The sequence below is a fragment of the Heteronotia binoei genome, chromosome 2 (genome assembly GCF_032191835.1).
Source record: "Heteronotia binoei isolate CCM8104 ecotype False Entrance Well chromosome 2, APGP_CSIRO_Hbin_v1, whole genome shotgun sequence".
In the NCBI taxonomy this organism is placed as follows: Eukaryota; Metazoa; Chordata; class Lepidosauria; order Squamata; family Gekkonidae; genus Heteronotia; species Heteronotia binoei.
The window spans coordinates 12,244,823-12,316,179 of NC_083224.1; the positions used below are offsets into that span (position 1 = coordinate 12,244,823).

General features: G+C 49.9%; 1 protein-coding gene across 1 annotated transcript; it reads left to right on the forward strand.

The window, feature by feature from the left end:
• Positions 1–5,214: 5,214 nt before the first annotated feature.
• Positions 5,215–31,993, forward strand: STK35 (serine/threonine kinase 35; the record flags this gene model as incomplete). The annotated part of the gene is made up of 2 exons (XM_060230580.1): positions 5,215–5,968; positions 31,794–31,993. A coding segment is annotated over one exon (717 nt), but the record flags the coding sequence as incomplete, so codon positions are not given.
• Between the last annotated feature and the right edge of the window lie 39,364 nt (positions 31,994–71,357).

Here is a 71,357-nt window from a genome sequence, read left to right on the forward strand (position 1 = left end):
TCTCTCTCGCAGCATGAGAACGCGTGGACATTCAAAGAAATTGCTGAGCAGTTGGGTTAGAACGGATAAAAGGAAGTCCTTCTTCACCCAAAGGGTGATTAACATGTGGAATTCACTGCCGCAGGAGGTGGTGGCGGCTACAAGCATAGGCAGCTTCAAGAGGGGATTGGATTAACATATGGAGCAGAGGTCCATCAGTGGCTATTAGTCACAGGGAATAGATGGAACTCTCTGTCTGGGGCAAGTGATGCTCTGTATTCTCGGTGCTTGGAGGGGTGGCAACAGTGGGAAGGCTTCTAGTGTCCTGGCCCCACTGATGGGCCTCTTGATGGCACCTAGGTTTTTTGGTCACTATGCGACACAGAGTGTTGGACTGAATGGGCCATTGGCCTAATCCAACAGGGCTTCTCTTATGTTCTTATATCTGGGGCAGTGATGTTCTGTATTCTTAGTGCTTTTTTTGGGGGGGGGGGCGCAACAGTGGGAGGGCTTCTAGTGTCCTGGCCCCACTGGTGGACCTCCTGATGGCACCTGAGTTTTTTGACCACTGTGTGACACAGAGTGTTGGGCTGGATGGGCCATTGGCCTGATCCAACAGGGCTTCTCTTATCGTCTTTACGTTCTTTTAGCAAACTATGCTTGTGTGCCGCAGATGTTTGTTTTCATATTCGTGATGTTTACCGAATAGTACCAAGTGCCTACAACCGTTCTTCCCTTTTGCATTAAACGTTCTCTTCTTCAGTGCCTGCCAGAGCATTCTGTCCTCTGTTTTTGTTTTTTCCTGTCCGACTTTCTGTGTGACCAAACTCCTTTTGGGCTTATACAGCTGGTGAACGGCCCATCTTCTCTGGCGTGCGTGTCCCCTGGGTTTATTAAACGCTTACCCACAGAGTCCTGCTGATAAGTCCATACTGCAGACGAGAAGCACACAATTCAGAATCGCGAGCTGCCAATTTAGTAGCGCCTCCGCTGTCATCCTAATAGCTCCCAGCGAGCGCATTGCATTGAAAAATAACACTGCATCTCTCCCCCCCCCCCCACGTCCACTCCCACCCCCAGCCAGCTATTTGGACGACTCTTCTCTTACTGAGAGTGGCCCCGTGGCGCAGAGTGGTAAAGCAGCAGTACTGTGATCTGAACTCTCTGCTCACGACCTGAGTTCTATCCCAGCAAAAGCTGGTTCAGGTAGCCGGCCCAAGGTTGACTCAGCCTTCCATCCTTCCAAGATAGGTCAAATGAGGCCCCAGCTTGCTGGGGGGAAAGCGTAGATGACTGGGGAAGGCAAGGGCAAACCACCCTGTAAAAAGTCTGCCGTGAAAACGTTGTGAAAGCAACGTCACCCCAGAGTCGGAAATGATTGGTGCTTGCACAGGGGACCTTTCCTTTTTCTCTTACTGAGACCACTGTCGGTGTATGCCACAGAATCTCCGAATGCGAGTGGAGTATACGTTTCCAGTGAAAGATGCCGTTTCGTGGCTTTGAAATCTTGCGCAAGACTCGTGTGCGAACTTGAGAGCCCGGCTGGCTCAGACCAGTGACCCATCTAGTCCAGCGCAATGTTCCCTCTAAGCTGCAGTGCCTTGTGAGCAAAAATTCTACTCTGTGAGCTACTGTTATTAAAATTGTGAGATTACTGACACTAGAGGTGTGAGCTCCTGCATCGATGAGTGTGCTCCGGGGTCATCCTTCCTGAGGGAAGACAAAAATATGTGAGCTGAAGGCTAAAAAATCTGTGAGCTAGCTCACAGTAACTCAGCTTAGAGGGAACACTGGTCCAGGGGTGGCCGGATGGTGGCTCAGGAGTCACGTGTGGCTTTCGCACGTACTGTGTGGCTCTCAAAGTCCCCACCGCCCTATCAGCCAGCTTGGAGAAGGCGTTTCTCTCTTTAAATTACTTCTCCAAGCCAGCTGGTGGCTTGGAGAATGCATTCAAAGTTAAAGTTGCTTTCTTTTCACCTCTCCCTCCCCCCCCCATCTGTTTTCCTTCCTTCCCCCCATTTCCTCTTCGCTCCCACAAACATCCGATGTTCATGTCTCGCAGCTCTCAAGCATCTGATGTTTATTCTATGTTGCTCTTACGTTTAGCAAATTTGGCCACCCCTGATCTAACGCCTTGTCTTGCGCAGTGGCCAACCAGTTCCTCAGGATGCTGGATCAGACCAGTGGTCCATCTAGTCCAGCATCCTGCCTCACACAGTGGCCAACCAGTTCTTCTGTAGGGCCAACAACAGGGCATAGAGGCCGAGGCCTTCATAAGAACATCAGAAGAGCCCTGCTGGATCAGACCAGTGGTCCATCTAGTCCAGCATCCTGCCTCACACAGTGGCCAACCAGTTCTTCTGGAGGGCCAACAACAGGGCATAGAGGCCGAGGCCTTCATAAGAACATCAGAAGAGCCCTGCTGGATCAGACCAGTGGTCCATCTAGTCCAGCATCCTGCCTCACACAGTGGCCAACCAGTTCTTCTGGAGGGCCAACAACAGGGCATAGAGGCCGAGGCCTTCATAAGAACATCAGAAGAGCCCTGCTGGATCAGACCAGTGGTCCATCTAGTCCAGCATCCTGTCTCACACAGTGGCCAACCAGTTCTTCTGGAGGGCCAACAACAGGGCATAGAGGCCGAGGCCTTCATAAGAACATCAGAAGAGCCCTGCTGGATCAGACCAGTGGTCCATCTAGTCCAGCATCCTGTCTCACACAGTGGCCAACCAGTTCTTCTGGAGGGCCAACAACAGGGCATAGAGGCCAAGGCCTTCATAAGAACATCAGAAGAGCCCTGCTGGATCAGACCAGTGGTCCATCTGGTCCAGCATCCTGTCTCACACAGTGGCCAACCAGTTCCTCTGGAGGTCCAGCAACAGGGCAGAGAGGCTGAGGCCTTCTTGGAGTTCTGTGTCTTCATCTAGTTTCTGATCTTTGCCGCGGCAGCGGTTTCTGAAATCAGTTTCCACGGCTTTCAGAGCATCCTGACCCACTCTTGTTTGTTTATCTCTATTACTTTTGATTTCTACCCCCGCCCAGGGCAGCTGGCTGTCAGTTCAGATATATAGTCACAATTTAAAACCAATGGAATGCAATGACGTTGAAAACCTTTTATGGCGCTGTACAACTGCGATATAGCTAGGCGGGATCTGTCATTTCAGATAGTGATCCTACGATGATCATAAGTTCTCATAGGCGCAGGGTGGCAGGCCTCTCCCGGTTAGATGTTGAAGGGCCTGGCGGAAGAATTCCGTTTTGCAGGCCCTGCGGGAATGGAGAGAGATCCCGCAAGGCCCTTGTGGCCTCCGGGAGGGCATTCCACATTTCTGGTGCTGCCACCGAGAAGGCCCTAGCCCGTGTAGAACACAGCCTGGCCTCCTTTGGTCCGGGGACGGACAGTAGGTTTTGTGTCCCTGAACACAGTGCTCTCTGAGGAACATGCGAAGAAAGGCGGTCCCGTAGATAGACAACTCTAGCCACAAATGCAAACTGTAAGCTTCATGTACCGTGCACTTGCTTTCTAAATAATCCGTACGGTATGTTCAGTACAGTTTGGACAGAACATAAGAACATAAGAGAAGCCATGTTAGATCAGGCCAATGACCCATCCAGTCCAGCACTCTGTGTCACACAGTGGCCCCCCAAAAATTATTTTTATATATATATATACACACACACACATATACACACTGTGGCTAACAGCCACTGATGAACCTCTGCTCCATATTTTTATCTAAACCCCTCTTGAAGGTGGCTATGCTTGTGGCCGCCACCACCTCCTGTGGCTGTGAATTCCACATGTTAATCACCCTTTGGGTGAAGAAGGGCTTCCTTTTATCCGTTTTAACCCGTCTGCTCAGCAATTTCATCGAATGCCCACGAGTTCTTGTATTGTGAGAAAGGGAGAAAAGGACTTCTTTCTCTACTTTCTCCATCCCATGCATTATCTTGTAAACCTCTATCATGTCACCCCGCAGTCGACATTTCTCCAAGCTAAAGAGCCCCAAGCGTTTCAACCTTTCTTCATAGGGAAAGTGTTCCACCCCTTTAATCATTCTAGTTGCCCTTTTCTGTGCTTTCTCCAATGCTATAATATCCTTTTTGAGGTGCGGCGACCAGAACTGCACACAGTACTCCAAATGAGACCGCACCATCGATTTATACAGGGGCAGTATGATACTGGCTGATTTGTTTTCAATTTGAATTCTTAACTGACTTTCCAGAGGGAGGGGGTGGGCAGGATGATAGGTAATGATGAATGAATCTGTAGTCCAGGGGTGTCCAACTCATCAGAGAAGCGAAGCTCAAAAGAACGAGAGCCAGGGCCTTTTCTGCCGCTGCCCCTAGTTGGTGGAAGGAGTTGCCGGAGGAGGTTAGGGCCCTGCGAGAGCTCTTACAGTTCCGCAGGGCCCGCAAAACGGTATTCTTCCAGATGTTTTTTGCCTACAACTCCCATCAGCCCCAGCCATCAGCCATGCTGGCCGGGGCTGATGGGAGTTGTAGGCAAAAAAAAACGTCTGGAGAGCTACCGTTGGCCACCCCTGGCCTACTTCCCTCCGCTATGGCGATCCTGAGACCTCTGAGTAGAGCTAACCACCAGAATTTAAATCGCTGCCTGAAATTATGCTAGTAGCACATGCAAATGTTTTAAATTCTTTTTATGTTCTATGTTTTTATTGTTGCTAATGTGTTTGTGTCGACCCTTGGTTTGTGAGCTGCCCTGAGCCTGCCTTTGGTGGGGAGGGTGAGGTATAAAATAAATAAATAAACAATAAATAAATTTCTTAGAGGGTGCCAGATCTGACATAAATGAGACCTTGTTGGGCCGGGTCATGTTGGGCCAGACCCTATGTGTGCCTATTTAAGATTTGGTAGCAGAGATACAAACGTTTTAAAGGACACAGACAAATACAATTTACAAAAACAAAAACCCTTAAAATAAAGCTGTGCGATTGAGAGATCCTGGCAAAGGGAGGAGCCTCAGCCAATAGAGAAATTAGAGGCTTTGTAGCTATTGTGCTGTTGAGCAAGGCAAGCTGTGATGGAGAAGGAAGCAGATGGTAATGAGTTGCTCGGGAGCCTGATGGGGGCCTGATTTGGCCCTTGGGCCGCATGTTTGACACCCTTGCTTGTAGTCTCAGTCTCTCTCTCTCTCTCTCTCTCTCTCTCTCTCTCTCTCTCTCTCTCCATGTCTTGCCTATGTACTAACTTTCCCCATCCTGTTCTCTCCCACAAGGCGAGAGGATCCTGGGCTACGCCGAAGAGCCCTGCTATCTCTGGTTCGTCATGGAGTACTGCGAAGGCGGGGACCTGAACCAGTACATCCTCTCGCGCAGGCCCGACCCGGCCACCAACAAGAGCTTCATGCTGCAGCTGACGAGCGCCATCGCCTTCCTCCACAAGAACCACATCGTGCACCGGGACCTGAAGCCGGACAACATCCTGATCACCGAGACGTCCGGCGCGCCCGTTCTCAAGGTGGCGGACTTCGGGCTCAGCAAAGTGTGCGCCGGCCTGACGGCCAGAGGCAAGGACGGGGGGAACGACAACAAAAATGTGAATGTGAACAAATACTGGCTGTCGTCGGCCTGCGGCTCGGACTTCTACATGGCGCCGGAGGTCTGGGAGGGGCACTACACCGCCAAGGCCGACATCTTTGCCCTGGGCATCATCATCTGGGCCATGATCGAGCGGATCACGTTCATCGACGCCGAGACCAAGAAGGAGCTGCTGGGGACTTACATCAAGCAGGGGACGGAGATTGTACCCGTCGGGGAGGCGCTGCTAGAGAACCCAAAGATGGAGCTGCACATCCCCCAGAAACGCAGGACTTCCATGTCTGAGGGGATCAAGCAGCTCTTGAAAGACATGTTAGCTGCTAATCCTCAGGACCGCCCCGATGCCTTTGAGCTTGAATCCAGGATGGACCAGGTTACTTGTGCTGCTTAAACTCAGGTCAAAGTGTTGGCGCGCTTTGAAAACTATGGTGAGTACTCCGTAGGGTTGGCGGGACGGGGTTTGTCTCAGTCAGGCAGCTTCAGTAGGACCGTGGAGCCCCACGGGGGGGGGGGGGCGTCAAACTAATTTGTTATGAGGGCCGGATCTGACATAAAGGAGATCTTGTTGGGCAGGGCCATGTCTATACCTAGGTAGCAGAGATATAAGAACATAAGAGAAGTCATGTTGGATCAGGGCAGTGGCCCCCTCCAGTCCAACACTCTGTGTCACATAAGAACATAAGAGAAGCCATGTTGGATCAGGCCAGTGGCCCCTCCAGTCCAACACTCTGTGTCACATAAGAACATAAGAGAAGCCATGTTGGATCAGGGCAGTGGCCCCTCCAGTCCAACACTCTGTGTCACATAAGAACATAAGAGAAGCCATGTTGGATCAGGGCAGTGGCCCCTCCAGTCCAACACTCTGTGTCACATAAGAACATAAGAGAAGCCATGTTGGATCAGGCCAGTGGCCCCTCCAGTCCAACACTCTGTGTCACATAAGAACATAAGAGAAGCCATGTTGGATCAGGCCAGTGGCCCCTCCAGTCCAACACTCTGTGTCACATAAGAACATAAGAGAAGTCATGTTGGATCAGGGCAGTGGCCCCTCCAGTCCAACACTCTGTGTCACATAAGAACATAAGAGAAGCCATGTTGGATCAGGCCAGTGGCCCCTCCAGTCCAACACTCTGTGTCACATAAGAACATAAGAGAAGCCCTGTTGGATCAGGCCAGTGCCCCTCCAGTCCAACACTCTGTGTCACATAAGAACATAAGAGAAGCCATGTTGGATCAGGGCAGTGGCCCCTCCAGTCCAACACTCTGTGTCACATAAGAACATAAGAGAAGCCATGTTGGATCAGGCCAGTGGCCCCTCCAGTCCAACACTCTGTGTCACATAAGAACATAAGAGAAGCCATGTTGGATCAGGCCAGTGGCCCCTCCAGTCCAACACTCTGTGTCACATAAGAACATAAGAGAAGTCATGTTGGATCAGGGCAGTGGCCCTCCAGTCCAACACTCTGTGTCACATAAGAACATAAGAGAAGCCATGTTGGATCAGGCCAGTGGCCCCTCCAGTCCAACACTCTGTGTCACATAAGAACATAAGAGAAGCCATGTTGGATCAGGCCAGTGGCCCCTCCAGTCCAACACTCTGTGTCACAATAAGAACATAAGAGAAGTCATGTTGGATCAGGGCAGTGGCCCCTCCAGTCCAACACTCTGTGTCACATAAGAGAAGCCATGTTGGATCAGGCCAGTGGCCCCTCCAGTCCAACACTCTGTGTCACATAAGAACATAAGAGAAGTCATGTTGGATCAGGGCAGTGGCCCCTCCAGTCCAACACTCTGTGTCACATAAGAACATAAGAGAAGCCATGTTGGATCAGGCCAGTGGCCTCTCCAGTCCAACACTCTGTGTCACATAAGAACATAAGAGAAGCCATGTTGGATCAGGCCAGTGGCCCCTCCAGTCCAACACTCTGTGTCACATAAGAACATAAGAGAAGTCATGTTGGATCAGGGCAGTGGCCCCTCCAGTCCAACACTCTGTGTCACATAAGAACATAAGAGAAGTCATGTTGGATCAGGCCAGTGGCCCCTCCAGTCCAACACTCTGTGTCACATAAGAACATAAGAGAAGCCATGTTGGATCAGGGCAGTGGCCCCTCCAGTCCAACACTCTGTGTCACACGGTGGCCAAAAAACCCCAAGTGCCATCAGGAGGTCCAACAGTGGGGGCGGGACACTAGAAGCCCTCACACTGTTGCCCCTCCCAAGCACTAAGAATACAGAGCGTCACTGCCCCAGACATAAGAATATCAGAGACGCCATGTTGGATCAGGGCAGTGGCCCATCCAGTCCAACACTCTGTGTCGCACGGTGGCCAAAAAAACCCAAGTGCCATCAGGAGGTCCACCAGTGGGGCCGGGACACTAAAAGCCCTCTCACTCTTGCCCCTCCCAAGCACTGAGCGTCACTGCCCCAGACATAAGAATATCAGAGACGCCATGTTGGATCAGGCCATTGGCCCATCCAGACCAACACTCTGTGTCGCATATTGGCCATGAAACCCAGGTGCCATCAGGAAGTCCACCAGTGGGGCCAGGACACTAGAAGTTCTCCCACTGTTGCCCTTCCCAAGCACTAAGAAATCAGAGCATCACTGCCCCAGACATAAGAAACATCAGAGATGCCATGTTGGATCAGGCCATTGGCCCATCCAGTCCAACACTGTGTCACACAATGGCCATGAAATCCAGGTGCCATCAGGAGGTCCACCAGTGGGGCCAGGACACTAGAAGCCCTCCCACTGTTGCCCCCCCAGCACCAAGAATACAGAGCATCACTGCCCCAGACAGAGTTCCAACGATAAGCTGTGGCTAATAACCACTGATGGGCCTCTGCTCCATATGATTATGCAATCCCCTTATCCAATAAACTTTATAAAGGACACAGACAAACACGAAGATTTTTAAAAAAAAAACAACCTTAAAACATGTTAAAACAATACCACTTGCTGGTCTTAAAGGTGCTTTCTTTGTATTTCTCCCATGGGAACCAGGGAACTGGGCAAAGGAAGCTCTGGCTCTTTCCTTCCTTCCCCAGGGGACCGGGAGGGGGAGGAGCCTCAGCCAATAGAAGGACGAGAGGGCTCTGTAGCTCTTGTGCTATTGAGCAAGCCTTGCAAAGCAAGATTTTATGCAGAAGGAAGCAAGAGAGAGGGAGAAGGAAGCAGATGACAGCCAGTTGCTCAGGGGGCCTAATTCGGCCCCCAAACTGCATGTTTGACACCTGCTTTACATTGTTTAAGTTTCAGCTCTGTTTATACATCCAAGACTTGAAGCTGCCTTATACCGAATCAGACCTTTGGTCCATCAAGGTCAATATTGCTTACTCTGACAGGCAAGTGGATCTCCTGGGTCTCGGGTAGAGGTATTCCGCATCACCTACTACCTGATCCTCTCAACTGGAGATGCCGGGGCTTGAACCTGGGACTTTCTGCACGCCGAGCAGATGCCCTGCCAGTGAGCCGCAGCCCCTCCCCGCTATACTAAGAATTGCTTCTCCCGCAGGAGTTCTTTAAAGCAGGCTTTGGCAGATTTCTACTTCTTTAACAGCTAGACTTCTTTTCCAGCCTTCAGTGTTTTATATTTTAATGTCGTCAGAGGTAATCTGGACCGTGTAGGTACGGAAACTTAGAAAGAAACGCACTCTCTCCGTTTACAAAATAGTAACAATGTGCAATACAAACTGTGTTCACCAAAACAGCACACCGATGAGGTTACAAAACTTTCCCGTGCACAACGTGGCTACTATCCAGAATTCATAATCCTTTATGATGAATCCAATGAAAAAATAGAACTTGTTCACCCAAAGGTGATTAACATGTGGAATTCACTGCCACAGGAGGTGGTGGCGGCCACAAGCATAGCCACCTTCAAGAGGGGGTTAGATAAAAATATGGAGCAGAGGTCCATCAGTAGCTATTAGCCACAGTGTGTGTGTGTGTATTTGCCGCTGTGTGACACAGAATGTTGGACTGGATGGGCCATTGGCCTGATCTAACATGGCTTCTCTTATGTTCTTATGTCCAATTTCGTTTCAGCTGTAGTGTCCTTCCTCAAGGGACCGTCTTTGTCATGTATATCGGAGCAGCAGACTTGAAGGGCCAAAATTTCCTGGCTTCCTTAAGTTCTTATTTATTTTTTATATTTATTCATGGAACGCCTTTACCAATTTGTATCCATCAGCATTCAGTTGCTGATGGAACGCAACTGCATGCTGATAGGTGCAAATTGTTAGAGGCGTTCCATGAATAAAAATAAAAAATAAATAAGAACTTAAGGAAAGGAAAGGTCCCCTGTGCAAGCACCGTTGGTCGTTTCCGACTCTGGGGTGACGTTGTTTTCACAACGTTTTCACGGCAGACTTTTTACGGAGTGGTTTGCCATTGCCTTCCCCAGTCATCTACACTTTCCCCCCAGCAAGCTGGGTACTCATTTGACCAACCTCGGAAGGATGGAAGGCTGAGTCAACCTCGAGTCGGCTACCTGTAAACCCAGCTTCCACCGGGGATCGGACTCAGGTCGTGAGCCGAGCTTAGGACTGCAGTACTGCAGCTTTGACACTCTGCGCCACGGGGCTCTTAATGTAAGGAACTTAAGGAAGCCAGGAAATTTTGGCTCTTCAAGTCTTCTGCTCCAATATATATGACAAGACAGTCCCTTGAGGAAGGATAGTGCATCCGAAATTGGACTGGTTTTGTTTTTTCATTGGACTTATCATAAATCATTATGAATTAAGAACGTAAGAGAAGCCATGCTAGATCAGGCCAAGGGCCCATCCAGTCCAACACTCTGTGTCACATAAGAACATAAGAGAAGCCCTGTTTGATCAGGCCAAGGGCCCATCCAGTCCAACACTCTGTGTCACATAAGAACATAAGAAAAGCCCTGTTGGATCAGGCCATTGGCCCCTCCAGTCCAACACTGTGTCACATAAGAACATAAGAGAAGCCATGTTTGATCAGGCCAAGGGCCCATCCAGTCCAACACTCTGTGTCACATAAGGACATAAGAGAAGCCATGTTTGATCAGGCCAATGGCCCATCCAGTCCAACACTCTGTGTCACATAAGGACATAAGAGAAGCCATTTTGGATCAGGCCAGTGGCCCATCCAGTCCAACACTCTGTGTCACATAAGGACATAAGAGAAGCCATTTTGGATCAGGCCAATGGCCCATCCAGTCCAACACTCTGTGTCACATAAGGACATAAGAGAAGCCATTTTGGATCAGGCCAATGGACCATCCAGTCCAACACTTTGTGTCACATAAGAGAAGCCATTTTGGATCAGGCCAATGGCCCATCCAGTTCAACACTCTGTGTCACATAAGGACATAAGAGAAGCCATTTTGGATCAGGCCAATGGCCCATCCAGTCCAACACTCTGTGTCACATAAGGACATAAGAGAAGCCATTTTGGATCAGGCCAATGGACCATCCAGTCCAACACTTTGTGTCATATAAGGACATAAGAGAAGCCATTTTGGATCAGGCCAATTGCCCATCCAGTCCAACACTCTGTGTCACATAAGGACATAAGAGAAGCCATTTTGGATCAGGCCAATGGCCCATCCAGTCCAACACTCTGTGTCACATAAGAGAAGCCCTGTTGGATCAGGCCAGTGGCCCATCCAGTCCAACACTCTGTGTCACACAGTGGTCAATATATGTGTGTGAATTCTGGACAGTAGCCACGTTTTTCACAAGATAATTTTGTAACCGCATCAGTGTATTATTCTTTCAAGGTGTTTTGGTGAATGCAGTTTGTATTACCCATTGTTACTATTTTGTAAACCGAGAGAGTGTGTTTCTACGTTTTATACTTTAATAGCATACTTTCTTATCGCTGCCATCACAAAACCTAATCCTAAACCTGGGGTGGCCAAGCTTGCTTAATGGAAGAGCCACACAGAATAAATGTCAAGATGTTTTGAGAGCCGCAAAACATGAACATCAGACGTTCGGGAGGGGAGGAAGCTAGATGGGGAGGGGGAGAGAGGTGGAAAGAGAGCAACTTTAAATGCATTCTCCCAGCTGCTGGCTTGGCTTGGCTTGACGAAGTGATTTAAAGAGAGAAATGCAGTGGGGCATTGGGGGCTTGGAGAGCTGCACAATTTGTGTGAAGGAGCCACATTCGGCTCCCAATTTATTGTCATTTGACTTGAGGGTCACAGGTTTGGGTGGCCTGCGCTGGGCACCAATTAGCTCTTTATTTATTTTATTTCATTCGATTTATATCCCGCCCTACCCCACCGAAGCGGGCTCAGGGCAGCTCACAACATAAAAATTCTAACAATAAAATTAAGAATTAAAATACATTTGTAATTTACACAATAAAATAAGCGCAATTCATCAGTGTGCTATCCCACAGTCTTCCTTAAAATATTCAGATGCCGGTCAGTTGTATGCCAGCCAGAAGAGGACCGTCTAACAGGCCCTGCGGAACTGCCCAAGGTTCCGCAGGGCCCCCACCTCTTCCGGCAGCTGGTTCCACCAGCAAGGGGCTGTGATCGAAAAAGCCCTGCCCCTAGTTGACTTCAGACTCCTTTGGTCCGGGGATTGTAAGGAGATTTTGAGAACTCGATCTCAGTACTCTCTGGGGAACATGGGGAGAGACGGTCCCTAAGGTCTTGCACCTGTGACGCCCATTTTCTGGAACTGCAGCCCTCCTCTCCGGGAAGGAGTTGTAGCAGGCGGGGATGGTTTCCTGGAGATGGTTGGAACGTCTTGCCATTCAGCAGACATGCCAGACGTTACGTAAGCGTTGCATTGTTCTGTTCTTTTTTTTTCGTATGCCAGTTTTCGGTACAGCGTTGAGATGAGAATGCCGCTTGGCAGTTGTTTCCCAGCCGGTGCCCTTTGAATTCCAGGAAATTTTCTTGTCAGTAGCGGGATGTTCTAGCAGGGATAGGGAACATTGGCTCTCTTTTTGCCTACAACTCCCATCAGCCACTGGCCATGCTGGCTGGGGCTGATGGGAGTTGTAGGCAGAAAAACATCTGGAGAGCCAACGTCCCCTACCCCTGTTTCTAGAGGGAAACTTAGCAGAGTAACCGTCTTCCTACAGACCAGCATCGTTTACGGCAGGGGTGTCGAAGTCATGAGGGCCGGATCTGAAGTAAATGAGATTTTGTTGGGTTGGGCTGAGCCATGTCAGGCTGGGCCACGTGTGTAACTATTTAAGATTAGGTAGCAGACAGATAAAGAACACAGACAAACGCAAATATATATATATATATTTAAGAAACTTAAAACATGCTTAAAGCAACAGCACTTGTTGGTCTTAAAGGTGCTTTCTTTGTATTTCTCCCGTGGGAACTGGGCAAAGGAAGCTCTGGCTCTTTCCTTCCGAAGGAGCCTCAGCCAATAGAAGGAAGAGGCTTGGCTCAGCAGCTCTGCTGTGCGACTGAGGGAGCCCGGCAAAGCAAGCTCTGCCTCCCCCCCTTCCTCCCCAAGGGAGGAGCCTCAGCCAATGGAGAATCTTTGCTCCATAGTTCCTGTGTGATTGAACAAGCCGGGCATAGCAAGAGAGAGGGAGAAGGAAGCAGATGACAGCTAGTTGCTGGGGGGCCTGATAGGAGCCCTCCAAGGGCCTGATTTGGCCCCCAAACTGCATGTTGGACACCCCTGGTTTAGGGCCACTGGAACAAGGCTGGAGTCCAGTAGCACCTTTAAGACCAACAAAATTTTACTCAGAACATAAGCTTCCGTCGCATGCACGCTTTGTCAAACAACGAAATGGGGTACAGTGAGCAGAGTAGCATATAGCTGGTGGGCAGTGGTTAAGCAAGCAAAATAGTACCAAGTTGGAACTATTTTGCCATAGATTCTATTAACAAACGGAAAGAACAACCTGTTTGGCTTAGATATCATTTGCCACTGTTTTTGGCTGCCTAGGTCAGTACTTCTTTAACCCACTACTGCAGGGGTGTCAAACATTCAGTTTGGGAGCCAAATCTGGCCCCTGGAGGGCACCTATCAAGTCCCTGAGCAACTAGCTGTCATCTGCTTCCTTCTCCCTTTCTCTTGCTTCCTTCTGCATCACAGCTTGCTTTGCAAGGCTTGCTCAATCGCACAGGAGCTAGAGCAAAACCTCTGTTTTCTCCATTGACTGAGGCTCCTCCCTTGGGGAGGAATAGCTTGCTTGGCCAGGCTCTCTCAATTGCACAGCAGAGCTACGGAGCCAAGCCTCTCTTCCTTCTATTGGCTGAGGCTCCTCCCCCACCCTCAGTCCCCTGGGGAAGGAAAGAAAGAGCCACAGCTTCCTTTGCCCAGTTCCCTGGATCCCGTGGGAGAAATGCAAAGAAAGCATCGTTAAGGCCAATGAGCGCAAACGTTTCTTTAAAAACATATTTGTGTTTGTCTGTGTCCTTTATAAAATTTATATCTCTGCTACCTGATCTTAAATAGGGACACACAGGGCCCGACCTGACCTGATCCAGCCCAACCCAACAAAGTCTCATTTATGTCAGGTCTGACCCTCATAACCAACGACTTCAACACCGCTGCCTTCTGAGCACAATGACATTATCACTGATGGCATCTGCCCCTCCGCCCCACCCCCCCCGCCCCCAGCCACAAGTTTGTTTTAAATTAGCAGAGAAGAGCATTCCCAAGAGGACACTTGTTTGGGGGCCCAGCCACCTTTGGAATTCTAGCAGTGTCTGGTGGGCACAGCTGCAAAACGGCTGAGGTGAAGCCCACTCTAAAATACCAGGGAGAACTTAGCTCTCACATCTGTTTGTTAACTGTCTTATTACCTGCACGCTTATTCTCCGGAGAGCCCCGTGGCGCAGTCCTAAGCTCTGCTCACGACCTGAGTGCGGTCCCTGGCGGAAGCTGGGTTTTTCAGGTAGCCGGCTCGAGGTTGACTCAGCCTTCCATCCTTCCGAGGTCGGTCAAATGAGTCCCCAGCTTGCTGGGGGGAAAGCGTAGATGACTGGGGAAGGCAATTGCAAACCACCCCATAAAAAATCTGCCGTGAAAACGTTGTGAAAGCAATGTCACTCCAGAGTCAGAAACAACTGGTGCTTGCAGAGGGGACCTTTCCTTTCCCCTATTTGCTGATGCTCATAGGTCTTAGCAACTGCTTTGATCCAGTCTTAGCTATACTTATCACTCAGTGACGTGCACATCTTGAGTGTAACTAGTCCTTCCTGGCAACCAACCTTCCCCCCCCACACACACACACACACACACACCTATATGTAAATGATTGAGTCCCCTGTGCAAGCACCGAGTAGTTACTCTCATGGGGTGACGTCACAGCACTATGTTTTTATGGCAGACTTTTTACGGGGTGGTTTGCCCTTGCCTTCCCCAGTCATCTACGCTTTCCCCCCAGCAAGCTGGGGACTCCTTTGACCGACCTCGGAAGGATGAAAGCCTGAGTCAACCTTGAGCCGGCAACCTGAACCCAGCTTCCCCTGGGATCGAACCGGGGTTGTGAGCAGAGAGCTCGGACTGCAGTACTGCACCTTTACCACTCCGCGCCACGGGGCTCGACAAAAGCTTATACCCGGAGGTAAGCTTTGACGGTCTTGAAGTTCCCACTGGACTCAAACTTTTGTTTCAATAGTACCTCTTCGACATTTCCGGCAGAAGCTCTGTTTAACAGGACACTTTTTAATCTGCACAGCCAATCAGAAGCCCTGCTGGGGTAAAATCCCACTGAGCCACGCCCACTTCCTAAAAGCAGCTGGTAGGCACCGGGAAAGGTGTTCTGTGGTACCCACAGGTATCTTGTTGGGGGGGGGGGCCCTGCTTTATAGTGATACCTCTGTGTGTGTGTGTGTGTATAACACAGTTAAGGTCATTGATGCTGACTTGGAATTTGACACAGGTTTGCTGCTTCAGCGCTCTTTAAAAGCCCTGTGGTAAAAATTATAATAATTATTGCATGGCAGTAGGGTGTAGTATAGGCAGGAGACTGAAAGATTGTCTGGCAACCTGAAACTCTAGCTCTTTTCGGGGTGAGCTTGGTTTATTTTGGGGGCTGAGAGCACGGTGACTGACTCAAGGTCGCCAACAGGCTCCATGAGGAGAAGGGGGGAGGAATCAAGCCTGGTTAACATAAGAACATAAGAGAAGCCATGTTGGATCAGGCCAATGCCCCATCCAGTCCAACACTCTGTGGCACATAAGAACATAAGAGAAGCCATGTTGGATCAGGCCAATGCCCCATCCAGTCCAACACTCTGTGTCACATAAGAACATAAGAGAAGCCATGTTGGATCAGGCCAATGCCCCATCCAGTCCAACACTCTGTGGCACATAAGAACATAAGAGAAGCCATGTTGGATCAGGCCAATGCCCCATCCAGTCCAACACTCTGTGTCACATAAGAACATAAGAGAAGCCATGTTGGATCAGGCCAATGCCCCATCCAGTCCAACACTCTGTGTCACATTAGATCATAAGAGAAGCCATGTTGGATCAGGCCAATGGCCCATCCAGTCCAACACTCTGTATCACACAGTGGCCAAAAATTTATATTTATACACACACACACACACTGTGGTTAAAAGCCACTGATGGACCTCTGCTCCATATTTTTATCTAACGCCCTCTTGAAGCCGGCTATGCTTGTAGCCGCCGCCACCTCCTGTGGCAGTGAATTCTACATGTTAATCACCCTTTGGGTGAAGAAGTACCTCCTTTTATCCATTCTAACCTGACTGCTCAGCAATTTCATTGAATGCCCACGAGTTCTTGTATTGTGAGAAAGGGAGAAAAGGACTTCTTTCTCTACCTTCTCCATCCCATGCATGATCTTGTAAACCTCTATCATGTCACCCCGCAGGCGACGTTTCTCCAAGCTAAAGAGCCCCAAGCGTTTTAACCTTTCTTCATAGGTTCCCTGGATTAGAATCCAGCCGCACTTAACCACTACAGCAGCCTGGCTCTCAGATCCCGAGGTAAAAGCGGAGGACTGGTATAAAACATCTCTGTTGTTTGCTGTCAGGAGCCATTGGAATGCCTAAAATCCTACTTGCCCTCAAGAGTTCTGAATTAATTTATTAAAATGTGTCCTTTCCCTCATGGGTCAAGGCCCCAAGAATTCATACACTGATTCTGTGTAGGCTGTTTGGATCAGAATTTTTGAAGTATATCTCAGCCGGCTTCCTTTTTTTGGGGGGGGGGGGCGGTGTTGGACATGCAACATAGTGCCCTCCTGAGCCTTTTAGGGATGATTTATTGTTAAATTCTCTTAACACGCCTTGTCCTGGACAATGCGCATCCAGAATCTCCACACCACTACCTCATATCCTGGGAAGTGCTCCATGTAGAAGACGACGACCGCAGATTTATACCCCACCCTTCTCTCTGAATCAGAGTCTCAGAGAGGCTCACAATCCTCCTGTATCTTTCCCCCCCACAACAGACACCCTGTGAGGTGGGTGAGGCTGAGAGAGCTCTCCCAGAAGCTGCCTGTTCAAGGACAACTCCTGTGATAGCTCTGGCTGACCCAAGGCCATTCCAGCAGCTGCAAGTGAAGGAGTGGGGAATCAAATCTGGTTCTCCCAGATGATAGAAGAAGTAGATGAAGATATTGGATTTATATCCCGTCCTCCACTCCGAAGAGTCTCAGAGCAGCTCACAATCTCTTTTCCCTTCCTCCCCCACAACAGACACCCTGTGAGGTGCGTGGGACTGAGAGGACTCTCACAGCAGCTGCCCTTTCAAGGACAACCTCTGCCAGAGCTATGGCTAACCCAAGGCCATTCCAGCAGGTGCAAGTGGAAGAGTGGGGAATCAAACCCGGTTCTCCCAGATAAGAGTCCGCACACTTAACCACTACACCAAAATGGCTCTCCTGCTTCATAGGTCACGGGCAGTGTTCCCCCCTAAGCTGAGTTAGTGTGATCTAAGCTCACCGGGGTTTTTTAGCCTCTGACTCGCACATTTTTGTCTCAGCTCAGGAATAATGGGCCCTGAGCAAGCTTAATTTTTATGCAGTACCTCACTACTTTAATGCCAGTAGCTCAGGAGTGGCCAATGGTAGCTCTCCAGATGTTTTTTCCCTACAACTCCCATCAGCCCCAGCCATTGGCTGTGCTGGCTGGGGCTGATGGGCGTTGTGGGGCCAAAAACATCTGGAGAGCTGCCGTTGGCCACCCCTGCAGTAGCTCACATAGTGGCATTTTTGCTCACAAGATTCCGCAGCTTAGAGAGGAAGCATTGGTCATGGGCTCGGAGAGTAGTATCCACCTCACAGTGACCGATGCGGGATGTACGCAGGAGGCTCCCCTATACCGCTTCAGACTTTTGCCGCATCGCTGTCAAAGCCGTGAGCTTTCCAGAGTCTCCCACAACCACCTGCTCTCTCTCAACTGGAGACGCCGGGGATTGAACCTGGAGCCTTCCGCAGGCCGCGCAGATGCTCCGAAGTAAAGTTGCGTGGCCTTCCTCCCCGTAAAGCATTCCTTTCTCCCCTCGCTGGGGAAGCCAAATCAACAAAATTCTTCCTTAGATCCGTTTCCTGACATCCAGACACGTGCACTCAGAATGCTGAGCAGAATGACTTCTTTCTTTTGGGGGGGGGGGCGGCTTTGGGTGACGCTGGCGGCCAGCATCTTTCCCTCATCTCCTGCTCCCCCTCCCCACTCGGTGTGTGCGCGCGCGCCATCTGCGACCGCTCATGCTTTGCTAACACGATGCTGCCGGGTTGCGTAACCAGGCCATGCCCTCCGGGGAAAAATTCTGCCCGCCGGTCTCTTCATAGGAGTAAACGCAGGCCGTTGATAAACACGCTGAGGGGACAGATCTGCCCTCGGGCTGTTTGTTCCAAAGGCCAGCTGCCTCGGCCAAAGACTGAGCCGGCAGTGAAGCTCCCATCAAAAGCGCAGCTGCGCGCTAGAAAGATCTCCGCCCTTATGTAACGGGGAGAGACGTGCCAGCGCGCCATCCCGTCCCCCTTGTTTGCTTGGGAGCGAAGCGCCAGCTTTTGCCCGCTCAGGAAAGATGCTTTTTTTCTAAGGGGGGGGGAGTGTGTTTTCCCCTGGCCTCCTGCAAGCCGAGGCTGTTTTCAGGCCCTCGGAAGGCAGGTGCCTGCGTCCGTCGGGATGTTTGAAACTTTGGGGGTTTGAAGAATGTGGTCTTGCGTAGCCCGGAATGGAAGGGGCGGGTTGGATCCTGACTCAGCCGTCAGCGAACTCGAGGGATGGGTTAATTGTCCGCCTGTTCCCCTTTCCAGTTGCAAACCCCTCCATTTGCCTTTCCTGAGGGTCCCCCGTGCTTCTCCCCAGGAGAGCAGCATTTCAGGGTGATTAGAGGGGGGGTTGGGCAAAGAGATGAAATCTTGGAAAAATAAAAAGGAAAAGATCCAGGGAGGGGAAGTACATTTTTGCACATTCCATAGTGGCAGCCGGCAGCTGTTTTTCAAGCGTTAGGTATGCTTAACAATTTGTCTTGTAAAAATCATAGAGCTGGAAAGGACCGTAGAGGCCATCTAGTCCAACCCCCTGCTCAGCGCAAGATCGGCATAGACTCTAGGCCCTAGAGCAGGGGTGTCAAACTCATTTGTTATGAGGGTTGGATCTGACATAAATGAGACGTCGTTGGGCCAGGCCATGTCGGGCTGGGTCGTGTGTGTCCCTATTTAAGATTAGGTAGCAGAGATATAAATTTTATAAAGCACACAGACACAAATATATATATTTTAAAAACTTAAAACATGCTTAAAACGTTAGCACTCATTGGTCTTAAAGGTGCTCTCTTTGTATTTCTCTCATGGGATCCAGGGAACTGGGCAAAGGAAGCTCTGGTTCTTTCCCTCCTTCTCCAGGGACTGGGGGGAGGAGCCTCAGCCAATAGAAGGAAGAGAGGCTTGGCTCAGTAGCTCTGCTGTGCAATTGAGAGAGCCTGGCAAAGCAAGCTCTAACCTCCCCAAGGGAGGTGCCTCAGCCAATGGAGAAAATAGAGGTTTTGCTCTGTAGCTCCTGTGCGACTGAGCAAGCCTGGCAAAGCAAGCTGTTATAAGGAAGCAAGATATAGGAATAAGGAAGCAGACGAGGCTCAAGGGCCTGAGAGGAGCCCTCCAGGGGCCTGATTCGGCTCCCGAACTGCATGTTTGACACCCCTGCCCTAGAGCATCCCTGATAAGACCATAAGAGAAGCCATGTTGGATCAAGCCAATGGCCCATCCAGTCCAACACTCTGAGTCACATAAGAACATGAGAGAAGCCATGTTGGATCAGGCCAATGGCCCATCCAGTCCAACACTCTGTGTCACATAAGAACATAAGAGAAGCCATGTTGGATCAGGCCAATTGCCCATCCAGTCCAACACTCTGTGTCACATAAGAAAAGCCATGTTGGATCAAGCCAATGGCCCAACACTCTGTGTCACATAAGAACACTGTGTCACATAAGAACACATAAGAATCCAGTCCAACACTCTGTGTCACATAAGAGAAGCCCTGTTGGCCAATGGCCCATCCAGTCCAACACTCTGTGTCACACAGTGGTCAAATATATATATACACACACACACACACACACTGTGGCTAATAGCCACTGATGGACCTTTGCTCCATATTTTTATCTAACCCCCTCTTGAAGCTGGCTATGCTTGTAGCCGCCACCATCTCCTGTGGCAGTGAATTCCACATGTTAATCACCCTTTGGGTGAAGAAGTACTTCCTTTTATCCGTTTTAACCCGACTGCTCAGCAATTTCATTGAATGCCCACGAGTTCTTGTATTGTGAGAAAGGGAGAAAAGTCCTTCTTTCTCTACCTTCTCCATCCTATGCATAATCTTGTAAACCTCTAGCATGTCACCCCGCAGTTGATGTTTCTCCAAGCTAAAGAGCCCCAAGCGTTTTAATCTAAGTGTTCATCCAGCTGCTGTTTGAAGACTGCAGGTAAGGGGTGTTCAGTACCTTCCCAGGCTGTCCGTGCCCTCTCGTAATTACTCTTACTGTAAAAAAAAAACAAAAAAACCCAACACCTTACTATCCAGCTGGTTATCTTTGCACCAGTACTCTAACCGGAGAGCCGGTTTGGTGTAGTGGTTAAGTGTGTGGACTCTTATCTGGGAGAACCGGGTTTGATTCCCCACTCCTCCACTTGCACCTGCTAGCATGGCCTTGGGTCAGCCATAGCTCTGGCAGAGGTTGTCCTTGAAAGGGCAGCTGCTGGGAGAGCCCTCTCCAGCCCCACCCACCTCACAGGGTGTCTGTTGTGGGGGAGGAAGGTAAAGGAGATTGTGAGCCGCTCTGAGACTCTTCGGAGTGGAGTGGAGGGCGGGATATAAATCCAATATCTTGATCTTCTTCTTCTAACCCCATGCCAGTAGTACATTATCAGTACGCTAAATAAGTTCAGTCAGTGAAAGAAGTGTAGTTTTGATAGGAAAGTAAGTATTGTATCTATTTTCATTTTTGCAGAAACATCAGCCTCAGTGCTGCGTGGCGTTGGGGCTAAGGGTGGGAGCTGGAAGGGATAACATGTGGGAGCGGAATTGTTTCTTTGGCCTAATCCTATTGGACGGCCAGAAGCGGACAAGGTTGTAGCACCGCTTTCGTTTCCCACCACCACCACCGTTGCAGAAGAGTGTCGCGAGTAGCAAGTAGTAGCAGTAGAATGTCATGATGGCTCGTGTGGAGTCTTTGAAGGGCTGGCCCTTAGAGGAGGGCAAGGAGCTTTTCCTGTTGGCAGCAGAGGGGACGACTCGCAAGAGTGGGGCCAAATGGTGGGCGGAAAGGTACTGGCTGGATATCCGGAAAAGCTGTTTTACAGTAAGAGTTGTTCAGCAGTGGAATCGGCTAGTGAGTTCCCATAGACAGTTTCAAGAGGGGATTGGAGAAGCATCTGGAGCAGAGGTCCATCAGTGGCTCTTAGCCTCAGCATATTGTTGGAACTCTCTGTCTGGGGCAGGGATGCTCTATATTCTTGGTGCTTGGTCCATCAGTGGCAATTAGCCATAGCTCATCACTGGGACTCTCTGTCTGGGGCAGCGATGCTCTGTATTCTTGGAGCTCGGGGGGGCAACAGTGGGAGGGCTTCTAGTCTTCTGGCCCCACTGGTGGACCTCCTGAAGGCACCTGGGTTTTTGGCCACTGTGTGACACAGAGTGTTGGACTGGATGGGCCATTGGCTTGATCCAACATGGCTTCTCTTATGTTCTTTTGTTTGAGGCAGTGATGCTCTGTATCCTTGGTGCTTGGAGGGCGGCAACAGTGGGAGGGCTTCTATTGTCCTTGCCCCGCTGGTGGACCTCCTGAGGGCACCTGGGGTTTTTTGGCCACTGTGTGACACGGAGTGTTGAACTGGAGGGGCCATTGGCCTGATCCCACATGGGTTCATGCTGAAACAGGATCAGACTAAAGCACCCATGACAACTGTTAAGAACACAAGAGTATTGATTTTTGTCAGCTGTATTGACTGTTTTCAGCTGAGAGCCAGTTTGGTGTAGTGGTTAAGTGTGCGGACTCTGGGAGAACCAGGTTTGGTTCCCCACTCCTCCACTTGCAGCTGCTGGAATGGCCTTGGGTCAGCCATAGCTCTCTAGTTGTCCTTGAAAGGGCAGCTTCTGTCAGAGGCCTCTCAGCCCCACCCACATCACAGGGTGTCTGGTGTGTGTGTGTGTGTGTTTGGGGGGGGGAGGTAAAGGAGATTGTAACAACTTTGAGATCCAGAGTGGAGGGTGGGGTATAAATCCAACTCTTCTTGAGAGCCAATTGGTGTAGTGGTTAAGTGCTTGGGCTCTTATCTGGGAGAACCGGGTTTGATTCCCCACTCCTCCACTTGCAACTACTGGAATGGCCTTGGGTCAGCCATAGCTCTCATAGGAGTTGTCCTTGAAAGGGCAGCTTCTGTCAGTGCTCTCTCAGCCCCACCCACCTCACAGGGTGTCTGTTGTGGGGAGGGAGGTAAAGGAGATTGTGAGCCTCTCTGAGATTCAGAGTATAGGGCAGGATATAAATCCAATATGTTCATCTTTTCTATATATCTATCCATGTCATTTGTTTCTCATGCTATTCCTGGCTACACATGCGAAGTACTGAACCTGGGAGCTTCGCGCACAAGTCGCACACAGCCATATATAGCTGTGGCTTTTTTTCGCATGCCGCAGCTGAGCTCTCGGTTTGTTTGTGTTCAGCAGGTGTCACGGGCTTATCCTGGGATTAGCGCTCACATGCCGACCCGTCCTGTCATTACCTGCAGGGCGGGGCGCAAGAGCGTTCCTTGGAGATGCACCGTGAACAGGCGGCGACCTCAGCTGAGGCAGCCCGGGGGTGTGGCTGAAGCACACCCTGGAATTCCTCGTTAGGAGGGTGGGTGTTATCCGGGGACGAGCCGAGCCTTGATAGTTTAAACAGGCTTTTGTTGCAATCCGCTAGCGGTATTTTTTTTTTTCTTGTTGATGCACATCAAAAAGACTGTAGCGAATGAAGTCCAGACATGCTTGAAGGTGGTATGCACATGTGAGAAAGCCAACGTTGCTGACCTTTGAGGGTTGGAAAGTAGTTGTTAGTAGCAGAAGATGATACTGGATTTATACCCCGCCCTTCACTCTGAATCTCAATCTCCTTTACCTTCCTCCCCCACAACAGGCACCCTGTGAGGTGGGTGGGGCTGAGAGAGCTCGGACAAAAGTTGCAATTTCGGGGACAGCTCTTCAAGAACTCTGGCTTACCCAAGGCCATTCCAGCAGCTGCGAGTAGTGGAGGAGGAGGAGGCTATTGGATTTATATCCCGCCCTTCACTGTGAATCTCGCAGTGGTTTACAATCTTTATCTTCCTCCCCCACAACAGACACCCTATGAGGTTGGTGGGGCTGAGAGAGCACTGACAGAAATTGCCCTTTCAAGGACAACTCCTGCAAGATCTATGGCTGACCCCAGGCCATTCCAGCAGGTGGAAGTGGAGGAGTGGGGAATCAAACCTGGTTCTCCCAGATAAGAGGCCACGCTCTTAACCACTACACCAAACTGACTCTCAGTGCACAATGCAGGAAATTCACAAACGCCTCCCTCTAAGTTCACAGGATCTTCATTGCTGTCAGACGACCATCTAGCCTCTGTTTAAAAACCTCCAAGGAAGGAGGTTCAGTTCTCTGTTATACCCTATGGGAAGAGTTGGAAGGGACCTCCAGAGTCATCTAGTCCAACCCCCTGCACAATGCAGCAAACGCACAAATACCTCCCCCTAAATTCACAGGATCTTCATTGCTGGGGTTGGACTAGATGACCGCGGAGTCCCTTCCAGCTCTATGATTCTTACCTTTAACTGAATTTGTTTGGACTACACATGTCCCATTTTGTGTTGCCTGGATTATGGGGTCAGTGTGTTGCCCTCCATGTAAGACAGGGACATGGGGGTAACCGTGACCAACTCAACTGAGCTTCCATTTGGACTTTTCGCCCTGCTGGCCTGTGTGTACTGGTGCTTGCTAAGCTTTCGTCTTCCCACTGGGGTGATCCATATCGATACCTTTTCATAGAGTTGCGGAACATTCCTTCTCATGTTCTCCCTTGGTATACACGGTCACAGAAATAGGGCAGTCCCTTGCAGACATGGATTTTGGTGTCTAGTAAGGAGGTGAGCGAGCCAGCCGCATGAGATTTTGAGTATATTTTGCCTTTTCCTACTCATGTTCAGTGTGCCTTTCTTAATTACAAGGGAAAAACCCTCTTCTTTGGGCTCCCCTTCCTTGGAGGTTTTTAAACAGAGGCTAGAGGGCCATCTGACAGCAATGCGGATCCTGTGAATTATTTGTCAATTCCCTGCATTGCGCAGGGGGTTGGACTAGATGACCCTGAGGGGATCCCTTCCAGTTCTATGATTCTGGGATCCCTGTGGGAAAGCAGTAGATCTTTGGGCAGCTCTTAGTAAATACAGTTTCTCAAGTCTCGCAGGGCATTCATATGGCTTATAGAAGTGAGCGTTGTGCAGAAGACGCACCGAACATTTTGCATAGTCGTTTTGGTATTTCTTCAGAGTTTGGTGGGCTTCAACGCGGGCTGAGGTCTCGAAGGCCAGGATTAGGGCTGGGATGTAAAAAAAAAAAAACCACAGCAAGTGATTAAGATGTGGGATTTGATGCCGGAGGATGTAGTGATGGCCGCAGGCGCAGACAGCTTTAAAAGGGTGTTAGATGTCGTGGAGTCAGATTCACGGAGGAGAGATCTGTCAGCAGCTACTAGCTATGGTGATGAGTGGGAAACTCCCCATTTCAGAGCCAGTCAACCCCTGAATCACAGTGCCAGGAAGCATCAGGGAAAGGACTTGGCCTCTGTGCCTTTTGGTTGGCCCTCCAGAGGAACAGGGTGGCCACTGTGTGAGGCAGGGTGCTGGACTAGATGGACCCTCACTGGTCTGACCCAGCAGGGCTCTTCTGAGGTTCTTATGAAGGCCACGGCCTCTCTGCCCTGTTGTTGACCCTCCAGAGGAACTGGGTGGCCACTGTGTGAGACAGGGTGCTGGACTAGATGGACCCTCACTGGTCTGACCCAGCAGGGCTCTTCTGATCTTCTTACAAAGGCTTTGGTCTCTCTGCCCTGTTGTTGACCCTCCAGAGGAACTGGGTGGCTGCTGTGTGAAATAGAATGCTGTACTAGATGGACCCTGCCTCGTCTGATCCAGCAGGGCTCTTCTGAGGTTCTTATGAAGGCCTCAACCTATCTGCCCTGTTGTTGGCCCTCCAGAGGAACTGGCTGGCCACTGAGTAAGACAGGATGTTGGACTAGATGGACCCTCCCTGGTCTGATCCAGCAGGGCTCTTCTGATGTCCTTATGAAGGCCTCAGCCTCTCTGCCCTGTTGTTGGATCTCCAGAGGAACTGGCTGGCCACTGAGTGAGACGGGATGTTGGACTAGATGGACCCTCCCTGGTCTGATCCAGCAGGGCTCTTCCGATGTTCTTCCGATGAGCAGAGGGCCGGTGTTTTTGAGAGTTCGGACGTGGGGAGGGAAATGCCCGCTGCCACAACTCTTGTATGCAAGAATTGAAAGGGCACAAGCAAAGCAAATGCAACGCCGCAGAGCGTCCTGTTCTTCTTACTGGCAAGCACCTTCTCAGTGTTCCTCTTTGGCTTCAGCCGATTCTGTAAAAAAAGAAAGAGAGAAAAATCAATTGTCCTGCCCTGTTTTAACATTACTCTAATTACCGCAGCCTCAGCTGAACTCTCTCCTCTTCGGGGGCCAATTTTAATTGTAGCGAGGCTCCGGTTTCACAAGGACCCTCACCAAACCCCCAACAAGAAAATTAGAGACCAGGGAAGCCCGTTGCTAATTAATGCGTGCTCCTTAACAGTCGTGTTTTCCACTTCAGCCTTCCGTCAGATAATTGGACGTTCCACTGGAGGCTTCGTCCCAAGAAGCTCGGTTATTGAGATGGGGTGCTGGCGCCGGAGCTAACCTGTAACTAGTCAGGGGAGGTTAGCTCCCCTTGAGACTCCCGGTCCTGTGTCACATATGAAGCTGCCTTATACTGAATCAGTCTAGTGCAGGGGTGTCAAACTCATTTAGGGAGGGATGGTGGCTCAGTGGATGAGCATCTCCTTGGTAAGCAAATGGTCCCAGGTTCAATCCCTGGCATCTTCAACTAAAAAGGCTCTAGGCAAGTTGTTGTGAAAAACCTCAGCTTGATACCCTGGAGAGCCACTGTCAGTCTGAGTAGACCAGGGGTGTCAAACGCCCCCGAGCCTCATGTGCTTTCTTATCATATCTTGCTTTCTTACAACAGGTTGCTTTGCCGGGCTTGCTCAGGCTTACTTTCCTTTGAAGTAGGCTTGCAGCCTAAGTAAATCTCGAATAAATCTCGAATAAATAAATAAAGTAATGTTGTGAAAGCCACTGTGAACTCGAAACAGCTCCAGAAGAGAGAGCCAGTTTGGTGTAGTGGTTAAGTGTGCAGACTCTTATCTGGGAGAACCGGGTTTGATTCCCCACTCCTCCACTTGCAGCTGCTGGAATGGCCTTGGGTCAGCCAGAGCTCTCTTATCTGGGAGAACCGGGTTTGATTCCCCACGCCTCCACTTGCGCCTGTTGGAATGCCCTTGGGTCACCCATAGCTCTGGCAGAGGTTGTCCTTGAAAGGGCAGCTGCTGGGAGAGCCCTCTCCAGCCCCACCCACCTCACAGGGTGTCTGTTGTGGGGGAGGAAGGGAAAGGAGATTTTGAGGCACTCTGAGACTCTTCGGAGTGGAGGGCGGGATACAAATCCAATATCTTCATCTACCTCACAGGGTGTCTGTTGTGGGGGGGGGGAGGGAAAGGAGATTGTGAGCCGCTCTGAGATTCTTCGGAGTGGAGGGCTGGATATAAATCCAGTATCTTCATCTACCTCACAGGGTGCCTGTTGTGGGGGAGGAAGGTAAAGGAGATTGTGAGCCGCTCTGAGACTCTTCGGAGTGGAGGGCAGGATATAAATCCAATATCATCATCATCTTCTTCTCAATTGCACAGGAGCGACAGAGCAAAACCTCTGTTTTCTCCATTGGCTGAGGCTCCTCTCTTGGGGAGGAAGGGGGGAGGAATGGCTTGCTTTCCCAGGCTCTCAATTGTACAGCAGAGCTACTGAGCCAAGCCTCTCTTCCTTCTATTGGCTGAGGCTCCCCCGCCCTTGTCCCTGGAGAAGGAGGGAAAGAACCAGAACTTCCTTTGCCCAGTTCCCTGGATCCCATGAGAGAAATACAAAGAAAGCACTTTTAAGACCAATGAGTGCTAACGTTTTAAGCATGTTTTAAGTTTTAAAAAAATATATATATATTTGTGTTTGTCTGTGTCCTTTATATAGTTTATATCTCTGCTGCCCGATCTTAAGTAGGGACACGCACGGCCCAGCCCGGCGTCGCTCTACCCAACCTGACACGGCCCGGCCCAACGAGGTCTCATTTATGTCAGATCCGGCCCTCATAACAAATGAGTTTGACGACCCTGGAGTAGACAATCCTGACTTTGATGGACCCAGGAGGGTCTGATTCAGGAGAAGGCAGCTTCATATGTTCATATCTTATGAGGGCCGGATCTGAAATAAATGAGACTTTGTCGGGCTGGGCCATGTGCGTCCTAAAATGTAAGGCCATGTAGCAGATATAAAGCATTGTTGTAAGGTTTTTTTTATAGCATGTTTTTAAGTTTTTTATGTTTTAAGCTTTTTTATAAAGGACAACAGACAAAGATTTTTTAAAAAAAAACTTCAAAGACATGCTTAAAACAGCACTCGTTGGTCTTAAAGGTGCTTTCTTTACATATCTCCCATGCGATCCAGGGAACTGGGCAAAGGAAGCTCTGGCTCTTTCCTTCCTTCACCAGGGGACAAGGAGGGAGAGGAGCCTCAGCCAATAGAAGGAAGAGAGGCTTGGCTCAGTAGCTGTGCTGTGCGATTGAGAGAGCCTGGCAAAGCAAGTTATACTGGAGAAGGAAGCAAGAGAGAGAGAAGGAAGCAGAAGACACCCAGTTGCTTGGGGGGCTGATAGGAGCTTTCCGGGGGCCTGGTTTGGCCCCTGGGCCGCATGCTTGACACCCCTGGTCTAGTGGTCCATCAGAGTCAGTGTTGTCTACTCGGACTAGCCGTGGCTTTCCGGAGTCTCGGGTTGGAGGTCTTTCACATCACCTACCACCTGGTTCTTTCAACTGAAGATGCCGGGGACTGAACCTGGAACCTTCTGGAGATGGCGGGGACTGAACCTGGAAAACAGGCTCTCCCACTGCTCGGGGAAAAGAACAGAACTTGGACTGTGTGCTCAGTCACTGGCGTAGCACCTGTTCATATTCCCGCTCGGGGTCTTCAGGCTCCCACGGTGAGGTTGAAGCTTGGTGCAGTCTGCCTTTCACTAGGGAAAGAGAGTCTCCCTCCCCCACCTGTGTATTAATTTTTGTAATTATGGTATTCTTCTAAAACTGGGTCAATAGTTGGGGAGGGGCTGTGGCTCAGCAGAAGAGCCTCTGATTGGCATACGGAAGACCCAAGGATCAATCCCTGGCATCTCCAGTTAAAGGAGCAGGTATTTCTCCCTTTCTCACAATACAAGAACTCGTGGGCGCTCCATGAAATTGCTGAGTAGTCGGGTTAGAACTGATAAAAGGAAGTCCTTCACCCAAAGGCTTATTAATAAGTGAAATTCACTGCCACAGGAGAGGGTGGTGGCTACAAGCATAGCCAGCTTCAAGAGGGGATCGGATAAACATGGAGCAGAGGTTGATCAGTGGCTGTAAGCCACAGGGTGTAGATGGAACTCTCTGTCTGGGGCAGTGATGCTCTGTATTCTTGGTGCTGGGCAGGTCAACAGTGGGAGGGCTTCTAGTGTCCTGGCCCCACTGATGGACCTCCTGATGGCACCTGGTTATTTTGGCCACTGTGTGACACAGATTGTTGGACTGGATGGGCCGTTGGCCTGATCCAACATGGCTTCTCTTATGTTCACATGGCTTTTTTTGGTCACTGTGTGACAGAGTGTTGGGATGGATGGCAGGGTTTGTTGGGTTTTTGATGCAATTTCACTCCCTGTTGTCATGAGTTAATTAAGTGTTTGTATATGCATGCTGATGTTTAGCAAGTGAGATCGATAGAGCCAATGAGAATGTTTGCAGGTACTTTCTGCCAAGGCTAGGTGTCAATATGCATAGTGACTCCTGAGGGAGAGCCCTGATAGGCTAATCCATATATTTGGATGGTGGTCTAGGGGAAAATATTTGGTCAGTTTTATTACCCTTTGTGTTAAGCCCTTAGATCTCCGTGCAGTTGAAGTTAAGACTCGAGAGAGTCAAGATGTAGGTTAGAAGCTAGATAGGATATTGAATCCTTTCTTGTTTTCTAGAAATCCTAGTCATCCCTTTCCTCGTTAGTAAAGTAAACTACCTTTTATTCTTAAACTAAACCGTGTGCCTGGCTGTTGTTTGTGGTTCTCTCCACATTACTTTGCTAATCATATACCTAAACCCTAACAGGGTTGCTGCTTTCTGGAAAGTTAGGGAAATTGGTCTGAAGTCAGGGAAAGTCAGAGATTGTGATTAAAATATACTCAAGCGGCGGATTTTCAACCCACTACTGCAAGAGCATGATCTGTTCTTGTGGCAACTGGAATAGAGAAGTTGCGGATACAAGTAAAACTTAGTGATGCCCTTCCCTATCTCCACCTTTAGTTTAGTTTATGCGATTTGTATCCCGCCCTTCCTGCCAAAGCAGGCTCAGGGATTTTTTGCAGCTGCACCCCCCCCCCTCCCGACCAGCCTAATGTTTGTTGAGCTCTGTCCCTGCAGGATTTCCAAGGTCTGCCTGCCGCATTTGCAAAGCAAGGCTAGTTGAAACGTTTAGCAGTTTACAAACTTTAAACATCTAACTGTTTTCATCCCTACCTGCTAATACTGCATTTAACTTACATATAAAGATAAGCATGTTTTGGGGTCATGCTTGTTTATGGAATGGGCATTTTGTCTCCTGCTAAAACCCAACACGGAGTTGCAAATGAGTTTTGCCGCTGTTGGATTTCACAGGCAACTAGCACTTTCTACTCTGCCCTGTGCAAAGTAAATTTTGCAAATGTGATTGCTTTTTCCTGCTGGAGTTTACAGGGTACCAGCTCTCTCACCCTCTTCCTGACTTCTCCCATGCGTAAGTGTTGCAAATGAGGGTTGTCTGCTTCTCTATATTGCAGAGACTCCACCTCCTTTCTTGCTGCTGATCTGCTCATTCCCAGCTTTGGGAAAGTTCCTACTTGTTAGCATTCAGAGTCTACTTGAATTGAAGTTTGTATCTTGGTGTAATTTTTGGTGCAGTTGCAAAACAGATGTTGCTGCAGTCAATGTTGAAAGAAGCTGATAATAAATCTCTTACTTTGACAAGTATTTTTGCAGTTGAGACTTGTGTAGTCGTAGAGTGGAACATTTCATTAAGCCTTGCATTAATGCAATGTGACCTATTCATTTTTTTAACTTGTGGTTATATTTGAATCGTAGTCGGGGAAAGTCAAGGAAATGAAAAATAAAATTTTAGTGGTGACCCTGATGGGCCATTGGCCTATTCAAACATGGCTTCTCTTATGTTCACCTGGTTTTTTTAGCCACTGAGTGTTGAACTGGATGGGCCATTGGCCTGATCCAGTATGGCTTCTCTTATGTTCACGTGGTTTTTTTAGCCACTGAGTGTTGGACTGGATGGGCCATTGGCCTGATCCAATATGGCTTCTCTTATGTTCACCTGGTTTTTTGGCCACTGAGTGTTGGGATAGATGGGCCTTTGGCTTGATCCAACATGGCTTCTCTTATGTTCACCTGGGTTTTTTAGCCACTGAGTGTTGGACTGGATGGGCCATTGGCCTGATCCAGTATGGCTTCTCTTATGTTCACCTGGTTTTTTGGCCACTGAGTGTTGGGATGGATGGGCCTTTGACTTGATCCAACATGGCTTCTCTTATGTTCACCTGGGGTTTTTGGCCGCTATGTGACACAGTGTTGGACTAGATGGGCTATTGGCCTGATCCAACATGGCTTCTCTTATGTTCTCAGCTGGATGGGAGCATTGCTAGGGGTACAAAGGCTATTTGGCGTGCAAGGGTAGGGTCTTCCTTTAAGTTGTTATCCGAAGAAGTGAACAGCGGCTTGTGAAACTCATCCCCTGCCACAGATTTTGTTCGCCTTTCAGGTGCTACGGGTCTCTTGCTCTTTTCTACCATTCCAGTGGTAGAAACTTCAGGATAGTACAGTAGCAGCTTGCAATATAAACTGCAAAACAAACTCCCATTGGCCTCGCAGACAGGTTCTGAGTTTGGCCGCTCACCCAGAGAGGCGTGTCCATTTGAAAAAGTCCCTAGCGGAGGAGCACTGCGCCCTCCCGTCCCCTTGGAGAGGGGAACCTTTCCTTCCTTCCTTCCTTCCTTCCTTCCTTCCTTCCTTCCTTCCTTCCTTCCTTCCTTCCTTCCTTCCTTCCTTCCTTCCTTCCTTCCTTCCTTCCCTCCTTCCTTCCCTCCTTCCTTCCCTCCCTCCTTCCTTCCCTTTTTCCTTCCTTCCTCCCTTCCTTTCTTCCTTCCCTCCCTCCCTTCCTTCCCTCCTTCCCTCCCTCTTTCCTTCCCTTTTTCCTTCCTTCCTTCCTTCCTTCCTTCCTTCCTTCCTTCCTTCCTTCCTTCCTTCCTTCCTTCCTTCCTTCCTTCCTTCCTTCCTTCCTTCCTTCCCTTTCCAAAAAGGAACGGAAGGAATTCTATTTGGAAAGTTCCATTGTTCTTTTTTCAGGCTAGCTGCCGAGGGTCTCCCCCCCCCCCCCCCGAGAGTCAATAACTGTGTTTTTTATTTCTTCCAGGATTTCTTACCAGGGACCTACAATCTCTACGACTTGACGTGCCCAGAAGAAAGACGAAAGCTTAAGGGGGTGGTCCGAGGCAAAAGGAACAACCTGCCGGCACCGTGAAGTTTCGAGGATCCTCTTCCAAGTCCCAGGGAGGGCAGAAGCTGTTGTAATCCATGTTAGAACTTAGACGATTAAAGCTTTTTAAAACATTATTTTAACCTTCCCTCTCCCCCCCCCCCCCCCATGCCCCTCTCTCCCCTCATCGGCTTTGCTGATCTGCTAATTCTGTGCAGATATCTTTGGAGAAAATTCTTACTGGAAAAAAAAATATCTGCAAAGCATTTTTGTTTTCTCCTGCTGCTGCTAAGTACCGAAACTCTGGGCCAGGACACGTACGAGATGTGTTCTTAATGCTGTATCGCGGGGTGGGGTCGGGGAATTGTCGGTAGGAAATGTCAGTTCCTCTGCCTAAATACTGTTCGTCTCATCGAACCGCCATGGCTCCCACTCTAGGCTACAGAAACAAAAAAACCCCAAATATGAGCCCTGACTGAAGCAAGAGAGAACCCCGTTCTTCCGATCCCGTTTCTAAGAGCGTAATTCAGCAACAGGAAGTCCGGCCCCCCAAAAAACCTTAGAAGCCTGTGCAGCCACCACGGGAGAGACACCTTAATGAATAAAAGTTGTGCCAAATTCCACAGATTTAAGAACACGCATGGCGTTTGGAAGGGGTAAAGGGGATGTTTGTACGTGGTAGTCAGAGGTGGAATTCTAGCAGGAGCTCCTTTACATATTAGGCCACACCCTCCTGATGTAGCCAATCCTCCCGAGAGCTTGCAAGGCTCTTTTTTGTAAGCTCTTGGAGGATTGGCTACATCAGGGGTGTGTGGCCTAATAGGCAAAGGAGCTCCTGCTAGAATTCCACCCCGGTAGTGGTTTTTCTGCCTGCGGGTGACTTGCTTCCCCTTTCAAAGATTTCCCCTACCTGCCCCCCGCAAAGGGCAAGGAGGCTTCCTTGGCTGCATCGCTTCATCACCGGAACTTCCAAGCGGGGCCCCTTTCAGTGTGGGGTTTCTGCGCCCTTGTAGGAGCCCACAGCCCGCTTTTGGGATTCTGCAGGCAGATCTTAACCTAGATCCGCCTCGCCGTCAACAGGGCTGTAAAGCACGGCTCGCTCTCGCAGTGTCAGCGTGCTAGCAGATATCGCTGCCTCTCCTTCCTCGGATGCTCCGTGCGGTCTTTCCACTAGGAACACTCTGTTGCTGTTCTCCCCGTCAACTTCACCATTGGCTAACTTATTCCCTCCTCTTTAGCGTAGGTCTGGCCCGATGGGGAGAGAGTCTCAGCGATTCCTCCCAAGTTCAGTGGATTTGGATACCAAACTTGCCAGTTGCCCCAGGGGAGGGAGGTATTATCCCTGATGTTTCTCTACAGTCGGCCTGGGTCTCTTCCCACTGGTCTCTTCCACCAGCAGCAGTGCTCTCCTCAGGTGCAAGGAGCCCTTTCTCTCTTGCATCAGGGAAGGCACTACCCACAAGTGGAATAGACTCCCGAGATCCCATCCTATTGCAGGGATCACCACCGCTGTTTCCTTGTGCCGCCTGGGACCACGGAAGGAAAGGAAATGGGTCGCAGTTGGACCGGGTGCTCCTGTTTACACCTTAATGCACCGAGGGGCGGCTGTACCTCCGTGCTCAAGGCTGCGCATGGGACCACGTGCCGTACTTTTTTGCAGCTCTGGGAAATCTTACTCTCTTTTTTGTCCCGTGTTCTGCTGCAAGCTTTTGCCCTATCCGGATAAGTCCTTACTAGGATTATAGTGGACTGCCACAACTGACCTGTTCCTCTCGGTGCTTATTTGACGCTTGGAAGACTCCCCTGTGGTTTTCCGGGCTGACCGTTCACAAGCTCGTTTGGGAAATTTTGCCTGGATTTCCTCAGCGATGATTTCTCCCAGCCTTCTCCTCCCGTTCCCCTCCAAATCCTCACTCGCGTAGCATCATTACGATTGGACTGGGGACAGGGGTGAGATTCTAGCGGGAGCTCCTTTGCATATTAGGCCACACCCCTTGATGTAGCCGATCCTCCAAGAGCTTATAAAAAAGAGCCTTGTAAGCTCTTGGAGGATTGGCTGCATCAAGGGGTGTGGCCTAATATGCAAAGGAGCTCCCGCTAGAATTCCACCCAACTCGGGACGTAGGTCATGAGGGAGATCGGGAAAGGGGAAGGAACGGACCTCACCGCTTAAGAAATACACAGCCTAGAGCCACAAGAAGTATAGGCATGGCTCTTGAGTTTATCTTGTGGCTGGATCTTGTCAGTAAACTTCTTATCTCAGATGAGAAGTTTCCAGCAGGCTCAAAGGCGTCGAGCCTCTTCCCACCTGGGAATCAGATTGAACCAGCCGCGAATGCTGTTCCCGATTCAGGCAACCGCATTCGTAGCTTGGCTTGGCAGCTTTCCCAGCAAAGCGGACGGGTCAACATCGACCTTTCAGCCAGGCTCACCTAGAAAGAGCTGCACCGAGTTTGCAGTTCGCCTCTAAGCGGTTCGAAAGCGCTGTCCGAGAGGCGATTCCATCCCAATTGCTTTTGTGGAAATAGCGATTTTTTTTTTTATGTTCTGCTGTTTCCAACGCAGCCCGGAATGGGAGTTGTTGAGGCGCTCTGCTGGCGTTGGAGCATCAGTTAGTCCAGCGCTGTGAAGTTATTTCTGAGGTCACAGACACCAAACTCTGATCGCCATTAGCGATCCCATCGGGTCCGACATCAGAAGAGCATCAAACTGTCCCTGGACGCTGCTCTCGCCAGCTTGTTTGGACTGCCCCCAGATGCTGCTCTCGCCAGCTTGTTTTTGTCCTCCTTCACCAGAGCGCATTTGCTTTACGCGCTTTCAGGGGCTCTTGGGAGACTCACCCTTTTCACATTGTTACACTTAGTACGAGAAAAGACAGGTCTGTTGAATGCAGACGTAGGAACCGGGCCCTTCTAAAAGCAACTTCAAAAAAAAGCGAAACCCACAAACACGAAGCTCGCTCGAGAGCCGCCTTGGCCCAGTTGTGACTTTGAAACGCGTTTTCCCCTCCCGTGTTTTGTGCTGCCGTTTTTGGGGTGGTAGCGAGAGCCAGAGTGCCTTATGCGGGGGAGGGCTTGCGGGACTCCTTCCAAGGCAGCATTCGGCCCAGGAAGGAGTCTTCTTTTTTTTTTTTAATATTATTGTTATTATTTCAGCGTGGCTCCAGATGTGTTCTCTTCCCTCTGTTCCCTTGCCTGAACGAAGCTAAAAACCCTTCAGGGGCAACTTCCTGTTTCCATCATGCCGCATGCGGCCTGCAGTGCTTTTGGGGGTTTTTTTTGAAAACACGATGATATCTAAATGGGAGCAGCGTGACCTTTTTGGAAGAGCATCAACACGTGTTCCTGAGGAGACTCGTCTCTTCGGGCCTCTTTCTGCCCATCTGGTTTCTCCGGCTTCTTAACGGTTGTTGTCTTCTCTTCCTCGGTTGCGCGGGTGCGTGTGCGATTGCTGTGTCGATAACACGCAGCGGTGGATTATTTGCGACTGAGATTCCTGGTGTCCCATGAATTCTACCCCGCCGCAGGTTGCGTTAGCGCAGGGGGGTGTCTTCTGTCCTCTCGGACCTGCCCCGTCGATTGGGGGGCGGGGAGCCCTCGTTAGCTTGGGTGGATTCTTTTTTTTTTTTTTTTTTAGTAGAAATGGATCGCTCGTTAGTAAAGAAATCCTGCTGATTGTACACGACTGACGTTGCTTTCGTGCATTGCCGGGTGAGGTTTTCGACTGCTGTTTTCAGGTGGCGGCACGTGCCAGGGCCGGCCCGGACTTCTTCTTGCATTGGGTCCGTAGGGGCTAGCGGAGGATTGTGGGTTCTAATAGAGAAGCGGACGGAAACCTCGGGCAGCCTTTGGCACGTACCTTACGCCAAACTCTACTCGCATGTGTACAGCGTATTCTAGCCACGTCGCGTAGCGCTGCTTTAGACTTGACTCGCGGGCCCGCACGCCCTGCCCGCCCACCCACCCCCGTGCTGCCTCTTTTGAACCCACCCATGAATAGTTTCCACAACACCTAGAGATGGCACCCAGGGTTCTTAACCTCCCTGCCGGCCTCAAAGTCAGCCGCAAAGTCAGCCTCACCCAATCAGCCCCCAAGTAAATTTCCTTTGCTGGGGCAATGGAGGCGAGCAAACGCCAAAGGAGTGCCGCGGATGAGAAGCTGGCCGTAAGGACCGCCGCACGGCTTGCGCTCCTCGGACCTCCCCCCCCCCGCTTAACGTTAGCGGAGCCGGAGCGTGAGGCTTTTCTGGTCCTAACGGCGAGGTTTCGAAAGGGGGAGCGAAAAACTCACTCTCTGGGCGCCTTCGCGCCTTGCGGGCTGTCCGCGGTTTTGTTTCCCTGCCTCTTAATGGCTGGCTTCGTAGCGGGGGAGTCGAATGAGATTTCCATCGGTTGCGGACTGGCCCGTCGTATCAAGCAGCAGCTGTCACGATCTGTACTTTGGTACGGGTTCGGGATGAAGACCCGTGTCGGGGACGGGGGGGGGGGGGCTGGAGAAGCGACAGCGATGTGTTGGGCGGGGAGGGGACCCTTGTCCCCTAAACGCAGAAGCACCTGCTCTGGCCACGGGTGATGCATCTTCTTCCATCAGTCTCCTGGTGCCATCGATGCCCGAATCGAGTTTGTTCCCCAGCTCCGTAAGAGCTTCCAGGACCACCTGCTTGGAGGCGGAGGGAAACGGCCACGGTAGGGCAAAGCTGCGCCGTTCCAGCATGAGGAAGTCAGCCCCTTTTTGTGAGCAGGAGCGCGACCGTCTTGGCTGCAAGCGTCTGCGCATGCCTCCTTTTGCTGGAACGCCACCCTCCCGCCGGGCCCTCGCCTTTCCTTCCTCCCGGTGCTGCTGCGTGTTAAGGACCGAGGTGCCACCGTCTTCCTTTTTCTCCTTTACGGTGGAGTCCCTTCGGGGCCCTGCTCTGCACATATCACTACGTCTCTTAAAACACTGCTAGAGCCTTTGTGAAGCAATAACGTTCACCCTCCCACCGAAAAAAAGTGTGTGTGTGTTTGAGAGAGAGAGAGAGAAAAACACCATCTCTGTGAATTCCTTGTGCTTTTCTTGACATAGTATGCAGTTCTCCCAAGTCTGGGTTTAAGCCTGCCAAGTTACGCCGTCACCCACAGCGGAGGGCAGAAAGCATCTTTGTCTTTTGGCAACGCCCGCCGCTTCTAGCCAGACCTCTCTCCAAGAGGGTGAAGGGACAGAATTGTCGTTCTCCTCTATGAGCGAAGACCACTACTCCTCTACCACCAGGCACCAAGGGTGGTCGTTTGTCCCATAAGCACATCTGGCATTTCTCCCTTCCCTCTAGCCAGATGTGGTCTTCCGGGGACTAGCATGGGCTGTGTTACTGAAGGTCTCCAGCATGGCATTCTTGACCAGGTATTTCCAGCAGACAGAAGCCCTGAGCCGACATGTACCTCCAAGTAGCTAAGTGGAGCAGAGGAGGTGACCAGCGCAGGGGGCAAAACTCCCCAAACCTCCGGTGCCCGGCACCGTCGAGCTCCTTCAACCTCTTCAGTAGACGCTTATATCAATCAAGGCAACCTGTGGCAAGCGGCACGTTTCCGCTTGCTATAATTAACCAGCCAGCGTTGAACCGCCGCAAAAAGCTGTCTGGAATGGCTGTCCGGATCGCTTTTGCGCCAGCCGTTAATTCACCGTACGCCGGCGCTCGATAAGATGGGAAAGCCCCCTTTTGCCGATCTCGAGGGCAGCGTTGCTTAGGAAACACCTGTCCCGGCCCGCTTTCGAGAGTTGGCAACGTAGACAAAAGGGCGAGCGTTTGCCTCAAAGCTCCGGTTCGCGCCCCGGTAGTTACGCCTACGTCTGGGCAGCGCCGTTTCAGAGGGCAGGCAATAGAGCTCGTACAACCGAAAGACCTTCTTTAAAAGAAAGCCTCGCAAATAGAAACTTGCCGCGTTAGGAAGAAGCCCGGAGGCCCTTTCCTCTGCGAGGTCGCTGTGTGTTGGGCAGGAGGGTGTCTTTAACATGGTTGTAAACTCCCGCCTCCAGTCAGAAGAAAGGGGTATGATCTAGACGCAGTAACCGTTGGCCCAAGGTGTTCCAAAATCTCCTCCATTCCCTTTGCTCCAGTGGCCCTTCGAGTGTAGCTTGCAGATGGAGGGAAGCACAGTCGGATCCGGCATTGGGAACCTGAAAAACACATCACCGTGGGGGGGGGAGGCTTAAACCCAGACTTCAAATCGCAGTAAGTTTTCCACTGTTGCTCTTTAAAAAAAAAAAAATAGATGCTCCCTCTCTCTCTCCTCCCCCCCTCCCCTTTTCTTTGCACAGAAGCTGGTAATCTTGGTGGGACCTGTGTGTGAACAACTTTATTTTTTTAAGAATCTTATTTGGTTTACTTGGGGTCGGTGTGTGACCTTGTATTTAAGTTCCTTTGAACACTGTGTGTGGGGGGGGGGAAACAACCCTGATTGTGTATGAATGGCGGCCGCTTTGTAAATTAAAAGAAACGTTTGTGTGAATAAAACCTAGCGGATGGGGTTGAAAAGCCATACCCAGTTTTTTTTTTTTTTACGGAAGCGTCTGAGCCTGTGTCTTTTGTCTCTGCGTAGGGTACGAGGGAGGGGGCGTTCTTGACCGATGGTGGAACCAGGAAACTCTCTTACTCTTGACCACCAGCATCCAAGGAAGTGGTCGGTTGCTCTCAGGAACAGGGATTTCTGGCAGAGCAGAGGTCAGTGAGGTATTAACGGTAGCTGTTCAGCAATCCCTGCAGCTACTGGAGATGGTGAGCGGTCTGGAGAACAAGTCCTATGAGGAAAGGTTGAAGGAGCTGGGCATGTTTAGCCTGGAGAGGATGCTGCGTTGAGCAAGGGGTTGGACAAGATGGTCCATATGGCCCTTTCCAATTCTGTGGTTCTAGGATTCTGGAGTGAAAAAAAACCCTTGAAATAATGGCCAAGCTGATCTCATTATAAACCACAGTTCCAGATTTATCTGAGTGACTTTTTGTACAGTCGCAACCCTATTGCCTGTGTAGAAAAGTCCTCGAATAATTCAGTTTTGCCTAGTTTGTGGAAAACCCAGAGAGTGGGATCATAACAACATAAGAGAAGCCATGCTGGATCAGGCCAATGGCCCATCCAGTCCAACACTCTTTGTCAGAGAGTGGCCAAAAAACCCAGATACCATCAGGAGGTCCACCAGTGGGGCAGGACACTAGAAGCCCTCCCACTGTGCCCCCCTCCAAGCACCAAGAATACAGAGCATCACTGCCCCAGACGTAAGAACATAAGAGAAGCCATGTTGGATCAGGCCAATGGCCCATCCAGTCCAACACTCTATGTCACATAAGAACATAAAAGAAGCCATGTTGGATCAGGCCAACGGCCCATCCAGTCCAACACTCTGTGTCACACAGTGACCAAAAACCCAGGTACCATCAGGAGGTCCACCAGTGGGGCCAGGACACTAGAAGCCCTCCCACTGTGCCCCCCCAAGCACCAAGAATACAGAGCATCACTGCCCCAGATGTAAGAACATAAGAGAAGTCATGTTGGGTCAGGCCAATGGCCCGTCCAGTCCAACACTCTGTGTCACACAGTGGCAAAAAAAATTTTTATATATATATATATACACACACACACACTGTGGCTAATAGCCACTGATGGACCTCTGCTCCATATTTTTATCTAAACCCCTCTTGAAGGTGGCTGTGCTTGTGGCCGCCACCACTTCCTGTGGCAGTGAATTCCACATGTTAATCACCCTTTGGGTGAAGAAGTACTTCCTTCTATCCATTTTAACCTATCTGCTCAGCAATTTCATCGAATGCCCACGAGTTCTTGTATTGTGAGAAAGGGAGAAAAGGACTTCTTTCTCTACTTTCTCCACCCCATGCATTATCTTGTAAACCTCTATCATGTCACCCCGCAGTCGACATTTCTCCAAGCTAAAGAGCCCCAAACGTTTTAACCTTTCTTCATAGGGAAAGTGTTCCAACCCTTTAATCATTCTAATTGCCCTTTTCTGGACCTTTTTCCAATGCTATAATATCCTTTTTGAGGTGCGGTGACCAGAATTGTACACAGTATCCCAAATGTGTTTCAAAAAATATTCCAAAAGGTGTTTCTCTTTTGCTCCATCTTATCCAGAGAGCCAGTTTGGTGTAGTGGTTAAGTGTGCGGACTTTGGTGTAGTGGTTAAGTGTTTGGTGTAGTGGTTAAGTGTGCGGGTTTGATTCCCCACTCCTCCACTTTCACCTGCTAGCATGGCCTTGGGTCAGCCATAGGCCTGGCAGAGGTTGTCCTTGAAAGGGCAGCTGCTGTGAGAGCCCTCTCCAGCCCCACCCACCTCACAGGGTGTCTGTTGTGGGGGAGAAAGGGAAAGGAGATTGTGAGCCACTCTGAGACTCTTTGGAGTGGAGGGCGGGATATAAATCCAATATCTTCTTCTTCCAGTCAGCAAACCCGCTGAAGTTCAGTTGGGCTGAGAGAGGGCGTCTGCCCACGGTCGTCCAGTGAGGTATATAAGAGAACACTCTGCGAGAGCTTTAACTAATATATATTGAAAGCAATATTTTAAATCACAATATTTTCCACATTGATTTAAAATTATTTCCCGGTCCATTTTACAATATACGTTTTTCTTCGTTTGTAGGACTTCCTGAACTCCAATTCACCAAGGCAGATGTGATTGCAGTTCCCAAACTGGTGTGGCTGCAACTGGACTGCTGGTTCTGTCCAGTTTCAGAGAATCCTTCAGGCAGCTCACCAAGGGCTACAGTTTCAGTTTGGCTCTGCTCTGCTTATCTCCAGGGATCAAGCACGGCTCCGCATTTCTCTTTGTCCTTAGCGTCTTTTGAAAGGTCGACCAGTACGCTTAAGAGCCCCGCGGTGCAGAGTGTTAAAGCTGCAGTACTGCGGTCCTAAGCTCTGCTCATGACCTGAGTTCGATCCCCGGTGGAAGCTGGGTTTTCAGGTAGCCGGCTCGAGGTTGACTCAGCCTTCCATCCTTCCAAGGATGGTCAAATGAGTCCCCATCTTGCTGGAGGGAAAGCGTAGATGACTGGGGAAGGCAATGGCAAACCACCCCGTAAAAAGTCTGCCATGAAAACGTTGTGAAAGCAACGTCACCCCGGAAAGGAAAAGACTGGTGCTTGCACAGGGGACCTTTCCTTTTTCCTCAGTAAGCTTATGGCTGAGTGAAGGGGGGAGGGGGAACTCCCAGTTACTCGAGTTCAGAAGCGGGCAATGTTTGGGGCCCAAATTTGCAGAGGTTGGTATGCCTACCAATAAAGCAGGGGGGAGATGGGAGCTGTACTTGGCCAACCACGCACAGGACAAGCTGATTTTCGATAACGGGGCCAGTCGGCACCTGAAATGCAAATTTATTATGTTCCATTTCTATCCCGCCTTTTCCGCAAGCGGACTCAGGGCCGTTAACAATAGTATAATTCAGGGGTGGCCGACGGTAGCTCTCCAGATGTTTTTTGCCTACAACTCCCATCAACCCCAGCCAGCATGGCAAAAAAAACATCTGGAGAGCTACCTTTCGCTACCCCTGGTATAATACAATTTTTAAAAACCAGTAAAATGCCATTTAAAACATTTGGTGGTGCTGTACAATTTTGGTATGGCAGGATCTTTCTTTTTGCTGTTAGAACCTCGTACGATGTTCGTAACTTCTCAGCGATGTGAGGTGGCAGTTCTTCCCGGTTTGGTGTTGAAGTCCCGCTGGAACAATTCGGTTTTGCAGGCCGTGCGGAATTGAGAAAGGTCCCGCAGCGCCCTTAAGGTCTCCGGGAGGGCATTCCACATTTCTGGAGCTGCCACTGAGAAGGCCCTAGCCCGTGTGGAACAGAGCCTGGCTTCCTTTGGTCCGGGGATGGACAATAGATTTTGTGTCCCTGAACGCAGTGCTCTCTGGGGAACATGCGGAGAAAGGCGGTCCCATAGATAGGCAGGCCCCCGACCATAAAGGGCTTTAAAGGTCAAAAACAACACCTTGAAACGGGTTCGGAACGCAATAGGCAGCTAGTGCAGCTTTTTCAGCACTGGCCGAACGTGCTCCCATCTAAAAAAGGTAAAGGTAGTCTCCTGTGCAAGCGCCAGTCATTTCCGACTCTGGGGTGACGTTGCTTTCACAACGTTTTCACGGCAGACTTTTGACGGGGTGGTTTGCCCTCGCCTTCCCCGGTCATCTACGCTTTCCCCCCAGCAAGCTGGGGACTGCTTTGACCGACCTCGGAAGGCTGAGTCAACCTGGAGCCGGCTACCTGAACCAGTTTCTGCTGGAATCGAACTCGGGTCTTGAGCAGAGCTTAGGACTGCAGTACTGCAGCTTGCCACAGGGTTCTTGCTCCCATCTAGGGAGCCTCATTAACAGCCCAGCTGCAGCGTTCTGCAGTAGCTGTAGTCTCCCAAGTCAGCTTCAAGGGTAGCTCCACGTAGAGAGCGTTACAGTGCTCCGGGGCTCGATCGCAGCTCCGGGGTATACCACGCAACACTCATGAAGCTGCCTTATACTGTATCAGACCACTGGTCATACAAGTGGTATTAGAGATTGGCTCTTGCCAGCCATGAGTCTATTTAGAGCAAGCATAAAAAATGATCGGCAAGTCTCTCCTGTCCCTGTGACGTGCCTGGGAATCTAACTTGCCCAGACAGCTCTTCGAGCTCCCGGGATTTCAACACTCTGCAGTGTCCTGACTTGACAGACGTTCGCGGAAACACCTGCCTTTCCCATCTCAGCCCGTTTTTCTCGGTGCTGTGCAAATTGCATGGGAAACGGACTTCCCCTGAATCTTCTGGAGAGCCAGTGCGGTGTAGTGGTTAAGTGTGCGGACTCTTTACTGGGAAAACCGGGTTTGATTCCCCACTCCTCCACTTGCACCTGCTAGCATGGCCTTGGGTCAGCCATAGCTCTGGCAGAGGTTGTCCTTGAAAGGGCAGCTTCTGTCAGAGCTCTCTCAGCCCCACCCACCTCACAAGGTGTCTGTGGTGGGGGATGAAGGTAAAGGAGATTGTGAGCCGCCCTGAGACTCTTCAGAGTGGAGGGCGGGCGGGATATAAATCCAATATCTTTTTCATCTTCTTCTTCTTGGAGTCCGTCCCCCACCCCAAATATGTCTTCTTCTTCCCCCCCCCCCTTAGCTCCACCCCTGGAAAGAGACACAAAAGGCTGTGATCACACACACTAAATCAGTGGTCCCCAAGCTTTTTTGGCACCAGGGACCAGTTTTGTGAAAGACAATTTTTCTGGGGCCGGGAGTCAGCCTTAGCTCTCACAGTGTTGTCCTTGAAAGGGCAGCTTCTGGGAGAGCTCTCTCAGCCCCACCTACCTCACAGGGTGTCTGTTGTGGAGGAGGAAGATAAAGGAGACTCTGAGATTTGGAGTGAAGGGCGGGATATAAATCCAATGCCGTCATCTTCTTACATTGTAATATATAATGAAACAATTATACAACTCACGGCCCAGTTGCTAACACGCCACGGACCGGGTACTGGTCCACAGACCAGGGGTTGGGGAACCCTGCACTAAATGATGCACTTTCGATCCACTGCCAGTGCATTTTTCAACTGGATTTTACTGTGTGAACTGGCAAAATCCAGTTGGAAAGTGCAATGTCTAGTGCATGGGTGTCGAACTCTTTTGTTATGAGGGCCGGATCTGAAATGAAACCTTGTCAGGCAGGACTACTTGCGTTATAAAATGTAATGGCAGGTAGCAGAGAGAGGAAACTTTCTAAAGGATACAAACGCAAAGATTTTTTAAAACAACAGAAGAACATAAGCCATGTTGGATCAGGCCAATGGCCCCTCCAGTCCAACACTGTGTGTCACATAAGAACATAAGAGAAGCCCTGTTGGATCAGGCCAGTGGCCCCTCCAGTCCAACACTCTGTGTCACATAAGAGAAGCCCTGTTGGATCAGGCCAATGGCCCCTCCAGTCCAACACTCTGAGTCACATAAGAACATAAGAGAAGCCCTGTTGGATCAGGCCAATGGCACATCCAGTCCAACACTCTGTGTCACAGAAGATCATAAGCGAAGCCCTGTTGGATCAGGCCACTGGCCCTCCAGTCCAACATTCTGAGTCACATAAGAACATAAGAGAAGCCCTGTGGGATCAGGCCAATGGCCCCTCCAGTCCAACACTCTGTGTCACATAAGAGAAGCCTTGTTGGATCAGGCCAATGGCCCCTCCAGTCCAACACTCTGTATCACACAGTGGCCTAATATATATATCTTGAAGCTGGCTATGCTTTTAGTCGCCGCCACCTCCTGTGGCAGTGAATTTAAAACATGCTTAAAACATTAGCAGTAGTTGGTCTTAGAGGTGCTTTCTTTGTATCTCTTCTGTGGGATCCAGGGAACTGGGCAAAGGAAGCTCTGGCGCTTTCCTTCCTTCCCCGGGGAACTGCGGGGGGGGGGAGCCTCATCCAATAGAAGAGAGGCTTGGCTCAATAGCTCTGCTGTGCGATTGAGAGGGCCTGGCAAAGCAAGCTCTCCCTCCCCCCTCCTCCCCAAGAGAGGAGCCTCAGCCAGTGGAGAATATAGAGGCTTTTCTGTGTAGCTCCTGTGTGACTGAGCAAGCCTGGCGAAGAAAGCTGTGCTGCAGAAGGAAGCGCGAGAGAGGGAGAAGGAAGCATATGACAGCCAGTTGCTCAGGGGCCTGATAGCTCTCAAGGGGCCTGAGTCAGCCCCTGGGCCGCACGTTTGACACCCCCGATCTGTACTTTGTGACTAATAGCCATTGTTGGATTTCTGCCCCATATGGTTATCCAATCCCCTCTTGACGCTATAGCGAGTAACTCAGTGATTCAGGAAACCTCCTCTCGTGCCACAGATTTTGTTCTTCGTTCAGATACTATCGGTCTCTGTCTCTTTTTTACTGTGTCCAAGAAGGCACGGCGACTGGCATAGAATCAGAGTTAGAAGGGACCTCCAGGGTCATCTAGTCCAACCCCCCGCACAGTGCAGGAAACTCACAAACACCTCCCTCTAAATTCACAGGATCTTCATTGCTGTCAGATGACCGTCTAGCCTCTGTTGAAAAACCTCCAAGGAAGGAGAGCCCACCACCTCCCGAGGAAGCCTGCTCCACTGAGGAACTGCTCTAACCATCAGGAAGTTCTTCCTCGTGTTGATTTCATTTCAACCCCTTGGTTCTGGTCCTACCTTCTGGGGCCACAGAAAACAATTCCACCCCATCCTCTATAGAACAGCCCTTCAAGGACTTGAAGATGGTGATCCTATCACCTCTAAGCCACCTCCTCTCTAGGCAAAACATGCCCAGCTCCTTCAACCTTTCTTCATAGGACTTGATCTCCAGACCCCTCACCATCTTCGTCACCCTCCTCTGGACCCATTCAACATCTGTGCCTTCATAAGGCATTGTCCATAATGTATTTTCATGTATACCTTCTAGTATAGAATCCTAGAGTTGTAAAGTACCTCCAGGGTCATCTAGTCCAACGCCCTGCACAAGGCCGGAAACTCACAAACACCTCCCTCTAAATTCACAGGATCTTCATTGCTGTCAGATGGCCATCTAGCCTCTGTTGAAAAACCTTCAAGGAAGGAGGTTCAGTTCTCTGTTATACCCTATGGGAAGCATTGGAAGGGACCTCCAGGGTCATCTAGTCCAACCCCCTGCACAATGAAGGAAACTCACAAACACCTCCCCCTAAATTCACAGGATCTTCACTGCTGCCAGAGGGGCCATCTAGCCTCTGTTGAAAAACCTCCAAGGAAGGAGGTTCAACTATCTATTATACCCTATGGGAAGTATTGGAAGGAACCTCCAGGGTCATCTAGTCCAACCCCCTGCACAGTGCAGGAAACTCACAAACACCTCCCCCTAAATTCACAGGATCTTCACTGCTGTCAGAGGGCCATCTAGCCTCCGTTAAAAAAACCTGGCTGTAGTTTCTCATTGAGAATACACTCGGGGGTGTGAAAGGAAGCCCAAGTCCCCGCCCGTGTGGCATCCAGTGGATCTTTTGGACCCGCACGGATGCAGGCAGGTAGTAAGAGAGCGGCCTCCCCCAGGCAACGGAGCAGATGTTCAAGGTCAACCACCACAGCGGTGGGAGGGTGACGCGCCTCGCCAGCGGTTGCATAACGCATGACGCAGGCACCTTATGTAACCGTCAGAGGCACGTCTCTGGGAACGTGGCCGGTTTGTTTTGCCCGGGCTGCGTGTGGGCGGGCTCTCCAACTCCCCACCAGCCCCGCACACACACAGACACACACCGCCCGGGGCTGGACTTAACCAAGCGCAAAGCGCAGCGGAATTGGGCCCTCGTCAGCATTGTGCCCCTTAATGGCTTCCGACAGTGATCTAAAATGGATTCCTTCAGCCCAACTGGGTTTGAATGCGGCTTGTCAGCGTCGGCGAGCCAACGGAGGAGACGAGGCCGGGCTGGGTCTACGGGCCATCTCTCCGGGCCGAGGTTTTGCGTGGGTGCCGGGCTCTGTTATTCCAGAATGTGTCTCCTCGAGGGAGGGAGAGGGGCCGGTACCGTGAGAGGGTTCAATTTGCAAAACAGGACACTGCTTTCTGATTTTCATGGAGTCGGAAGGCCATCAAGTCTTAACGCTCTTCTCAGCACAGAATTCGCCTAAAGCACGGGTGGCCAAACTTGATTAACATAAGTTAAAAAAGGTAAAGGTAGTCCCCTGTTCAGAGTGGTAAAGCTGCAGTGCTGCAGTCGGAGCCCTCTGCTCACGACCTGAGTTCGATCCCAGCGGAAGCTGGTTCAGGTAGCCGGCTCCAGGTCAACTCAGCCTTCCATCCTTCCGAGGACGGTCAAATGAGTCCCCAGCTTGCTGGGGGGAAAGCGTAGATGACTGGGGAAGGCAAGGGCAAACCACCCCGTCAAAAGTCTGCCGTGAAAACGTTGTGAAAGCAACGTCACCCCAGAGTCGGAAACGACTGGTGCTTGCACAGGGGACTGCCTTTAACTTTTACCCTTAGTTCCCTGTGCAAGCACCAGTCGTTTCCAACTCTGGGGTGACATCGCATCACAACATTTTCACTGCAGACTTTTGACGGGGTGGCTTGCCATTGCCTTTCCCCAGTCATCTCCACTTTCCCCCCAGCAACCTGGGGGCTCATTTGACCGACCTCGGAAGGATGGAAGGCTGAGTCAACCTGGAGCCGACCACCTGAACCCAGCTTCCGCTGGGATCGATCTCAGGTTGTGAACAGAGAGCTCAGACTGCAGTTTTACCACTCTGTGCCACGGGGCTGTTTATGCTTAACATAAGAGCCACACAGAATAAACATCAGATGTCTGAGAGCCGCAAAACTTGAACATCAGATATTTGGAAAAAAGAAAGGTTTGAGAGCCACGAATGTCAGATATAGGTAGGAAGGAAGGAAGATGGGGGAGGGACATCCCTGACTGCTGTTCGTCCAGCTGCTGCTGGAAGACTGCCACTGAGGGAGAGTTCACCACCTCCCCAGGTCGCCTATTTCACTGCTGGATGACTCTTGAAAGAACTGTAAAAAATGGTTTTCCCTAATATCCAGCTGGTACTTTCCTGCCTGTAATTTAAGCCCATTCGTGTGAGTCCTCTCCTCTGGGGCGGTGGGTCAGTGGTAGAGCATCTGCTTGGGAAGCAGAAGGTCCCAGGTTCAATCCCCAGCATCTCCAACTAAAAGGGTCCAGGCAAATAGGTGTGGAAAACCTCAGTTTGAGACCCTGGAGAGCAGGGGAGGGACGGTGGCTCAGTGGTAGAGCATCTGCTTGGTAAGCAGAAGGTCCCAGGTTCAGTCTCCAGCATCTCCGATTCAAAAGGGTCCAGGCAAATAGGTGTGAAAAACCTCAGTTCAGGACCCTGGAGAGCAGGGGGAGGGACGTTGGCTCAGTGGTAGAGCATCTGCTTGGTAAGCAGAAGGTCCCAGGTTCAATCCCCAGCATCTCTAACTCAAAAGGGTCCAGGCAAGTAGGCATGAAAAACCTCAGCTTGAGACCCTGGAGAGCAGGGGAGGGAGGGTGGCTCAGTGGCAGAGCATCTGCTTGGGAACAGAAGGTCCCAGGTTCAATCCCCGGCATCTCCAACTAAAAAGGGTCCAGGCAAATAGGTGTGGAAAACCTCAGTTCGAGACCATGGAGAGCAGGGGAGGGACGTTGGCTCAGTGGTAGAGTATCTGCTTGGTAAGCAGAAGGTCCCAGGTTCAATCCCCAGCATATCCAACTCAAAAGGGTCCAGGCAAGTAGGTGTGAAAAACTTCAGTTCGGGACCCAGGAGAGCTGCTGCCAGTCTGAGTAGACAAGACTGACTTTGATGGACCCAGGGTCTGATTCAGTAGAAGGCAGCTTCATAAGTTCACGTACCAACAGGAAGAGCTCCCTGCTTTGAACTGTTGCGGTTGTATTCTCTTGGAAAGGGAAAGCAAATGATATGCCTGAGAGAGAGAAGCCAATGGGCTGTTCTCGGGGTTTCCAGTCCCCAGGTGGGGCAAACGGGGAAACTGCAGTGTACTGATCAGCAAACGCTAGAAATAAACCACTGTTTTTTATGTTGCAAATAAATGCTTAAGCAAATTCTTTCATAACGATGCAATTACATTATCATCAGAAACGAAAATTCATTCAACGTCCACATTACAATACGTTACTTTGCAGCTTGCACTAATGTTTCTCCTTTCGTGCAAGCTGCAAAGCAACGTTGTATTGTAATGTGTGAGCCATTGCCTTTAGCACGGGTTCCGAAGCTAAAAGAAAAAGCGGCCGGTGGAAGGTGAACGGAACACAGAACGGGAACTAGGACCTGTGTAGCCGCTGCACCTGTCAGACTTCGGTCTGCCACCCGTAGGAGGAATCCTATACAAGCGTGGTACTGATTACGTCTTTCAAGCGAAGGAGAGCTGAGACAGTGGACTGTAAAGTGCTACCTTACACTCTCTCTCTCTCTCTCTCGGCTTGGCTTCGCGAACGAAGATTTAAGAAGGGTGCAATAGCCCACGTTTGCTGCAGGCTCGCTGGTGGCTGATAAGACCAATGTGGGACAGGCAGGTCCGGCCACAGGCATATTTCTAGGATGGAAAACCACCGCCTTCCCACCTGAAAACCCAGCTTCCGCCAGGGATCGAACTCAGGTCGTGAGCAGAGCTTAGGACTGCAGTGCTGCAGCTTTGACACTCTGCGCCACGGGGCTCTTGGAGGATCGGCTGTATCAGGGGTGCGTGGCCTAATGTGCAAAGGAGCTTCTGCTAGAATTCCACCCCTGTCGCCTTACTAGATATCTAATAACTAATGTGCTGGGATTCAGATCTCAGCCGTTTGAAACAAAGCATCACGGAGCCGACACAGCGCAGAAAATGGCCTTGTGTAAACCTAAAATCAAGGCCGTGAGAGTAGGTTAATTCAGACAACAAACAGATCATTCATGCTACGGTGGTGAAAAGTCCCATCAACTCGTAGCCGGTTTATAGTAACCCTGCAGTGTTTTCCCAGCAAGAGATTAACAGAGGTGGGTTTGCCCTTGCTTGCCTCTACATAGCAACCCCAGACTTCCTTGGTGGTCTTCCATCTTTGTATTACCCGGGGCTAACCCTGCTTGGCTTCCAAAATCTGACAAGAGCCAGATATCCCGAGCCATCCAAGTTAGGGAAATGTATACTATAAGCCATTTCGGTGTCGTGGTTAAGTACGCAGACTCTTATCTGGGAGAACCGGTTTTGATTCCCCACTCCTCCACTTGCAGCTGCTGGAATGGCCTTGGGTCAGCCATAGCTCTCTTATCTGGGAGAACCGGGTTTGATTCCCCACTCCTCCGCTTGCACCTGCTGGAATGGCCTTGGGTCAGCCAGAGCTCTCTTATCTGGGAGAACCGGGTTTGATTCCCCACTCCTCCACTTGCAGCTGCTGGAATGGCCTTGGGTCAGCCAGAGCTCTCTTATCTGGGAGAACCGGGTTTGATTCCCCACTCCTCCACTTGCAGCTGCTGGAATGGCCTTGGGTCAGCCAGAGCTCTCTTATCTGGGAGAACCGGGTTTGATTCCCCACTCCTCCACTTGCAGCTGCTGGAATGGCCTTGGGTCAGCCAGAGCTCTCTTATCTGGGAGAACCGGGTTTGATTCCCCACTCCTCCACTTGCAGCTGCTGGAATGGCCTTGGGTCAGCCAGAGCTCTCTTATCTGGGAGAACCGGGTTTGATTCCCCACTCCTCCACTTGCAGCTGCTGGAATGGCCTTGGGTCAGCCAGAGCTCTCTTATCTGGGAGAACCGGGTTTGATTCCCCACTCCTCCACTTGCAGCTGCTGGAATGGCCTTGGGTCAGCCAGAGCTCTCTTATCTGGGAGAACCGGGTTTGATTCCCCACTCCTCCACTTGCAGCTGCTGGAATGGCCTTGGGTCAGCCAGAGCTCTCTTATCTGGGAGAACCGGGTTTGATTCCCCACTCCTCCACTTGCAGCTGCTGGAATGGCCTTGGGTCAGCCAGAGCTCTCTTATCTGGGAGAACCGGGTTTGATTCCCCACTCCTCCACTTGCACCTGCTGGAATGGCCTTGGGTCAGCCATGGCTCTCTTATCTGGGAGAACTGGGTTTGATTCCCCCCTCCTCCACTTGCAGCTGCTGGAATGGCCTTGGGTCAGCCAGAGCTCTTGCAGAGCTGTCCTTGAAAGGGCATAAGAACATGAGAAGCCATGTTGGATCGGGCCAGCGGCCCATCCAGCCCAACGCTCTGTGTCACACAGTGGCCGAAGAGACCGGCTGCCGTCAAGAGGTCCATCAGTGGGACCAGGACACTAGAAGCCCTCCCACTGTGACTCCTCCCAGGTACCAAGAATACAGAGCATCACTGCACCAGACAGAGAGTTCCAACGATAAGCTGTGCCTAATAGCCATTGATGGACCTCTGCTCCATATGCTTATCCAATCCCTTCTTGAAGCAGTCTATGCTTGTAGCTGCCACCACCTCCTGTGGCAGTGAATTCCGTGTGTTAATCACCCTTTGGGTGAAGAAGGACTTCCTTTTATCAGCTTCTGGGAGAGCTCTCTTAGCCCCACCCACCTCCCAGGGTGTCTGTCGTGGGGAAGGTAAGGTAAAGGAGAACATAAGAGAAGCCATGTTAGATCAGGCCAATGGCCCATCCAACACTCTGTGTTGCACAGTGGCAAAAAATTTATATATATATATATATATATACACACACACACACACACACACACACATACACTGTGGCTAAAAGCCACTGATGGACCTCTGCTCCATAGTTTTATCTAAACCCCTCTTGAAGGTGGCTATGCTTGTGGCCGCCACCACCTCCTGTGGCAGTGAATTCCACATGTTAATCACCCTTTGGGTGAAGAAGTACTTCCTTTTATCCACTTTAACTTGACTGCTCAGCAATTTCATTGAATGCCCACGAGTTCTTATATTGTGAGAAAGGGAGAAAAGTACTTCTTTCTCTACTTTCTCCAACCCATGCATTATCTTGTAAACCTGTATCATGTCACCCCGTAGTCGACGTTTCTCCAAGCTAAAGAGCCCCAAGCGTTTCAACCTTTCTTCATAGGGAAAGTGATCCAGCCCTTTAATCATTCTAGTGCCCTTTTCTGGACTTTCTCCAATGCCATAATATCCTTTTTGAGGTGCGGCGACCTGAACTGCACACAGTACTCCAAATGAGACCGCACCATCGATTTATACAGGGGCATTATGATACTGGCTGATTTGTTTTCAATTCCCTTCCTAATAATTCCCAGCATGGCATTGGCCTTTTTTATTGCAAACGCACACTGTCTTGACATTTTCAGTGAGTTATCTACCACGATCCCAAGATCTCTCTCTTGGTCAGTCTCTGCCAGTTCACACCCCATCAACTTGTATTTGTAGCTGGGATTCTTGGCCCCAATGTGCATTACTTTGCACTTGGCCACACTGAACCACATCTGCCATGTTGACGCCCACTCACCCAGCCTCAACAGGTCGCTTTGGAGTTCCTCACAATCCTCTCTGGTTCTCACCACCCTGAACAAATTAGTGTCATCCGCAAACTTTTCCACTTCACTGCTCACTCCCAACTCTAAATCATTTTTGAAGAAGTTAAAGAGCATGGGACCCAGTACCGAGCCCTGCGGCACCCCACTGCTTACCGTCCTCCACTGCAAAGACTGCCCATTTATACTCACTCTCTGCTTCCTATTACTCAGCCAGTTTTTGATCCACAAGAGGACCTGTCCTTTTACTCCATGACTCTCAAGCTTTCTAAGGAGCCTTTGATGAGGAACTTTATCAAAAGCTTTCTGGAAGTCAAGGTAAACAACATCTATCGGGTCTCCTTTGTCCACATGTTTGTTCACCCCCTCAAAGAAATGTAACAGGTTAGTGAGGCAAGATCTTCCCTTACAGAACCCATGCTGAGTCTTCCTCAATAACCCGTGTTCATCAATGTGCCTACTGGAGATTGTAAACCACTCTGAGATTCAGAGTAGAAGGTGGGGTATAAATCCAATATCATCATCATATAGTTCATAGTCCTCTTTATAACCCTCCCAAGGTTTAAAAAACCCGACTATATGACAGTGGGGTGGCAGTGGGGTCAAAGTGACCCCATAATCACAGCAAAAAGTGATGGAAAACCGATAGCTCTCTCAATCATGGCATTAGCTAGTAAGGAAAAAAAATCAGGCTTCAAGAATAACTGTCTTCAGAAATGCAGGACAAAGGAGAGGAAAATTTGGAATCTAGCTCAAAAATACCACTCATAATGGTTAAGGGTACCTTTAAATATTAGCATTTTAAGTAAATAACACCAGCGGGGGTCAAGTAACAGGGGGAGGGGTGGGTAGAAAGTAATATATGGGGTAGATAAAAGAAGTTATTAAGATTTAAGAAATAATTATGTTACCATATGTTGCTAATACAATTGTTTTAACCAAAAATACCACTCATGAAAAACATCAAAACCCCAAAGAAATGTGACTGGGTCAAATCGACCCCACCATTTTTTAAAGATCTGTAAAACTTTATTTTTTTTAAAAAAAAGTAAGATCTGTAAAACTTTACTTTTAAAAAAAACAAAAAAACAATTATTTTAGCTGTCCCAATGCTGAAACAATGTAATAACAGTGCAGTGTGGAAAAACAGGCCCCAAAAAGGTGTCTTGTCTTGCAGTGAGGTATAGAATGACCCCATTTCCAAAACTGAAATACAGTTCAATTTGAGTTTTTCCACGTGGCTAAAAACATAAGGGAAGCTTTGAACTTTATAAAGGACACAGGCAAACACAAAGATTGTTTTAAAACTTAAAATAAAATATGCTTAAAAGACTAGCGCTTTTGCAATATTTTGTTTATTTAACAGTCTCTGATAACGGACACCTCTTGCTCTGAATTATTGCATCAGAATCTGGAGACAGTGTCCGCGCAGTAGCAATCCTGAGTAGGCTGTTCAGGTGTTATGTCTGTAAGTTGCAAACTTATTTTTAATTTATTGACATTCATGCCAGAAATCTCATGGTCAAGGCATTGAGCCTAAGACCTAGAGGGAAACATGAAATGGCTGGGCATTGCAAGCTTTTGTACAAAAGTTGCTTCATGTGCTGGTCAGGCAATGGAGAAAAGAGAGGCTTTGCTCTGCAGCTCCTGTGCGACTGAGCAAGCCTGGCAAAGCGAGCTGTGATGCAGAAGGCAGCAAGAGAGAGAGGAGGAAGCAGATGACTGTGAGTTCCTCGCGGGCCTGATAGGAGCCCTCAGGCCGCCCGTTTGAAACCCCTGAATTTGGCTGTGATTGTGGGGCACACCAACATGGTGCCCATCAGCACCTTTCCTAGCACTCACCAAGTGTTTTTAGAAAGTGGGCAGGGCCAGGTAGGACTTCTGCCTAGCAGGGCTTCTGATTGGCCATTGGAAATCTTGGACTGGGCAGATTTTTTGCAAAGTTGTTGGGCAGCAGCTGCCACCACAGCACAAGGATTGTCCTGGTGTGGCTGCAAAATAAGTTACAAGCATAGACAGCTTCAAGAGGGGATTGGATAGGCATATGGAGCAGAGGTCCATCAGTGGCTATTAGCCACAGCGTATTGTTGGAACTCTGGGGTAAGCAATGTTCTGTATTCTTGGTGCTTGGGGGAGGGGGGTGCAGTGGGAGGGCTTCTAGTGTCCTGGCCCCACTGGTGGGCCTCCTGATGGCACCTGGGTTTTTTAGCCACTGTGTGACACAGAGTGTTGGACTGAATGGGCTGTTGGTCTGATCCAACATGGCTTCTCTTGTGTTCTTAGGTTCTTATAGGCCAGGGGTGGCCAACGGTAGCTCTCCAGATGTTTTTTGCCTAGAACAGCCATCAGCCCCAGCCATTGGCCATGCTGGCTGGGACTGATGGGAGTTGTAGGCAAAAAACATCTGGAGAGCTACCATTGGCCACCCCTGTTAGAAGAAGAAGAAGAAGATATTGGATTTATATCCCGCCCTCCACTCCGAAGAGTCTCAGAGAGGCTCACAATCTCCTTTACCTTCCTCCCCCACAACAGACTCCCTGTGAGATAGGGGGGGTTGAGAGAGCTCTTACACCAGCTGCCCTTTCAAGGACATCTCCTGCGAGAGCTGTGACTGACCCAAGGCCATTCCAGCAGATACTGGAAGAAGGTGGAGCTGAGAGAGCTCTCCCAGAAGCTGCCTTTTCAAGGGCAGAGTCTCAGAGAGGCCTATAATCTCCTTTATCTTCTTCCCCCGCAACAGACACCCTGTGAGGTAGGTGGGGCTGAGAGAGCTCTCCCAGAAGCTGCCCTTTCAAGGACATTTCCTGCCAGAGCTATGGCTGACCCAAGGCTATTCCAGCAGCTGCAAGTGGAGGAGTGGGGAATCAAACCCGGTTCTCCCAGATAAGAGCCCGCGCACTTCACCACCACACCAAACTGGCTCTCAGAAAGCCTCCTCAGGCGTCAGCTCACCTCAGTATCTCTGGAATGCCTTCTGATTTGTACCATTTGCTGTCGCTGGGCTCCATCAGCAAGCAAACCACCTGCACCATATCTCAGAAGGGGGTCTGAGATGTTCCTCCCGTCGTCCTCCAGGTGTCAGAGAAGAATAATAGAAACGGCCATCAACACTATTACACTAATGGATTTTTCAGGTTCCAGTACGAATGCAAAACGTCTTCCTCCCTTATAGGTCATTAAGCACAATTCCTCCAAGAACAGAGTCCCCGAGGGTCCCTCGCAGGGAGTTGGCTTGATGAGTTTTTCCTGCCAGCCGGAGAGAAGAAAAAGTTTTCGAGAGTCTCATTCCCAACCGATGCATTGGGGCTCTCAGCTGGGTCACACCCGGTGCTGTGTAGGCTAGTGGGGTCTGAAGTGGCGGAGACTGAGAGGGGGAAAAGATCTTGGGGTCGTAATGGAAGTTTGTTGCCATCTTCTGGGCATGGAATAGGGGAAGCAGGAGGAGGAGAAGGAGGAGGAGAAGAAAAAGAAGAAATTAGATTTATATCCCGCCCTATACACTGAATCCCAGAGTCTCAGAGGGGTCACAATCTACTTTACCTTCCCCCCACTCACAACAGACACCCCGTGAGTTAGGTGGGGCTAAGAGAGCTCTTACAGCAGCTGCCCTTTCAAGGACAACTCCTGCGGAAGCTATGGCTGACCCAAGGGCATTCCAGCAGCTGCAAGTGGAGGAGTGGGGAATCAAACCCGGTTCTTCCAGATAAGAGTCTGCACACTTAACCACTACACCAAACTGGCTCGCTGGGGGTGTTGGGGAGGGAGGTATTTGCGAGTTTCCTGCATTCTGCAGGGGATTGGATTAGATTACCTTGGCGGTCCCTTCCAACTCCATGAATCTACGAAACCTTTCCCCGAGAAACACCCCTATCATTTCCATTATTGATTCCCACCAGCCATTTTGTGGAGCATGTTTCAGTGGAGAGAGATAAGCATTTTTCGATGGAGAACCAGTTTGGTGTAGTGGTTAAGTGCGCGGACTCTTCTCTGGGAGAACCGGGTTTGATTCCCCACTCCTCCACTTGCACCTGCTGGCATGGCCTTGGGTCAGCCATAGTTCTGGCAGAGGTTGTCCTTGAAAGGGCAGCTGCTGTGAGAGCTCTCTCAGCCCCACCCACCTCACAGGGTGTCTGTTGTGGGGGGAGAAGATATAGGAGATTGTAAGCCACTCTGAGTCTCTGATTCAGAGAGAAGGGCGGGGTATAAATCTGCAATTCTTCTTCTTCAAAACACCTTAAGTCACTCCGTTCACAGGGACACCTTGGAGTGCGAAGAGAGCCATGCCTCCCACCCCACCTGCAGGGTTCTGCTTTCTGCAATCCCAGCTGCGGAGATATCCCCTGCTCTCTTTGGCGCTCCGTGCTCTTTATCGTTCAGTCCTCAAGGTGGGATGGAGTAGAAAACAGCGCAGAATCTCAGACGGTGGACCAGGAGGGTTGCCATAGCAACCGGAGCAGGCCCCAGCGGCAGGGGGCATCAGCTCTCAGCCTTGTAGAAAGATGCTCCATCTTCCACTCCGGCCTTTCCGTATCTCGGTGGAGTCTGAGGCTTGCGATGGTTGGAAAAGTCCAGGACAGGGGTGGTCAATGGTAGCTCTCCAGATGTTTTTTTGCCTACAACTCCCATCAGCCCCAGCCAGCATGGCCAATGGCTGGGGCTGATGGGGGTTGTAGGCAAAAAACAACTGGAGAGCTACCGTTGGCCACCCCTGGCCTAGGAGAAAGTAGAGCTCTTCACAAGGGCAGTAGGTTCAGGACAGACAAAAGGAAAGGATCCTTCAGTGAGAGCCAATTTGGTGTAGGGTTTAAGTGTGTGGACTCTTATCTGAGAGAACCAGGCTTGACTCCCCACTCCCCCACTTGCAGCTGCTGGAATGGCCTTGAGTTAGCCGTAGCTCTGGCAGAGGTTGTCCTTGAAAGGGCAGCTGCTGTGAGAGTCTTATCAGCCCCACCCACCTCACAGGGTGTCCGTTGTGGGGGGAGAAGATATAGGAGATTGTAAGCCGCTCTGATTCAGAGAGAAGGGCGGAGTATAAATCTGTGTCTTCTTCCCTGTGAGCCAACTTGCTTAACATAAGAGCTACGTAGAATAAATGTAAGATGTTTGAGAGCTGTAAGACATGAACATCAGATGTTTGAGAGCTGCATGACAGGAAGGAAGGAAAATAGATGGGAGAGAGGTGGGAATAAAGCAACCTTAAAAGTCAGTTTGGTGTAGTGGTTAAGTGTGTAGACTTATCTGGGAGAACCGGGCTTGATTCCCCACTCCTCCACTTGCACCTGCTGGAATGGCCTTGGGTCAGCCATAGCTCTGGCAGAGGTTGTCCTTGAAAGGGCAGCTGCTGTGAGAGCCCTCTCCAGCCCCACCCACCTCACAGGGTGTCTGTAGTGGGGGAGGAAGGGAAAGGAGATTGTGAGCCGCTCTGAGACTCTTCGGAGTGGAGGGCGGGATATAAATCCAATATCTTCTTCTTCTTCTTAGCCAGAGCTCTGGCAGAGCTGTCCTTCAAAGGGTAGCTGCTGTCAGAGCTCTTTCAGCCCCACCCACCTCACAGGGTGTCTGTTGTGGGGGGAAGTTAAAGAAGATTGTGAGCTGCTCTAAGACTCTTTGGAGTGGAGGGCGGGATATAAATCCAGTATCTTCGTCTACCTCACAGGGTGTCTGCTGTGGGGGAGAAAGGTAAAAGAGATTGTGAGCTGCTCTGAGACTCTTTGGAGTGGAGGGCAGGCTATAAATCCAATATCTTCATCTACCTCACAGGTGTCTGTTGTGGGGGGGGGGGGGAGGTAAAGAGATTGTGTGCCGCTCTGAGACTCTTCGGAGTGGAGGGCGGGATATAAATCCAACATCTTCATCTACCTCACAGGGTTTCTGTTGTGGGGGGGAAGGAGATTGTGAGCCGCTCTGAGACTTTTCGGAGTGGAGGGCGGGATATAAATCCAATATCTTCCTCTTTATACAGGAGCGATTAAATTAAGGAATTCACTGCCAGAGGATGCAGCGATGGCCACAGAACTAGCTTTAAAGGGGGATTAGACAGATTCATGGAAGAGATGTCAGTCAAGGGCAACTAGCCAGGGTGACTGAGGGGAACCTCCACATTCAAAGACAATATCCTTCTGAATCCCAGAGCCAGGAGGAAACATCAGGGGGAGGCCTCGGCTTCTCTGCCCTGTTGTTGTCTTTTCAGAGGAACTGTCTGGCCACCGTGTGAGACAGGAGGCTGGACTAGATGGACCCTCACTGGTCTGACCCAGCAGGGCTCTTCTGATGCTCTTATGAAGGCCTCAGTCTCTATGTCTTGTGGGACCTCCAGAGGAATTGGTTGGCCACGGTGCGAGAAAGGTTGCTGGACTAAATGGACCACTGGTCTGACCTGGCAGTAGGGTTGCCAATCCCCAGGTGGGGGCAGGGGATCCCCCGGTTTGGAGACCCTCCCCCCGCTTCAGGGTCGTCAGAAAGCGGGGGGAGGGGAGGGAAATGTCTGCTGGGAACTCTGTTATTCCCTATGGAGATTTATTCCCGTAGAAAATCATGGAGAATTGATCTGTGGGTATCTAGGGCTCTGGGGGGCTGTTTTTTGGGGTAGAGGCACCAAATTTTCAGTATAGTATCTAGTGCCTCTCCCCAAAATACCCCCCAAGTTTCAAAAATGTTGGACCAGGGGCTCCAATTCTATGAGCCTCAAAAGAAGGTGCCCCTATCCTTCATTATTTCCTATGAAAAGAAGGCATTGAAAAGGTGTGCCGTCCCTTTAAATGTGATGGCCAGAACTCCCTTTGGAGTTCAATTATGCTTGTCACAGCCTTGATCTTGGCTCCACCCCTAATGTCTCCTGGTTCCACCCCCAAAGTCCCCAGATATTTCTTGAATTGGACTTGGCAACCCTACCTGGCAGGGCTCTTCTTTGCCAAAAACCTGTCTTTTCCCACAATGCACCTAAAGAGATATCCTGCTCTACCTTTTGAAGTCTGAATGCAAATGTTTAGCCAGTGTGCAATCCTCCCTCTAATGGTGATGTGGGCCATTGCAGCCTGAAAATAGTTCTGTGCCCAAGCCAGCCGTCTTTCAACCTGTGGGTTGGGACAATCATACCACAGAATGTGCAATGGGGAAATTTTCAGGAAGGCAGTTCTATAAAGGGTGTAGTCTAACGGAAGAGGTTCAGAGGATGCATCTATAGAAAAGACTGCTGTAGTCTATTGCAGTCCTTATTGTACAGAACCCGTGGTGCAGAGTGTTAAGGTTCCAGTACTGCAGTCCTAAACTCTGCTCACGACCTGAGTTCGATCCCTGACGGAAGCTGGGTTTTCAGGTCGCCGGCTTGAGGTTGACTCAGCCTTCCATCCTTCCGAGGTCGGTAAAATGAGTCCCCAGCTTGCTGGGGGGAAAGCGTAGAGGACTGGGGAAGGCAATGGCAAACCACCCAGTAAAAAGTCTGCTGTGAAAACATGAAAGCAACGTCACCCCAGGGTCGGAAACGACTGGCGCTTGCACAGGGGACCTTTCCTTTTCCTTTCTCTTGATTTTACTGCATTTCCTACCATTTTAATCCGCATTCTGCATCAAAGTATGCTGTGCCTCAGCCTTCAGCTGGTGACTAGAGATCTCCAGGGATTACATAGAATCATGGAAGGGACCTCCAGGGTCATCTAGTCCAACCCCCTGCACAATGCAGGAAACTCACAAACACCTCCCCCTAAATTCACAGGATCCTCATTGTTGTCAGATGGCCATCTAGCCTCTGTTTAAAAACCTCCAAGGAAGGAGAGCCTACCACCTCCTGAGGAAGCCTGTTCCACTGAGGAACCGCTCTAATGGTCAGGAAGTTCTTCCTTATGTTGAGCTGGTAACGCTTCTGATTTAATTTTAACCAATTGAACATAAGAACATAAAAGAAGCCATGTTGGATCAGGCCAATGGCCCATCCAGTCCAACACTATGTGTCACACAGTAGCCCAAAAAATTATATATGTATATACATATATATACACACTGTGGCTAATAGCCACTGATGGACCTCTGCTCCATATTTTTATCTAACCCCGTCTTGAAGCTGGCTATGCTTGTAGCCGCCACCACCTCCTGTGGCAGTGAATTCCACGTGTGAATCACCCTTTGGGTGAAGAAGTACCTCCTTTTATCCATTTTAACCCGACTACTCAGTAATTTCATTGAATGCCCACAAATTCTTGTATTGTGAGAAAGGGAGAAAAGTTCTTCTTTCTCTACTTTCTCCATCCCATGCATTGCATAATCTTGTAAACCTCTATCATGTCACCCCGCAGTCGACATTTCTCCAAGCTAAAGAGCCCCAAGCGTTTTAACCTTTCTTCATAGGGAAAGTGTTCCAACCCTTTAATCATTCGAGTTGCCCTTTTCTGGACAGGAGCCACATGTGGCCCTTTCCCAATGCTATAATATCCTTTTTGAGCCTTTTTGAGGAGATTGTGAGCCGCTCTGAGACTCTTTGGAGTGGAGGGCGGGATATAAATCCAATATCTTCTTCTTCTTCTTTTGGAGGTGTGGTGATCAGAATTGTACACAGTATTCCAAATGAGATCGCGCCGTCGATTTATACAGCGGCATTATGATACTGGCTGATTTGTTTTCAATTCCCTTCCTAATAATTCCCAGCACGGCGTTGGCCTTTGTTATTGCAATTGCAGTTGATTCTGGTCCTACCTTCTGGGGCCACAGAAAACAATTCCACCCCATCCTCTCTAGGACAGCCCTTCAAGTACTTGAAGATGGTGATCCTATCACCTCTCAGCCGCCTCCTCTCCAGGCAATATAGCCATGGCGATGCCGGAAAAACAGATCTGCTTCTGCCACTGTCTGTTTCCCTCAAGTAACTTGGGCTTTTGAACGCAAACACATTTGAAGTAGATCCTGACTCACAGCTGGGGAGGTGAAGAGACTCCTCCGCAGAGATCTGTTCCTACCCAAGATTAATGGGCTGGCTCTGGACTCCACCGGTGTTCTGAGAACGAAAGCATCTGTGACGAGAACTCCTAAAGCCGTTAGCAAATGAGACAATTAAAACTTCATTCCCCTGGCAGAGAAAACGGGAACTTTGAACACATCCCAGGTGTTGTTGTTGTTGTTCGTTTTTTAGACAGCTGCAAACTTTTTTTGTTGTTGGTTCTTTTCCAGTTTGGTGTAGTGGTTAAGTGCGTGGACTCTTATCTGGGAGAACCGGGTTTGATTCCCCACTCTTCCACTTGCAGCTGCTGGAATGGCCTTGGGTCAGCCGTAGCTCTGGCAGAGGTTGTCCTTGAAAGGGCAGCTGCTGTGAGAGCCCTCTCTAGCCCCACCCACCTCACAGGGTGTCTGTTGTGGGGGAGGAAGGGAAAGGGGATTGTGAGCTGCTCTGAGACTCTTCGGAGTCGAGGGCGGGATATAAATCCAATATCATCATCTTCTCTCTCGCTCCGTTTGGTGATAGCGAAGCCTTCTGATAAGATCTTAAAGGACAGGATCGAAAAACGGGCTGCCTATCAGAGGCCGGGTTTAGGAGCTCTTGTAGATCGCTGTAACCTGTTCTGATCGGCAAGAAGGCTCCAAGATCTTGGGAAAAGGTCTTTTCGGCTAGGACCCTTTTCCCCAGAGATGTCAGGCAATGAATCTGGGGACATGATTCCACCCAACTGGTAACAAGAGGGGGGGATTCTCTCTCTCTTCCTGAGATCCTTTTCTATGATTCTGTGTTTCTACGATTCTAAGTCTTTAAGCAGCAGCTGAACAAAGACTTGCCAGGGATGTTCTAGACCAGGGGAGGCCAAATGGCAGCTTGGAGAATGTATTTGAAGTTAAAGTTGCTTTCTTTCCACCCCTCCCTCCCTCCCTTCCTTTCTGTCTTGTGGCTCTCAAACGTGTGACGTTTGTGTCTTGCAGCTCTCATACATCTGACATTTATTCTATGTGGCTCTTACTTTAAGCAAGTTTGGCCACCCCTGCTAGAGCAATTGCGACCAGAAGATTTTCGTATAGAAACATGCTTTTGAACCTGGGATGCATGTTGTCACACAAATAGGCATGAAGTCTTCTGACTACTGGATTTTTTTTATTTGCCACCTGCTTCTTTTTTTACAATTTTTTTTTTGTAAGAAGAGCCCCGTGGCGCAGAGTGGTAAAGCTGCAGTACTGCAGTCCTAAGCTCTGCTCACGACCTGAGTTCGATCCTGGCGGAAGCTGAGTTTCAGGTAGCCGGCTTGAGGTTGACTCAGCCTTCCATCCTTCCGAGGTGGGTCAAAGGAGTCCCCAGCTTGCTGGGGGGAAAGCGTAGAGGACTGGGGAAGGCAATGGCAAACCACCCCCATGAAAAAGTCTGCCAAGAAAACGTCGTGAAAGCAACGTCAGCCCAGAGCCGGAAACGACTGGTGCTTGCACAGGGCACTATCTTTACCTTTTACCTTTTTTTTTTTTTTTACATCGTCAGCAAGCAACCAACCAACGGTACCATAGCAGGCTGGTGGCTGTGTTATTATCAAGACTGGGTTTGGGGTTTTTTTTTGCATTTTCTTACTTTATTAAAGGAAGTATTTTAATATTAATAACTCCAACATAATCTTTTACACTATACAAAGTTAATATCACTTAAACACTCTTCATGTTTTCTTCGTCTTCATCTTCTTCCTGCATTCTTCTCTCAAAGATGAAATAATAAAATTTATAAAATCCACTAGTTAACCTTAGCTCATTACATTAGCTTTACATTATATATTCCAAAAACAAGTTACACCTATAGGAAGTTGTGGGGTTTTTTGCATTTTCTCACTTTACTAAAGGAAGAATTTTAAAAAATTAACAACTCCAACAAAATCTTTTACACTATACGAAGTTAATATCACTTACACATATCTTCATGTTTTCTTCATCTTCTTCCTTCGTTCTTCTCTCAAGACTGATATAGGAAATGGGATCCAACATGGATTTGTTATGATATGAATACAAGAGTTTTGCAAAATGAAAGAGATTGCGATTACTTTACTGCGAAATTGAAAAATGGGTGTTTATGGAACAATAGACACAAATTTTGACGCAGCGTTTTCTTTGCGTGTTTCCAAACCTCCAGGTGGTAGCTGGCACTGGGATCGCAAACTGATCTCCAGATGACCAGGATCAATTCATTTGAAGGAAATGGCTGCTTTAGACGGTGGACTGCATGGCATTATATACCACTGAGTTCTCTGAGAGCCAGTTTGGTGTAGTGGTTGAGTGTGCGGACTCTTATCTGGGAGAACCGGGTTCGATTCCCCACTCCTCCACTTGCAGCTGCTGGAATGGCCTTGGGTCAGCCATAGCTCTGGCAGAGGTTGTCCTTGAAAGGGCAGCTGCTGTGAGAGCCCTCTCAGCCCCACCCACCTCACAGGGTGTCTGTTGTGGGGGAGGAAGGGAAAGGAGATTGTAGGCCGCTCTGAGACTCTTTGGAGTGGAGGGTGGGATATAAATCCAATATCTTCATCTACCTCACAGGGTGTCTGTTGTGGGGGAGGAAGGTAAAGGAGATTGCGAGCCGCTCTGAGACTCTTCGGAGTGAAGGGTGGGATATAAATCCAATATCTTCATATACCTCACAGGGTGTCTGTTGTGGGGGAGGAAGGTAAAGGAGATTGTGAGCCGCTCTGAGACTCTACGGAGTGGAGGGCGGGATATAAATCCAATATCTTCATTTACCTCACAGTGTGTCTGTTGTGGGGGAGGAAGGTAAAGGAGATTGTGAGCCGCTCTGAGACTCTTCGGAGTGGAGGGCGGGATATAAATCCAATATCTTCTTCTCTAGGGTTGTCAGGTCAAATTCAAGAAATATCTGGGGACTTTGGGGGTGGAGCCAGAAGACTTTGGGGGTGGAGCCAGGAGACACTGGGGGTGGAGCCAGAAGCAAGGTTGTGACAAGCATAATTGAACTCCAAAGGGAGTTCGGGCCATCACATTGAAAGGGACTGCACATCTTTAAAATGCCTTCCCTCCGTTGGAAATAATGAAGGATTGGGGCACCTCCTTTTGGGGCGCATAGAATTGGACCCCCTGGTCCAATCTTTTTGAAACCTGGAGAGTGTTTTGAGGAGAAGCACTGGATGCTATGCTGCAAATATGGTGCCTCTACCTCATAAAACAGCCTCCCCAGAGCCCCAGATACCCACGGATCAATTCTCCATTGTATCCTATGAGAATTGATCTCCATAGGGAATAATGGGGTCCCCGGCAGACATCCCTTTCTGATGAGCCTGAAGCGGGGGGGATCCCCTGCCCCCACCTGGTTATTGGCAACCCTATTCCAGTGCAACAACTGATTCTTTTTTTTTTGAAGCCGTTTACGGCTAGAGCCCTGTGCAATGCTGACTTTGGAGTAAGACCCACTGAAGTCAATGCAACCTACGTGTGAGTAAGCATGCTTAAAAGTCAGCTGCGTGACTCTTCCGTTAGAGGCATTTTTAAACCATCGCCCAGATGAAGTAGGCGTGGGTAATTGCCGTTTCTATGCAAGGCAATTTACAATTGGCTTTAAATTCTGTTTTTAGGCACTTTTGTGCGTTTAAAAAACCGCCGCTGCCTGGTTCGTAGCGTAGGAATTATCTCTGAAACCCCTAATATTCATCTGCGAATTAGGGCATTCAAGAGAACTGATATGTCTTCTTAACACAGCGGGGCGGGGGGGCGGGGGGGACACTCAACCCCCTGAAATTATCCGCAATCGGAAATCAAAGCAGATTCCAAACATGGTGCATCGGTGGTAAAACAAAGAATGTTTTGCCTCCCGTTCCGATGAAGCCATAAAAGAAGACCATTCCAGACAACTCCAAAGAAGCCGCCTTGGAATTTCTGCATGAAGGAAACCATGCTTTTGGGGAGGTCTCTCAGCAGCTATTAGCCACAATGGCTGAATGGAACTTCCATATTCAGGGGCAATATAGCTCTCAGCAGAGCTTTTTTTGAGCAGGAATGCACAGGATCGCAGTTCCAGCTGGCTTGACACCAGGGGGTGTGGTCTAATATGCAAATGAGTTCCTGCTGGGCTGCTTCTACAAAAAAGGCCCTGTGTGAAACAATGGGGCCATCAGCGGGTGTGGCCTAATATGCAAATGAGTTCTCACTGGACTTCTTCTACCCAAAAGTGGACCCAATGGTGACAACAGGGGATGTGGTCTAATATGCAAATGATTCTCACTGGGCTTTTTTTACAAGAAAAGCCCTGTGTGAAACAATGGTGTCATCAGGGGATGTGACCTAATATGCAAATGAGTTTCCACGGGGCTTTTTCTACAAAAAAGCCCTGTGTGAAACAATGGTGTCATCAGGGGGTGTGACCTACTATGCAAATGAGTTCCTGCTGGGCTTTCTCTACAGAAAAGCCCTTTATGAAACAATGGTGACATCAGGGGTGTGGCCTAATATGCAAATGAGTTCCCACTGGGCTTTTTCTACAAAAAAAAGCCTTGTGTGAAAAAATGGTGCTGACAGGGGGTGTGGCTAGGGATGCCAGCCTCCAGGTGGGGCAGGGAGATCTCCTGGAAATACAGCTTCTCTCCAGACTACAGAAATCAGTTTCCCCCTGGAGGGGACGGCTGCTTTGGAGGGTGGACTCTGTGGCCCTGTCCCTCACTCCAGTCCCCCCCTTCCCTCCTCAATCCCCATCTCCAAATCTCCAGGAGTTACCCAATTTGGACCTGGCAACGCTCACCCCTTGAGCTCCTGACGGTGGCAAGTGGGGGACCTGACAACCTAATCTCTTCTGGGTTTGGAACCGGAGCATTTGGGGTAGACTTTGGCTGCTTCTGCTGAGCTACGGTCAGACTGTAACTTAAAATGTCGGTTTGGATGATGAGAGCGTGAAGCCGCACTGCAGAGAGCGCTGTCAATCAGGGAACGTGAGCCCTGTTCTGAGAACTGAGCCTGCCTCGGAAGCTGAAAAGAACCGTCTCTCCAGCCGGGTTTTCAGATTCATTCACACGGTGGAAGAAACCAGATTGGGATAGGAAAGGGCTGTGGCTCAGTGGCACCATAGAGTTGCAAATTTAAAAGGAGCACGGGCGTGGTGTAAAAGGAGTAAGGGTGTGGCAAGCACGACTGAACTCCGAAGGGAGTTCTGGCCCTCACAATTCAAGGGACCGTGCTCCGTTTAAATGCTTTTCCTCCATTGGAAATAATGAAAAAAGGGGGCGCCTTCCTTGGGGGCTCATAGAATTGCACCCCTCGGTCCAATCTTTTTGAAACTTGGGGAGTACTTTGAGAAGAGTCACCAGATGCTAGTCGGACAATTCAGTGCCTCTACCTCAAAACACAACTCTCCTAGAGCCCCAGATACCCACGGATCAATTCTCCATTATACCCTCTGGGAATCGTTCTCCATAGGACATAATGGAGTGCCCAGCAGACATTTCCTCCTCTTCCCCCTCACTTTCTGATGACCCTGAAGCGGGGGGAGGGCCTCCAAACCAGGAGATCCCCTGCCCCCACCTGGGGATTGGCAACCCTATGAGCCAATCATACTCTCTCAGCCTCACCTACCTGACAGAGTTGTTGTGTGGATAGAACAGAGGAGGGGGAGGACCATTTTGGAACCCCACTGGGGGGAGAAAGGTGGCATAATAGATAGAATAAATAACGATCATGTATTTGTGAACCACTTCTTATTTTATTTATTAAAATCATGTATCATCCCTCTTTCTTCCTGACAGAGCTCAGGGTGGCTGACAGACAGAGATAAAACACATAAGATAAAATCCATTTTTTTAAAAAAAACAAAAACGCCAACATGTAAAATGTATTTATTTGATTTTTATTTGATTTATATCCCGCCCTCCCACCGAGGTGGGCTCAGGGCGGCTTACAACATAAAAACATAGAACAATAAAATTAATAAATATTAAACTACGTATTCAATAATTTACAGTAGTTAAAACAATTAAGACAAAGGAACAGAGACAGTCTATTAATTTGATGTTGATTTGAGGGTGAGGGGCTTCCTCCGAAGTTCTTAAATGCCAGTCAGTTGTATGCTAACCAGAAGAGGACAGTCTTGCAGGCCTTGCAGAACTGCCCAAGGCCAAAAAACCCAGGTGACTGGGTTCATCCGGTAACTGGTTCCACCAGCAGGGGGCTATGACTGAAAAGGCCCTATCCCTGGTCGATTTCAATCTCAATTCAGGACTGCTAGCAAACTTAACCAAATGAAGTCCAAAATGAAACCACCTTCAGCTGCCTCTTAAAGACCAAAAAGTCCACCAGTGGCTCTTAGCCACAGCTTATTGTTGGAACTCTCTGTCAGGGGCAGTGATGCTCTGTATTCTTGGTGCTTGGGGGGGCGGGGCACAGTGGAAGGGCTTCTAGTGTCCTGGCCACACTGGTGGACCTCCTGATGGCACCTGGGGTTTTTGACCACTGTATGACACAGTGTGTTGAACTGGATGGGCCATTGGCCTGATCCAATATGTTATTATATTCTTATATGGAGCAGAGGTCCATCAGTGGCTATTAGCCACAGCGTATTGTTGGAACTTTCTGTCTGGGGCAGTGATGCTCTGTATTGTTGGTGCTGGGGAGGGCTCTCCTTCCTTGGAGGTTTTTAAACAGAGGCTGGATGGCCATCTGACAGCAATGAAGAACCTGTGAATTTAGGAAAAGGTATCTGTGAGTTTCCTGCATTGTGCAGAGGGTTGGACTAGATGACCCTGGAGTTCCCTTCCAACTCTATGATTCTATGATTCTAACAGTGTGAGGACTTCTAGTGTTCTGGCCTCACTGATGGACCTTCTGATGGCACCTGGGTTTTTTGGCCACTGTGTGACACAGAGTGTTGGACTGGATGGGCCATTTCTTGATCCAACATGGGTTTTCTTATGTTCTTTATGAGGAGGTCAGAGGCACCTCCCTGGGGAGTCTGCTCCATAATTCTGGGGGCTGCCACCAAAAAGACCCTCTCTCATATGTACTCACCAAATGAGCTTCTTTGATTGCTGGAGACAGAGATAGTGAGGGGTCTGGAGACCAAGTCCTCTGAAGAAAGGTTGAAGGAGCTGGGCATGTTTAGCCTGGAGAGGTGATATGATCACCATCTTCAAGTCCTTGAAAAGCTGTCATATAGAGGAGGGTGTGGAATTGTTTTCTGTGGCCCCAGAAGGTAGGACTAGAACCAGGTTGAATTAAATCAAAAGAGTTTCCGGCTCAACATTAGGAAGAACTTCCTGACCGTTAGAGCAGTTCCTCATGGGAACAGGCTTCCTTCTTGGGAGGTGGTGGGCTCTCCTTCCTTGGAGGTTTTTCAACAGAGGCTGGATGGCCATCTGACAGCAATGCGAATCCTGTGAATTTAGGGGGAGGTATTTGTGAGTTTCCTGCATCGTGCAGGGGGTTGGACTAGATGACCCTGGAGGTCCCTTCCAGCTCTATGATTCTATGACCCTCCCATATGTGTATCTGCTTAATTCCCTGATCAAAATCCTGACAACCCGGAATGCAGAGTCACAAAGAGCTTCCTAGAAAGAACGACCACTAACACGTCGTGGTTAGCGCCACCTGTTATTTCCCCATTTTCGTTGTTTTATTTACCACGTCAACTTGCCATCTCATAAACTTCACTGACATGAACTACGAGGGTAGAGATTAGGAGCGACTTTTAATTTTGGGCCGGCTGGTTCTGCCGCCCCAAGCGATCGATTTCCTTTAAAAGATGAATCCCGGTTGTCTGGGCCCGTCTGACAGGCCGTGCTCGAGTGTTTTGCTTACTCTTGTCATGTGGGAGAGAAGAAATATGTGTTATTAAGCGTCAGATCAGAGCAAGCCAGAAAAAGGAAGCGGGGGTGGGGGGGGTGGGAAATCAATCGGCGCCTTTATATTTTGATCCGGAAGACAGAAACGATGACACGCTCTTAATTTTCATGGCAAAGGGTCAGGATAATGAATCTCCCGGACGATCGCGAGCGACATCTTGGCACGAAGATCTTGCTGATCCCAGGAAAGTAGGGCGCACGATGTCTTCATCACAATTTATATTTGCATTAATCCACAGAGATTCATAGCCTTGCAAATCGGGTGGGCCCAATCAAATGGATCTTGGGAACGTCTGAAGTTGACAAAAGGGAAGAAGAAGAAGAAGAATTTATTTATTTTATTTATTTGTTTGTTTTATTGGATTTATATCCAGCCCTTTCTGCCGAAGCAGGCTCAGAAGAAGAAGACTGCAGATTTATACCCTACCCTTCTCTCTGAATCGGAGACTCAGAGTGGCTTACAATCTCCTATATCTTCTTCCTCCACAACTTACACCCTGTGAGGTGGGTGGGGCTGGGAGGGCTCTCCCAGCAGCTGCCCTTTCAAGGACAACCTCAGCCAGAGCTATGGCTGACCAAAGGCCATTCCAGCAGCTGCAAGTGAAGGACTGGGGAATCAAACCCAATTCTCCCAGATAAGAGTCCGCGCACTTCACCACTACACCAGACTGGCTCACTGGGGGTGTTGAGGAGGGAGGTATTTGTGAGTTTCCTACATTGTGCAGGGGATTAGACTAGATGATCTTGGAGGTCCCTTCCAACTCTATGATTCTATGAAACCCCTCCCCGAGAAACACTCCTATCATTTCCACGATTCCCACCAGCCATTTTGGGGAGCACTTTTCAATGGGGAGAGATAAGCATCTTTCGATGGAGAGCCAGTTTGGTGTAGTGGTTAAGTTCATGCACTGTTACCTGGGAGAACTGGGTTTGAGTCCCCCTTCTTCACACACATCTGCTGATGTGACGCTGCATCAGTCACAAGTTCTCTAGAGCTGTTCCTCTCCAGAGCAGTTTCTGTCAGAGCTCTCTCAGCCCCACCTACCTTCCAGGGTGTCTTTCCCTCCCAGGGAAAGACGATTGTAAGCCACTCTGAGACTCTTTCAGGTAGTGAACAGCAGAGTATAAATCCAACCTCCTCATTTTTCGATGGAGAGCCAGTTTGGTGTCGTAGTTAGGTGTGCAGACTCTTATCTGGGAGAACCGGGTTGGATTCCCCACTCCTCCACTTGCACCTGCTGGAATGGCCTTGGGTCAGCCATAGCTCTGGCAGAGGTTGTCCTTGGAAGGGCAGCTGCTGTGAGAGCCCTCTCAGCCCCACCCACCTCACTGGGTGTCTGTTGTGGGGGAAGAAGATCTAGGAGATTGTAAGCCGCTCTGAGTCTCTGATTCAGAGAGAAGAGCAGTGTATAAATCTGCAATTCTCCTCCTCTTCTTCTTCTTCTTCTGGAATTCCATTCTATCCTCGGGGCCTATAGGATCGACTGGAAGGATGGAGTGGCAGCTGCGGCGCTCCACGACGGAAAGGGTTTTAAACTTTATACCCCTTCTCTGGGGTTGTGCTGCAACAGCAGCCCGACCTCTCTCTTCTATCCTATGGACCCATAGGATAGAACAGAGAGATCTGTCCGCAGCCACCCGAGAGAAGGGTGAGGCACAAGTAGTTAGCTTTGCCTCGGGTGCCAAAGGGTCCGAGGCCAGCCCTGGGTGGTGCCGGTGCGAGATCCAGCCTTTAACTACGGCGCTGGTGGTGAGTGAGGCTCCGTGGCTCGTTTCGGGATCTCGACCCAATTCTTCCCCGTTAGCCTTGGTTCCAAACGAGGGGGCTGCTGCCCGCATGCCGACGTCTGTCCCCTCCATCCTGCCTCTCCGTAAAAGGATGTCTTTTTCTAGAATAAATTAAAGGTAGTTCCCTTATGCAAGCGCCAGTCGTTTCCGACTCTGGGGTGACGTCGCATCACGACGTTTTCACGGCAGACTTTTTGCGGGGTGGTTTGCCCTTGCCTTCCCCAGTCCTCTACGCTTCCCGCCCCAGCAAGCTGAGGATTCATTTGACCGACCTCAGAAGGATGGAAGGCTGAGTCAACCTCGAGCCGGCTACCTGAGCCCAGCTTCCGCCGGGGATCGAACTCAGGTCGTGAGCAGAGAGCTTGCACTGCAGTACTGCAGCCTTACCACTCTGTGCCACTCTAAAAAAAAGGTAAAAGTCATCCCCTGTGCAAGCACCAGTCGTTTCCGACTCCTGGGGTGACGTCGCATCACGACGTTTTCATGGCAGACTTTTGGCGGGGCGGTTTGCCCTTGCCTTCCCCAGTCATCTACACTCCCCCCCCTTCCCCCGCAGCAAGCTAGGTACTCCTTTTTCCTGACCTCGGAAGGATGGAAGGCTGAGTCAACCTGGAGCCAGCGACCTGAACCCAGCTTCCACCGGGATCGAACTCAGGTCATGAGCAGGGAGCTCAGACTGCAGTACTGCAGCCTTACCACTCTGCACCACGGACTCTTTTTATATCTCTGCTACCTAATCTTAAATAGGTATACACATGGCCCGGTCCAGCAAGGACTTTTTGATGTCAGATCTGGCCCTCAGAACAAATGAGATTGACACCCCCGCCTTAGGCTTTTCTGTCTCCTTTGGCTGCATCCTGAATGTGAACCGGATCTAAAAAGGTAAAGGTGGTTCCCCTGTGCAAGCACCAGTCGTTTCCGACTCCTGGGGTGACGTCACAGCACGACGTTTTCACGGCAGACTTTTGACGGGGCGGTTGGCCTTGGCCTTCCTTCCTGGTCTCCCCTCTAAGTGA